Source organism: Athene noctua, chromosome 9 (assembly GCF_965140245.1).
Source record: "Athene noctua chromosome 9, bAthNoc1.hap1.1, whole genome shotgun sequence".
In the NCBI taxonomy this organism is placed as follows: domain Eukaryota; kingdom Metazoa; phylum Chordata; class Aves; order Strigiformes; family Strigidae; genus Athene; species Athene noctua.
This window is the reverse complement of record NC_134045.1, coordinates 2,640,971-2,713,059: the sequence shown is the minus strand read 5'-3', so window position 1 is coordinate 2,713,059 and position 72,089 is coordinate 2,640,971. Positions and strand designations below refer to the sequence as shown.

Sequence of the window (72,089 nt, the reverse complement as noted above, 5' to 3'; positions counted from 1 at the left end):
GCTTGTAAAATTCTGTGGTATTTGGACATACTTATTTAAAGTTTCATTTCTTACTTTTTTAAGGTGGCAATCTGATAATATGAGATTTTACATCTTAAGTTCTTATATGTATCATTGCTATCAGATAATTGTGCATATTCTTTTCTGTAGGTGAAATAGCTTGTCTGCACCTCACTGTCCCATCGGCTGAATTGCTCCTGATTCATGCTGTTCCCTCTCAGTTGTTTGCTTTGTACTGAAGGTTTTCAGAGCTCCAGTTCAGCTGGACGTAAACTCGGTCATCACAACACACCGTGTGTGAAAAGAGCCGTCTGAGTGAAAGGGCAGGGGGCTCTGAAGCCCAGTATCCTGATGTGCTTGCTCAGCATGCTTTCTGTTGCTGTCCTGTGGGCCAGGCTTTGCCTTACAGAAATCAGGGGCTCAGGTCTGTTCACAGCAGCTGTCCCTGTAGTCTGAAAGTGAGATGGGTACAACATGGTATTCAGCACGCTTTTCTTCACCCAAGCTCTGTTTTGTTGGGGGGAAAGAAACTTTTGTACCTGATAATACTTCTGATTTAATTGTATCCTATTCTTTTAAAATGATAATTGCTTCCTGTCAAAATTGCAACTGCAGGGTTTTCCCAAGAGGACTAAGATTTCAAAAGAAGGGATTGTTAACTTATCGGCTATTTTTAACAAAAAATTAGCAGGTAGGCTGTATTTATCTCTGTGCCATAGTTATTTTCCCTGGCTTTTTTCTCAGTATCAAATGAAGATTGGTGTTTGTGAATCGATTGAACAAAGGATTTGGGGGCTTTCCTTATTTTCCTTTTCCTAATTTATGATTTACTACCTCTCCCCACAAACTCATCTGAAAATATTAAAGGCTATACCATACTTTCTTGATGGGCTACTCAATTCTTTAAAGTGATGGTTATAGAGGAACATATTTTTAGGTAAATGCCTTTGGTATGTGGTATTTCATGCTTGTAACTGAGTGTAAAAAGTATGTTACATGTATTTTAAAGACGTAGTTGTCCATATAAATAATCATATGCAAATTGCAGTCTGTAGCTGCACAAATGTAGGTTGTATTGCTCAAATATTTTAATTACATTAATTTAAGAAAAAAAAAAGGATTGTTATACCAAGACAGTGTCGTCATACTGTTAAAGCAATTTTTAGAAGTACTGCAATGCAGAAACTTGTAGTTTGTGGCATTACTAGTATCTGGCATAACTGATTCTGGTATGAAAGACAGCATGTGGGTTCCGAGGATGAGGACAAGGATGAGGGTTATTTTGTTGTGTTTATATTGAGGAATCAACTAAGAAAAACTGTTTTTCTTGGTGTCTTGAATAAGTTCCTTCACCCCACACAGTTAAAATATTTTCTAGTATTAATAAAACTGTTCAAAAGAAATATGGGTTTCAATGCATGAAGAGGGATGAAAATTGTCGAGTATTCTTCTCAAGGAAATAACTATTTTTTGAACTCTGTATTGTTTCAAAAAAGAAATATCATCTTAATGTACAGTTGGGGGGGGGGGGGAAGTCAAGTGAAGTTCTGAGTATGTTTGCAAAGCGTGGAGCAACAGCTCAGGGAAGGGTGAGTTGTATTTAAATCTCCGGCTGCCTGGAATGCTCTAATTCTATAGCTACGTCATGTGTGCGTCTCGCAGTGTCATGCAGCTCAGCGCTTTGGCTGTGGAATTGGCTGCTTTACAGCTGATACCCTCCTTGGTTTATTTCTCTGCCTGCAGCTGCCTTTTATTCTCCAGTTCTTCCCCCAGGGAACATGTGATTGAATTGTGCTGTACAGTCGCCAGGCTTCAGGACCCAGAAATGCTTTGCAGCTCACAGTCAGGGAGGAAGGGCAGTTAGAAGCTTCAGTTGACACGCTGCTTTGGAGAATGATGCAGGCATCCAGGACAAGTACATAGCTTTTCTGGGAAACAGAGGCAGCACCCCAAAGAAGACAGGTGATTAGCTCAGGAAACAGTGGAAGCGTTTCCAGGGAAAGGGAACGCCGGCAGTCATTTTTCCTAACTGAAAGACTCCTCTGCAAATATAACCGATGCTGACTGTCACGGGAGAATGGTGAAGCAGTACTGAGGAGTTTTCTTCCTTCCCCTGGTAAAAGCTCTGCAGCTCGTTCTAGGGAACACACTGATCTGTCCAAGCCTACACCGCCGTCATCTCCATCCCTGTGCGGAGGGGTGTGTTTTGGGGGCATGTTTTTGTCCATGCTGTGTTTACATTCCTTAGCCTATGGTGCACTGCTCGGGGGATTTGAGCACATGCTTGTGTTCGAATCCCACCCAGGGTAGGAGAAAGGGGCTTTCGATGCCAGGCTGCTGCCAGCTGTTCTCGTCCTTCTGGTAAAAGCCTGAATGTTCTGATGAACATCTGTGGGATGGGAGGTAAAAGTGGAGTCGCTCTCAGCCTGCCCTGTTTGATCTCTATGATAAAACCAGAAGAGCTGTTTCCAGTCTGTTCCAGCCTTACTGGAGGGAGGAAGAGGTAATGTGAGCTCGCTGCCAGCCTGGGACCTGCAGGGTGCTGTGCCCCTGTCAGCACTGGCACCTTGTGCTACAACATCCGCTGCGCAGCCCGGTACTGTGACACTACCAGACGCGACACCGTCGTTAGTGTATCTGCATGGCTGTACTTGTTGGCACAGTCACATATCATGCGGGCAACTTTTTTTCTTACTACACTTTACTACAATGTTGGCATCAGAATATATTATACAATGGCTGGAAGCAAGGCTAATTAATAGGCTTAACATTTAGTTAAACTCTGTCAGTTCCAGGATCATTGTATCTGGTCAAAGTTACTGGATTCTCACATGTTCCCTGTTATATTTATGTTCTCTTTCTTCAGGTAGGTATCTCTGACTAATACTGGAGTTGTTTTGGTTTTGTCTTGGATTTGGGTTTTATTTTCTGTTATGGGATAGAAGGTGAAAGAAAGATCTGAAGCAGTTCTGGATGGAGACTGTATGTTTTAAATAAAGCAAACACTATCTCAGAAAGCAGAATCACTTGCTCTGGTGATTAAAACCCAACACCGAATGTTTCATTGACTTCTTGCAGTATGACATGATCCAATTCTGAATATGAATTGCCTAGTAAAAGCATGTCAGTCTCTTGTGAAAGTTCAGTGTATCATAAAGCGCCATTGATTTTCATTTGTTGATATATAGATATTTAAATATAGGCTAGGGTATCTGCATATCAGATTTTTTGGTGTTGATTTTCTTTATACAAGACTGGTGATAGAGGCTTAAACATTTCTTTTAGATGGATAGATGAACATTTTTTAGAATTCTGCATATGATGAATATGTATATGAAAACCAGAAAATCTTGCTCATAACTAAACCAAAATCTGTCTGATTTTGCTGATGTTTTTGACCAAAAAGACTTGTGTCTTTTGGAACTAGGACATTCACCTTGAAGAGAATCCTAGAAGAGAACATAGAGAAAAACAGGTCACCTGGTTGTCCATTAAGAAACACCCACCAGGAAATTACGATCAGACTGAAGTATGGGAAGAAATGTAGAGGGGTTATTAAGTGTTAGATCTGAGGTCAGAGGGAAGCATGAAAAGAGGAGCGTGATAAGGAGCAGGCAGAGAAAAAGTATTTTGGAGTCTCATGATACCCGTATATCTTTGCAACGTGTCATAAAACTGTGCTTTGGGCCGTTCTGGAGGCATGACAGAAATGCAGTGTGCTTTGAGGGTGATCTGACCAAAATCTTCACTGGAAATGCATCCTTTTAAACGTTGGCAAAGAATGAGGCAACTGTCTTATGCCCAACAGGTACTTCTATGTGAAGCTAGGAAAAAGCAGAATAAATGATTCTCTTGGTCCCAGCTTTCTCCTTGCAGTGCTTCTTTGAGGCAGACAAGCATTTAGCTGTGCACATGTGGTGATACTGAATATGCACAGTCCGTTAACATTGTATTCTGACACTGCCAAACTCTTAGCGTGTGTTTAGTAGAAATGTCGTATGCTATTATATGCACATACATCCATGTGCAAGGAGAAGCCTGTCATACTTCAGAATTTTTTTCTCCCAGTCCTTCACTTCTGTCTGACTTCTCACAGACAAGGTAAGATGGAGCTTAGTTATAGCGACAACTAACTTCTTCAGGTTTCTAAAAAGATCCCCAGAAAAGTGATTGTAAAATTTCATCCTTCCTCTTTTTCTGGAATCCTGCTGTTGTAGATCCTTTTCAAACCCTCATACGCACCCCCCACCCCCCAAATCCAAACAGAAAATGAGCTCTGGGGGGAGATGTTCTCTGTGGAAAATTACTCACCCAGTGGCCATGATTGTGTCAAGTCTTCTGGAACATCGTCTTTGCTTTGAAAAACCTTTTCTTTTCAAAAATATGAAAGGGTATGAGTGCAGTTTTTTTCATTTAGATCATCTTCCCAGAAGATTTTTCCATACAACACAGACAATCATTTAACCATGTATTAAACACATTACTTGGACACATGCTAAGGTTTTAATTGCTATTAGCAGAAATTGAAGCTGAACCTCAGAAAACAGTCCAATAGACTAAGTGAAATGTGTCGATGACCTTGGAAGACTCTGTGTGTGCTAAGAAGTATTCAGTATATTTAGCTTCTTGGCAGGCTAGATTTAAAGGGCATGGAAACAGAATAAATTCCTTGCCCACAAAAGTTTAAATTTTTGATACTATTTTGCTTTCCCTGTAAACTATTACAAATGTCTTAATATGGTGCTTTTATAAGAACTTCACTTTTCAAACCACTTTCTTAAAGGGAGGAGGAAAAAAAAAAAGGCAAGGCATGAATATGGGAGATGAAAATACAATGGTTTCTGTAAATGCTTTGTGTAACATTTGTCCAGAAGGACGGGGCCATTTAAACTGTGTGTGTCAGTCTGGAACACTTTATTGATTATCTGGCAATGAGTGCTGCTAAACAGACTGACATTTTGTTTCTTGGACTCTGTTTCTCACATAGAGTTTATTAGCTGGCTACTTGGAGACTGAGAAAAACGTTAGCTTTATAAATAAAGAGACTCGCTATGGCTTAATTAGTTTTTTTGCAAGCATTTTGAGTATTTCTCTCTAAGGTCTCAAATCTTTCCACGTAACATGACCGAGTTTACAGACTTATGTGTATGACCTCAGAGCAAGCTTTATTTACGTTGTTGTCAATATAAATGTTCTCCTTAAGATGCTTGGTCTCCAGCATATGTCTCCTTATCTTGTTCTGCAGACTTTTATTTTGTTCTGCAGTTGAATATTTTTTAACCTTCCTGATTCATATGAAGTGCTTCTCTTCTGCTGTAGAAAGTTGGAAGCAAAACTCCTGCCTCTCAGAAGGCTCATCTAGAAAAGTTGCTGCATAAGCAGGATTTGAAGTACCATAAAGTTTTGTGAGGTTTTGGTAAATAATCTCTCACAGCTGCTCGGCTGACTGGCAGAGTGAATGCTGACTGACACCGTCCTGCGGAACCAGCATACATTTCAGCTGGAGCATTCTAGATTCCAGCCAGCATTTAGTATTCAGCAGGTGCGTGAGTCCCAGATGTGGAAAGTTTATTGCATGTTTTGCCTTGTCTATTTTTTTGCCATGTATTTGCTTATCAGACCTGTTGTTGTTTTGTTTTTTCCTCCTGTCTGGATGAAGCTGGCAGATGAGATTGCCCCAGCGCTAGAGCCGCATACACAGTGGATGCACAGTGGCTGGCAGCCGTGAGATAAGGTGACTTCGCTTGTATGTACACTGTAGTGGTGGCAACATACAAGCAAGAAAACCCCCAGAAAGCACAAATCGAATGCAAGATTAAATCTTGAAATTAGAAAAAATATTCTGTGCGAGAAAATGAAGGCACACAGGAAACCTTGGGCATAACTTGAACTAGTTAATGTTTTTCATGCAGTTGAGGAGAAATAAAATGCGGATGGCTAATCCAATTAACTGAGTAAACAAAATTGTCAGTGCTCGTTGGCACTTGTGAGGTGGACCTGAGATTGGCAGAAATGCATTCTACATGTGATAGGACAAAAGTTTTAACTGATAGAAGTACTTTTAGAATGTTGTTAAAATGAGGTATGAAGAATCATATCATAGAACTCTGGTTTTAAGTGAAAATTTTGTCACTTTTGCTGCAGATTTTTAGCCTGTCTGATTAAAAATCTTTATACTTCAGTCACTGAATAAAGAATAGAACATATAATCATGTCTTGCCACTTATATTTTGTCAGCTACAACATGCTTCTTTTTTATCCCATGGAGGGCAATTATGTATGTGCACAAAGGATAATGAACAACATCTTTAATACAACATCTTTTAAATCCTGAAGGATAAATTCTTCAAAATAGTATGGGAATCTTCTTGTATATAATTATTTTCTAAGCATTACTTTATGCGTATGATGGAGAATTTATGGCTTTATCCCGTGCCCATCAGAAGCTCAAATGAAAACATGTACGACTCTTTCTACCCTAATAAGCCTTTTGAGTTAAAGTCCTTCACTCTCAGACTGCCCAATTAAAGCCAAAACTAGGAAAAAAAAAAAAAAAAAGTCTAGCAAGATCACTCATCTGCTGTTGTTCAAAGTTTGTACTTGAAATGGTTGTGCCCCAAAGGTGGAGTTCCTGTATGAAATCTTCATATACTTCATGAAATCTGTACTTCAGCCCTAAAGGCAGAACTCTCAATTATTTCAGTATGACCAGGATTTAGGGCTTGTGTTCATCTCTCCAAAGGCACAGATAAAAATCTTTAAACTTAGGGAGCCCAACTCATGAAACTTAGCATGAATATGTACTGAGCTACTTTTGTAAGCCAGGGCTGTGAAAATCAAGAAAATAGGGAGTTAATTGGTGGGGGCACATACATCCCACTGCCAAGCCATATGTAATTCTCTTGGAGTGATTAGACAGTAGTTGTTGTTTATGCTGTGCAGAGATGAGGTGAATTTAGAGTCCTGAGCACAGGCAGTGCTCCTGCAAGTGCTGACAGCTACTGCATTGATATTTGGTGTAGTAGGTGTTGTGTGTGCTGTAACGAAAGTTCCATTCATCCAGCTCCAAGAGAAAGTGATGAATGAATCTTTCCTGTTAAAACATTTCAGATCTGGTTGCAAAACTTGTAATTAATTTTCCTTCAATTTTTCTCTGGACTATCATTAGTGAACAGCTCAGTACTTTTGGGTTAATCTCCTGGCTGACCTTCATGTTTTAAGTCAGCAATGGTATCCCAAATCAATAATTATACAAACGTGAAGCTTAATAATCCAATGATGCAGTGCACAGAAAGTGTATTAGAACTGACAGTGGGAATTCAGAACAGTCTAGTATATCAGATGCTGAATACTAGAGAGTGCTTACTCTTTTAATGTTCTTGTATTTTCGAGCCTCCAAAGGCCATCCTTCTGACTCCCTGGTGTTACGTTACTTGTACGTAAGGGATACATTTTATGTATCCCTTGAGCTTGTGCAAGGATGTTCTACTGTAGACAGTATTGAGAAGGCATTTAAGTTTTAATAAGTTATTTTTAACTATGTCTATGGACTGGAATAACTAATTGTGTCTAACTCCTCCACGTCTGAACTAAGTATATATTTCTAATAAATGATCTTCTGTAGCATTTCAGCAACTATTGTTCTTATTCCATGCAATCCTTTTTTATTGTGTAACTTAGAATATATAATATAGTGCCTATGTGTAAATTTATCTTCAGTAACGATGTTATGATGACAGTAAGTGTAATTTAATACAAAAAATACAAGTTGTTCATTTCTACATAGTGAAAATTGTGTTTTAACATCAGCGCTATGATAAATTATCTAGGATTATCAATGCATTTAACTTCTATAAATCCATCTGCTTTACATCTCTCTGGATTAAGCTCTAAACTGTCTGTGGACGTGAAACCTGTACACCTCCCTACCTCCTCTCTTTTCATATATTTGAGTCCGTTTTAGTAACTGTAGTCCTATTTTTCTGGGACAGAAGCAGTGGAAGTTAAGAATTATCTAGCAGTCAGATTGATAGTTCCAGCCTTCAGCCCCGCCTCCTTTCATCCTCTTCTGGCTCAGTCTGCTTTCCGACAGCTTTTAGTGATAGTATGGTGAGAGATCGCTTTTTGAAAAGCTGGATAAGACACGAGTATGGCGTAAGACAAAGAGTATGAGAGCTGAGGTGCAGGGAGTTGGTACCGGAAAGAGACAGATGTGAAAGCTTCTCGTTTCAGGGGTCCTGTGTGTCTGTTCCTTCCATGCCATGGAGTTCTCTTGCCTCATCTATTTGCTGTGCTTAGAGAGGTGTGTACCTGCAGGAAAAAGAAGCGTCAAATGTCTTGTGCCTGGAAAGGGAATGCTGTTTCAAGGTTTGTGATCTGTTTAAAGATCTGGGGGATCTGTGGGCAGAGGGAGATCTCTTTTCTGTCCTAACTTGTAAGCCTGCCTGTAAACTATGCAGGAGAATTTCCTTGTCCTTTACAAAGAATTTCCTTATCCTTTACAAAGCTGACATATGACCATAACAAAAAAGTGAATAATACCTAAAGATCCCCCAGGAAATCTGTCCTGTTGCTGCTTGGTGTTTCCATGTCTAGGAATGTGTTCAGAAATTACATTAAACACCAAGAGGTGTTTTTCACTTTTCAGTTGCAGGAAGGATAGAGAACCTAAAGGACCCACAGAAGGATACTATACCGGAGAAAAGTAGCCCTTCTTATTATGGAAATGATGAATTGTATCAAACCACATAGCAGGTCGAACTCTTGCTTCTTGTACATCACTGTTGCTGTGTTTGTAATGTGTGGAGCTTTGCCCAGGCGTGTGAACTAGGGGCCTGTCTTGGTGAATTTTGATCCCTTCCGAGAATCTGGCTCCTCTTAATATGAAGACACTTGCCCTTTTTCTGTTGCTTAAAGATCAGAGTCGATGGAAAGTTTTTCCCTTCAGAGCACAACCTTGCACATTTCTTGCCCATCTTTTTACAAAATGGGCACAAATCAACAAAGTTTTTCACCTGATCTTGTCCTTAGGTAGTAATGATAAGCTTTCTCAGAACAAAATCCTTTGAACTAACAATATGCTTTACACTTCTCTGTCTCTCACATGATTCAGAGGTTGTGAAGTTGGGAGGTTTTTTCTTCCTTTTGAAGGTGAGTACTGTACATTCGTATTGTGTACTTATCTTCTGAGCATCGGCTTAGAAAATAAGACAACATGCTGATTTGATATCCAAGAAAGTGCTATAAAAGGTCTGTGGCTATGTTTAAATGCCTACACTCAGTTTCTGTGGCAATAAAAACATCCAAAACGATGTACGAATTGCCATGGTGCATTGCCAGCCCTTTCTGGCACAGGGAGATTGTGGGACTGAGAATATGACAAAGCTGCTCAGTGTGTTAGAGGGTGGAGTTGTCATGTAGTTTCAGGTGCCGGGTGCCTCTGTGAGCAAAATGTGGCCTGTATAAATCCCAAAGTGCTGCGTCAAAAGGGACAGTTACATCCCTGCTTAAATCAGTTGCTTCTTCATGTCTTGTGTGACAGTTCAATACTTTGAGCAACCTCCCATTTCTCTGCAAGAGGAGTTGCTGAAGACATTGACCTTTCTCTGAAATCCTCCAGTCCCCTGGTAGCGAGTGTGACAGTCAGCACACAGCGTGCGCTGCCCTGTGCAGATTGCCTCTCTGTAACATCACAGCAGTCAGCCTGAGACGCCCTTGCTCCTGGGGCAGCTGTGGGAACCCTGCTGTCGAAAAGAAAAGAAACTAAATAGTAGCCAATGGAACCCTTAGCATCTCTCTGGGGCTCAAAGCCTTGAACATTCAGTTGCTTCTTGAAGAGAGCAGGAAATGCACCTTCCTTCATAGAACACAGCAAGTAAAGTAAGGCATGATATTCTGGCAACTGTAAGTTCAGTTGTGGAATTGAACTTCAGGCATTTCTATGCCTTGTTCTCTCTTCTACTGAGGAGCAAGTGAGGGAAAAAAGACTTGGAAAAATTGGAACTTGGTCTGAAAGCAATACAACTGTTCTGTTCTCTTTATTCCAAATTTTTGAAGAATCCTCAAGGTTCAAGTGAGATTGACTTGAGCTGTGTAAGTGTGCCGTTCAATTCAGATATGGGAACGGTCACATAATTATTTCAAGCGTTTTCCACAACATATGCTTTGAAGTCCAGTTGAGAGGTCTGGTATCAAGAATGTATCAGTGGTAGAAATACATATTTTTAATTTTTGTTTCAGTTTCTAGATAGTGATTACTGTTCTGTTCAAGGGTCGTTCTGTTGGTAAACATTGAGATGAAGTGACTCTTAGGGGCACGATGGTACTCTGTAGTTTGAGGGCACACCTAAATCCTCTAATACTTCTAAGTGCATTTGGGCTACTTTGTTTTTGTAAAAAGTCTGAATAAACTACTACCATGTACACGGCTTACAGTTTTTCTTAAAATAACAGTTGTAATGTTACATAGAGAGTAGCACCCCTCTCATTTCTACTACAGAATAGCTTGTATTTGCAACCTCATGACAGTTATTTTTCTGTAATGAATTTCGAGTGTCTTTGGGATTTTTTTCCAATATTTCAATTTTTGTTTTAAATAAATTTTGGTTTTAACCAAATTTAACCAATTTGAGAAATTTTAAGTTTTGTAGCCTTGCAGCTGCACAAACTTCCATGCACATGGCAGCATGTGTCTTCTCAGCCTCTCTGTGGATTCTCCGTTTAATTTCCTTCTCAACTGTTGTGCGTGGGGTACTAGAAAATCACCTTCCAAATGGGTTTATTCTTCAAAATGTCAACAGGGCTGATTGTGGGTTTGGTTGTTGTTCTTTATTTGCCAGATCTCCTAGAGGAGTGCATATGTTAGATCCATAAATATTTATTGATAGTTTATTAATTTTTTCTTAGAATTCCAATTATTATCTTTTTATGTCAAGCTTAGGAGATGCTTCTGTCCTTACAAATAGCGTGCCTGTAAAATTAGCACATATATGCTTCTTTTACAGTATTGTAACTTTTACTGCTGGCAGCACATAGTTATATGGATAACCTAACTGGGGAGGGGGTAAAGACGGCAGGAGGAGGAAATGTGTAAAACTTATAAACTCCAGCTTTTATGTTTCATGCAGTTGCCAAATACTTGACATACAGAAACATGGTTTTCCTTAGAACTGGGTACTACGAGTATCCTCACCACAGTGGTTACATCAGTTTATATTTTAAAGCTGTTCTATATAGTCTCTGTTTCGGGTGGAATGGCATCTGCCATGCCCTGGGTCAGCTCTGGTTGGAACTGGTCACCAGCTTCCAAAGCTGTCGCAGTGCAGGGGGGAAGAGTGAGAGTTGAACAGACAACGTGACCACAGAAGCTTTTTTTCCATGGAAAACAGATTTATATGGCTATTGGTTAGAGACACATTTCTCATTGTATATTGTCCGCTCGGTGCCTTTAAGTGTTAGCTGTGCATTTATTCTCGCCAAAATCTAGTTTTGGTCTTGTTTTCCTTGGAATAAAAATTATGCTGTTATTCTGGTTGTCAGCCAACTATCCTTCCCTGCCTTCCCGTCGTTCCCTCCCGGTAGCCTTTGAACTTGTCCAACTTGTTGAATTTGGCAAGAGAGGGTCTCAGAAGTCTTATGTTCTTACAAGAGAAAACCAGTGGTGTGGTGAGAGGAGAGAGCCAGCTTAGTGCTGCTGAGGGGGAAAGGCTCTGCTGTGAGCTGAAATTATCATTGATTCTGTTGGATCTGCCAGCTGGCAACCTGGCCTGTGTGAAGCTTAAAACCAGGCACAGCAAATGCTGTCTCTTGTCCCTACAGACTGGCAGGAGACTAGGAGCCAAGGGAGCTTGTTATGAGGGAGATAAATACAAAATAGAATACCCGAAGAACAGGTGTTGTTGGCTCAGCTGCTTAGAAACAGCTTGTTTCTTGATGTAGAGGGACAGAGGTTGCAAACTGTCTGTTTGTGCACTGGTATCTTAACTTCATTTTGGAAAATTGTTGCAAATACATGTGAAACAGATCATGAAAGCTCCATGCTGATAACACTTCTGTGATTTCATACTAAGTTCTAATAGTTGTGGCAGTCCATATGTTTGTCTTCTTTCCAAAGCAGCGTAGAGCCCTGTTAGATTGTAAAACCAGACCCTCATCGATTTTCCATCAAGGCTGCAGTGCCTAGAGGGAAAAGCTCTGAGGTCTCTGCAGTCCTTGGGAACAGGCTATGGACTCAGTCTGCTCTTCAGGCGTGGCAGTCAGGCTCACGGGAATGCTGTTAGCGGACAGGTTCTTCCCGTGGTGAACAGGTGTCAGCCCTCTGGGTCGAGGCAGCCGTTCTCATTAGACTTTGCTTATGAACAGATGCCTTGGAGCTCAGCCAGGGAGAATAGAGCGATATCCAGAGACAGTGGCCATCGTCTGCTTTCTGGTCATTTGGAGAAGGCAGCGGAGACTCAGGAATATGTTTCCTGAAAATTTCCTTGTGTCTGAAGTGGTTTCTCCACCGATGATGTCCCTTTGTTTGGGCATATACGAGGTCAGTGTGCAGGCTCTAAGGCTGACAAAACTCCAGGAGTTCCACATCATGGACACTGCTCACTTGCATCTGCTCCTTCCAGTACCCTTTTAATCACCTGTCATCGATTGAGGCTTTTCTTGAAAATATACCGCAAAATACTGGACTCTTCCTCTGAAGATTCCTCAGAGTATGCAAATATTGGTGTCATGGATCAGATTGTGTGTGTACTTGTTGATTTCATGAGTTTTAAATACTATGGGGAAATCCAGCAACACTAAACAGATGCTCACAAAACCAAAGAGAGGTGGTGATCCTGTTGAAGTCCCTCTGGCTTCCTTCAGCTCACTTTAGAAATTTCTAGATGCCTTTTCTGTTGAAGTTGAGTGAGTCTCCATGAAAGCTCCACCTTATACATATTCTCATGACTCTCAGTCTGTTGAAAGCCTGTGGCTCTTACTGCAGGTGATGTACAGAATGGAATACGTCTAGGGTTTTTTTCTTCCCTTGCTCATTCCCCTGCAGAGAACATCAGATTTGGTGTTACTGGTTTTGGTAGAAACATTTGAAAGAAATCTTGGTATTTAGCAACTGTATCCAGCCATATCCTGATTGATGAATCTTTGAATGAAAGCAACATTATCAATTGACAAGTAAAAGCAAATTTCTGCATTGCTGTATGGTAAAAAACCAAACCCAAACCAAACAAAAACTTAGCTTATCAAGTTTTTCTTTCTATCAACTCTGATAACTACAGTAGGACTAATGTGAAGCCAGTGTTCACTTCAGTTTAATTGAATTGATGGAGATACAAGTAAACAGGAGAAAGTTTCATAACGGGTCCCAAAACACAATTTCTAAGGTGAAACTAAAGACATGAGCTTCAAGGGAAGGAGGGATACTGGGATGCAATTTTAACTTTTGGATGTTGGAAAAACTCTCTTTGGAAAAGTTCTCTAATGCTTTTTTTGCCAAAGCAAAAAAAAAAAAAAAATTTACAAACTCTCTTCTTTTTCCTTGAAGAAATTGTCATTGTTCTGATAGAACAAACAAGCTATATTTTGCTCCTTGTAGCAAATGTGTGTGGATGTGTTTTGTTGAGATAAAGTTCTCAATCCTGATGACTTTTAATTGGAAGAAAATATACCATTTTAAATGCTTGATACTAAAGCATTGTGTTGGTATCACAGAAGCTTTGAAATTGGAATATATGTGTGATAAAGATGATGACTAACAATTCCTCCCTCATAACAATTTTTTCCTAAGAATTTTCATACTGGCCGTATCCTGAGTAGTCAAGCAAAGCTCTTGTGATGTCAGTGGGTAAGAATTTTGCTTTTTTTATTTTAGAAATTATGCATTACTATGAGTTCCTTAATGTCCCCCACTCCAAAAGACAGAGGTTTACTGCTTTCTGAGTAACTGTCTCCTGGGTGAAGGTAATCACGGAATAGGTACTCACAGAGTCACTCCCAGCTTGGTATCATGTTCCTTTGCTTGTCTGTTCTCCCAGGACTTGGTGAGCTTTCCTCGCTTAGTTCTGTCCTGAAGCCTTAGAGCAGGAGGGCAAGATGTGGCCTCCTGAGGTTAAAGGCATAATAGTGAGTTTAGTGTTGTCACAGTCCGGCTCAGGGAAAATGTGGAAGCTTAGAGGCAAAGAAAATGTACAGCCTGTCTCTTCAAAGCCTTTCTGTAGTGAGTGGAAGCTTTGATTGTGCTTTTCATTAATGGAAGAGAGAGTCTGTTGCTTACAAAGCTTGGCAGCCGAGAACCAAACACCGTCTGTCTGCTCTGCCCACGTGCAGGGGCTGTTAGCTGTCTGCGGGCAGTCACCCTCTGGGGCAGAATCGAGCAGTAGCGCGTCAAAAGTGACAATGGTCCATATTATCTCTTCGTTGTTAAAGCGATCTCTGTTGAATTTCTCTTACAGATTCAGCTTACTGGGTATACATGGAAAATATTACTTACAGTGTAAAATAACTTTTAGAGTTGTAAAAACACGTGGCTGATGTACAGTATTTCTAATATTTTTTTTCAAAATTTGAATACCTTAGTGGGGAAGGCCATCCATCATATCTGAGTCCATTTTTTTTTTCCCTACCTTTCCTTGCCTTCTGAGACCTGATTTTTATACTGGCCAAGCTAGAAAGAAATATTGATGGAAGAAAGAAGAGATACTTCCAGCCTCTATCTCGGAAAGTTTGATTTATTCCTTCGCACTCTACTGGCGTAGATCCTGTGGTAATAAAACAGTGGGAGTTGCAGGAGCATCTTAAAACATCCCCCCTGTTTGTACCACTGATTTAAGAAAGGATTATTTTCATGTTTTTTCTGACTCAGACACATGTGAGGCATTGGGGGCAGGAGTGTCGGCAGCACTGTGCAACTGGGTATGTGTGATAGGGAAGGGGATGGCAGAGGAAGAAACTGGTAGGCTGAGATAATAAGAAAGAAAAAAGATGGAGAATGGCAATAATCCTTTGTAATCGAGGAGGGGTGTAAACCTTCGTGCCACCTCCATTTCTTGATCTTCTGGGGAAAGAAGGAGGGGAAGAAGATTCTAACACGGATTTGCACCTGCGTCTTCTATTAAATAGTATTGCAGTCAAGTGGATTTTTCTTCACACAGCTATAAAATTGGGAATGTTATTTAGTGTGTGTGAGAGCAAAGGCATGTATGTATATGTAAGACTGCAAAGTTTGTCAAGTGCTGGTTTACTGTCTCCTGTGAAATCCAGAACTTGTCAGCAAATAGCCTCTTAAAAACATCTGAAGTTTGCTCAGATGCAAGAACTAAAAGATGACAAAGCAGGGAGATACCTTCAGACTGAGATATGTTGACAACTTCAGGAAGGCTGCTTGGGAATCCAAGACAGTACCATCCTGTGGCAGCAGGGGCTTGGTCCTGGCTGTTGTCTTAGCTTGACTTCCTGCTTGTTCTTGAACTTGGAGGTGATCCCTGAATATTCAACCAGCTCTTGGACCCCTTTTCTCTCCAGAGCCATACCCCATTAGATACTCATTGGCAGATCCATGAAGAGGCTAAAGTCTACTCTCCTGAAGTCTAGGGCTGTGGTCCTGTTTTATGTCTTGCTCACTCCTCTTATACTCCCGAACTTATCCCGATCATCCTCCTGACCATCTCATAGTCACTGTACCCCAGCCTTCACATCCATCCTTGTCTGTAAGTATCAGGTCCAGCAGAGCGCTTGTGTTTGACTCATCAGTCACCCGAGTGGGGAAGTTTTTATCGGTGTGTTACAGAAACGTCTTGAGTTTCTTGTGCCTTGCTGTTGTCCTTACAGATACAAGGAGTGTTTCAATTCCCCCACGAAGACCAGAGCCACCAAATGTGAGGCTTCTGCCAGTTGTCTAAAGAGTGCCTTGTCTACATTCCTGATCAGGTGGTGTATGACAGACCCTCATGTTGGTCTGCTCAATAATCCTGACCCGTCAGCTCTTGACTGGCTTGTGACCTGTGCCCAGACAGAATTCCATCCCATGTTAAAAAGGGCAACTCCGCATCACCATCCTGGCCTGCCCTTCCTAAAGGGCCTGGAGCTTCTCACTCTAGTGATCTATCTTATCATCTTAGCACTCCAGTCATGTGAGCCAGCCCACTATGTCTCTGGGATCCCAGTGAGGTCATCGCCCTGTAACTGCACACAGACTTCCAGTTCCTTGTTTTTCCCCACACTGTTGTTATTCAGAGAGTGAATTCATGCCCGGCATGCAATAAACCAATCTTAACACACTCAGGAGAGATACTGTATTTATTCAGGCCTGGGTGCTTGGTGGACTTTTCCACAAATCAAGCACACAAACAGCAGGTTTCAAAGAATTCAAAATATTCAAAAGAATATTTTTATAAATTTATAAAAATCAGAGGTGAGTAGTTTTCCATAACGTGCCTATTAGATAGATTGGTTCGTAATTAACAAGCACTTATAATACGGCTTACCTAATGCTTCTACTGTTACGCATGGTCAGGGGAAGGTGTTATCCTGGGCAGAGGTCTTTTTGACCTGTGGTGTGGTTTTTAGTATTATAATGAAGGAAGTTCACTTTCAGGACACTCAAAAGTTGGTTTCATTGCCAAGTGAATGGATGGATTAATCACTTTGTCAGGTTGTCAAATAACTGATTCTCAACCCAATTCTATACGCTCTTTATGATCCCAGCTGAAACCAGGACATCCAGGACATTCTAGTTATTTTGTAAGGTATGGCCTATGATAATAAGAATACAAAGCCTATTCTTTATCAATTTCAGTGTCTCACCTGACCCATGTTATGCTTATCCCCAGGTGTGCAGTAACTGTAGCTACTAGCATAATCATTAGCCATGGTTGTTAGTAAGTTTTAAGTATCCTGTATTAGTATGTGCGTTACTGTAGAGGCTTTTCAAACGCACTGAAAAAGGACATGAGAGCTTTCTCCATGTGGTTGCTGATCCATGGGCTCTTCTTTGGTTGGATTCCTGCACTTCAGGTGACTCGGCTCCAGCCCTGTTTTGTTGATTGCCGTGTCCCTTTGGTTCACATCATCCTGGGGCCTTTTGCTTGCCTGCCCCATCTACCGCTCTCTCTCTTAATGTAAAATCTCTCCTGCCCCGTCATTCCTACTTTAAAGCTGCTCTTACTAAGTTGGCCAGGCAGTTGGCAAAGATACTTTTGTTGGATTTATTCAGAGGATCCTGTCTCTTCCACACAGCTGTCAGCCCTCAAAAAGGGTCACATGGTCGTACAAGAACGCTCTGCCGTGGATGCCTGCTGTGCAACCAGTTGTTGGCCCACAGGATACGGCCGGTCTTTCTCATGCCCTTCCCCTTCCTCCGCAGGCTCAAGGAGGAAAATCACTTGGGTTCTCACGCCCTCAACCATCACCCCCGGAGCCGTGTCGCATTGGATAATTTCCAGGTCGCCCCTGTCAGTTGCTGAGCTTGCACAGAGTTATTTATGTGGGGTGATGGTTCACTCATCTGGAACTTTTTAAAAAAGTTACAAATTCAGGATGGTGTTGTACCATGAGCTGAGCAGCCGTCGGATAAGTGCCAGATCTGCCTTGGGAGTGGGGAGGAACGGTGTGACCTGAGCAAGGGCAGCTGGAGGCCAGGAGGAGCAGGGCTGCTCCTACCAGCAGCAGCAAAGCAGTAGATTGGTTTCACTCATTTGTCTACTCACAGCCTTCGTGTGCCTTGACTGATGCTCTTTGAACTTGTATAGTTGCTGCATTTCTTTTATGAATACTTTTTTTTTTAAATTACACTAATAATAGTGTGAGCTGTTAGTGATGAAGAGGAGCACCTTCAGAATTGTAGAACCTTAATAATAAATAACTTTCAAATTCACATATGCATCTTTATTTTTTTAATTGAAACATATAAGGTACTTTATTTATAGCTCTCTCTCATTTTTGAATCATATGTTAGTAAAGTCATTGCAGTGTTCTTGGCTAGTGCTTCAGAGACTCAGCATAAGCAGCAAACCAAATGTTCATTGTGACTAAGATCAGTAACCCCTTGAGTACCGCGTATTTCAGGTGCAGAATGTCAACTACAAGTTATGAATAAATCAAACAATTCTGAAGTCTGTCCTATGAAGAATATTTTAAGAGGGGAAATGATTCTTAAAGACTTAATAAAGTTGCTTTATACAAATAATTCCAGAGGAAGCATACTAGTTATGGACATTTAAGAGGGATGTGTGTATATATGTGTATCTAATGTGTTTGCATACTGTAGAATGTGTTTTTAATTTTATAAACAATAAATTCTAAGATTGAACAGCAAGCGCTAGACCCTGCTTTCTAATTAAAAAAGTCTGTGTAGAAAATCCTAGGAAAACCCTAGCTCTAAACAATTGGACTGTTTAGCAAATGCTTTTGGAGCTCTACGTCAAACCCAGAATTCTTTCAGAAATGATTGCATTTAGTCACAGGAAACATTTCTTTGAGTTTTGCTGTTAACAGAGGTAAAAAGTTTAAGTTTTCTAGAAGGGTGTATGGCTTTAATGTGCACGTAGAAGAGGAAGCATTTAAAATGTTTCAGGTTTCCAGTGTAGTGGTACAAACTTCAGAATGTTATAGATTAAACTTTTGAGACTTAAATCATCAAACTGAAGCTGCTGGTGACAAGCGGTCACTGGTTTAATGAGCTGCTATAAAGATGATATATATTTAAATTTTCTCACTTGCAGTAGTAGAAAAAAACCCAAAGATATATTAGTTTGACTTCAGTATCAGGCAAAATCTCAGTCTGACTAATTTTGAACAGTACTTTAACGATTTCCACTTTGAATTGCTTTTGTATAACGTGTTATTAGTACGGATTCTGACATTTTTCAGTTCAGGAAGATGAGTTTCCACTGTTTCTCAGCTGAGTTTCTTTCTGAAGCCAGCCAGGATTCTTGATCAATAGAATATTTCTCTATTTTTTAATATGGAATAAGAGATTTTCTATCATTGAAAAAAATTATTTTCTACCTTTGAATTTATTAAATTGTAATTGGAAGTGCTATTACTTCCTTGCTAAAGCAAAATTTAAGTATTTGATGGTGTCAGTTAATGTTATCCCTCCAAATACAGACAAAACCAACAAAACTCCACTAAACAAGAATGACCTTTAAGGTTTTCAGAAAAGATCTACGTAGAAGATAAGGGAAGAAACGTGTGATTACATGCTTGAAATGCCATTGATGTTACTGAAATTACACTGCTGAAGTTGTTTTGCAGCTCTGTCTATATAATCATTGGTAAGAAGGATTGAGGTATTTTAGCTTTTTCGTAAGAGACCGAAAGGTTCAACTTTGCCTCTACCCAACAAATGAAATGAATTACACTTTCAAAGGTCCTTCCTATCAAATGGTTGATATTTGCGACTGGTGTAGAACAGACAGTAAATTATATGCAGAATCGGGAAAGAAGGATGGGAGAACTTAATTTTTAGAAAATTGGAAAATCTGAAAAAGGGGTGAGGGAGGAAAGGACTCAGCTGTTTTACCTTCCTTTCATTTTTTTCTGTTCTTACCCTAAGCTATATTTTTATTGTATGTTTTAATCACAAGGACAAATAACATGATGTAGTGCTGACCAATTACACTAGTTTAACGAGTTAAAGTTTCTGTGAAGAATCGTAGTGGAGATGAACAATGTTTTGCACTGTACTTTGTATTTGTTGCTTTTTCAGATACTGACTATCTCTTTGACCTTTTTTACCTTTATCTAAGTGTAACAATGAAGTTTTAGTCTATTTTTGTTTTGCTTCACCTTCCTGTGTTTGAAAACAGTTCTTAAACGATTGAGGATGGAGCTTAGTGAACAGACAATTTGTTTGGGTCCTCCATGCATAGAGAATGATTCCAGGGACACAATGGATTATTTTAGACATTTTGAATTACAAGTATTTCGTGTTAAGTTTGCAAGATAGGGGCTTATCTCTGAATTCAGGGGAAATACTTGAGCTGCAGAAGGTGTTAGTCTTACTGGTATGGCTCTCTTTGGATGCATGCAAAATATTGTTTATTTGAATTGTTACTTTGCATATGAAATACAAGTTGCATAATCAGCTTCTGATCTCGGAAATCTTCCAAATGGGACTTTGAATTTGGATTGGTGTACTTGAGTCATGTCCTAAGGCTGCTGAATAAAGGATGAGGCTTGAAGTAATTTACTCCAAGCTGATTTTTTTTTTTTTGTCTTGTTGGTAACATGGAATAGAACTGTTGTTTTTTAATTTTCTTGAAGACAGGAAAGGCGAATGCAAGTTGTGAAAAAATATTACCATTGTATTACTTTCACAACAATACATATTTGTAGGACTTTCTGTTATGTTGCTTAAGTAGACTTGAAAGAGTGGAATTGGTTATTTTTAAACCACAGTCATTATGACTGCTTGTAAGGTATAGTGGCATCTAAGAGCCAGAATAATTTGGGGGGTTGGAAGTATTGAAACATTTATTTAAACTGGAATTGTAATAATTATAGCTTTAGGAATTTTTGAGATAAAATATCTAATTCCTTCTTATCTCTTAATATATTCTGAATGTTGTTCCCCTCAAAATCTAGTTTGTTTATTTTAGTAAGTAAGCTTTTATTGAGGTTGGAATATTTAGTGTTCTTCATAGTAAACACTTGTGTAAACTAACATGAATCTTACTTTTGTTAGGATTAATTACGAGTACAATTTTAATTTACTAACAGTTTTAGGATTAAAGCTACATAAATAACATTGCTTTGTTTTCTTTGTATATCTTTTTTTTGCTTTCCTCAGGTTGAGATTTGTTATGCATACAGTGCATGGATGGGATGCTCCTGTTGTTTGAACAGGAAAGCTATGCTTTTGGCCGTTTTTTACCCTTTTTTTTTTTTTTCTGCCTGGTCCCTTGACTTACAGCTCTCGGACAGACTCTTTCATTACAGTGTCTTCTTGTCGACAGATTGAGAGTTACAAGTATGTGTTCAGCAGTTAAAGCATAGTTTGGTGCTGTGACTTAGTATGTAAACCAAACTAATAATGTCTGATTTTTATTGCCTTTCCCAGTATTGTATGCCAAAGCAGGTGATAGGTAGTTGCAGGAAAGAAGGAAAATAAAATGTTGTATGTTGTTGAGTGATTACTGTCTCTGTACAGTCACAGAAGAAAGCATCCTGTGTGTGCTGAGGACTTTATGGTCCTATTTTATTTGTATAAATGTCTTGTTTACTACCTTATCAAGGCACATCATGTTGTCCTGCAAGTGCCAGTTTTTTCCCTGCTTTAGTTCAGTCTAATCTGTGCTTTCAGTGTTGTCTGCACTATGCTACTTGAGCAAGATGTTCTTTCCAGTTGTTTCCACAGTATTTTTATTTTGATGCAAATAGGTGTTAGTCTGTTCAGTTTTCAGAAGAGATTGGAGACAGGGCTTTGGCTTTTGTGATCACAGAATCCTTTTGAAGGAATAAGGGCTGGTGGGAAGAGATGGAATCCACCTGAGAAAGGGACAGAGGATGATGCCTCTTAACCGCCTTGACTGCTAGACCGGGGGATAGGTGCTAAATCCAGCGTGTAAGGGATGGTCTAGGGTAGAAGGGTCAAGTGCACAAAGGGGGTTGCTTTCATAATATCTTAGATGAAGTGAGATGGGTGGGGGCCCATATTAAGGGCATATTGGCAAACACCTACTGCCTTGGCATCAAAGAGGAGGGACTAGAAGTTGTGTGTGCAGTTAGAGATGTGACAGGGTAGATTGCATGGCTGAGGTGCTGTGATTGATGACTCTTCAGGAAGAAAAGACAGACAAGGGGGGATCTGTGTTCTCCGTGGAGGAGCAGCTTGAATACATGGGGCTCTCTTATGGAACCACCATGCTGAGAGCTTATCGAGCATCCGTCTGTTCAGAATCAGGTGGATGCTTGAGGAGGGGAATGCTGTGGTGGATGTCTGCTACAAAGCCTCTTTTAAACAAGAAGTTTCCCAAGGGTAGGCCCTTGTTCTCATGGAGGACTAATGTCTGCTGGGAGGGCAACATAACGGACTTCAGCAATGCGTAAGGTTTCTGAGGTGCATTCAGGAAAACTTTTTGATGCAGGTGCTAGACAGCCTGGCTAGGGAAGATAGGGAAGATGCTTTGCTGAATCCACAACTCCAAAAGAAACGTTTAAAGAAGGAATAGTCGATATCTGCTGCTGACTGTTGGCAGATACTGGCTGCAGTGACCATGAGATGATACAGATTAAGATCCCCAGAGAAATGAGGAAGATAAGCCGTGGACCAAAGACTGTAGATTTCAAGAACAGACTTGGACTTGTTCAAGGAACTGGTAGGCAGTATCCAGTGAGAGGCTGCCCTGAAGGGCCAAAGGGCTCCGGAGAGCTGGTGAATCTTCATGCATAACCCTCTCAAAGATGATGAACTATCCATTTAAATGTTAAAGAAAATGAGAAATAGCAGAAGACAGCTTGAATTGACAGGTAGCTTCTGGCTAAGTGTAGGAGGCATCGGCCTGTCGGCCCTACCCAGCCTCTGAGAAAGTGCTAGGCTTTGATGGAAAACAGGCCTTGGAAGATAGATGAGAAGCTGTTAAGTTGTGCCAAGGTGCCAGGGAAAAACAAGGGACAGCTGCAACACTGAACTGTGGAGAAGTCCAGAACTGTGAGACTTTACCGCCATGTGAACAGCGCCTGAGCGAGCAGGGGATTGGTCTGCACAGCATGTGAGAGTGGTCTGGTGCTGACAGGAGAAAGGATTTATAACTGTCTAATTGCTGATTTGCTAATTATGAAGTAAGAGCTTTGGCGAGAGCATAAGTATGTGCTATTGTAAGAATAAAGGGTCTTTCCTTTTGCACTTCAGTGGAGAGTCCGTGCCTCAGTTGCCACAAGTGGTGCCCCGTGTGAGTGGGGAATAAGCGTGACCATCTTGGATCGCTCCGGTGGCAACCCCCACAGAACTTAAGTAGCTGCTGAAGGAAGCAGGAGCCGGCAATCGATCACCATTGCAGGGTGAGCAAGGTGAGCTGTGGGAAGCGATGGGTAGGTTAATACCCTCACAAGAAAAGTCAGTGCTTTCACTGATGGAAAGACTGTTGGCTAAATATAAAGTTCATGTTAACTTGCATGCCTTGAAGAGAATTTTAAAGTGGGTAGCACCACGTTTACTATATTCACTGTTCTAACATGGGATAAAGCCAGAGTAAGATTATGGGACTGCAACGCGAGGGAATCAGGTTGCGGCAGAATTCTTACCAGCATGGAGAATTATTTTTGAGATAATAAAAAAACAAAGTAATGAACTCAGCCAGGTTGTTAACACAGAGAATGAGAACACAGAGGGCGAGGATGCCTATTTTGAACCTCAGGAGTAAGATTGATAATGCTAGGTCTTTTGACTGTGAGAATGTTTTAGACCCTGACACTGTAAATCCTAAAATAGAATCTGTCCTGTGTCCTCTGTTAGCTGGGGATGATCCGTGGGTAAAAGTGAGGCAAGAAGCCTTGGCGCAAGGGGATATGGACATGGCGAGAAAGATTCTTGCTTCTGTAATCTATGAGCTGGGACATCAGCCCCGTAGGGAAGGACGGCATTTTTCTGTTATTAAAGATCTACAGAAAAGCGTTGATGAGGACGGGCTGCAAAACTCACTTACAACAGCTGTACTGGAGGGATTCGCTCACGGGTATCGATTGATCCCGTGGAACTGGCTGGCACTTTTTAAAACAGCATTCACGCCGGCACAGCACTCTGTCTGGAAAACCGAGCGTGTGGATCTCTGTGCTCAGCATTCGTGCTCCCACACCTGCAGGCGCGGAGCTGGCGGTGGCAGCCCGGGGCCTCCCCGAGCCCCCGCTGCGGAGCGGCCGCCTGCGGCCTCTGGCACCGCGCTCTCGGCCCCAAAAGCGGCGGTTTGCCCAGCAGGTGTGACACTGTGATGCACCGTCCCTTGTCTGTCAGCACCACATCATCAACTGGCAGTGGCTTTATATATTCTCGATGGTGTTTTGATATTTGTAGTATTTGTCATTTTATGTTGTGTCAGTGTCAGTGTAAGGCGCCTCTCTGGGTGGCTGTTGTGCGGGTGTGAGGCGCGGCCCAGCTGCCGCTGCGCAGCGCGGGGTTCTCTGACCCGCTGGGGACGCGCCGGGGAGGAACGAGGCGCAGGGCAGACTCTGCACGGGGGCAGTGCAGGGCGAGGGAACATCCCTTAGGGCAGAGCCTGGTGCCCGCCCGATGGGGCCCTGGTGCTGCTGTTTGTTTGGGCTCAGGGTTTTAAGTGTCTCAGGTGAAATATCTCCTCTAGCGGGAGGCAGCAATTCTGTGTTCATTGTTGTCTTGAATTTAGGCAAGTACTCTGCGGGGAGAGTGCACCTCTGAACCATCTGCCTGAGGGGGATATTGTCAGAAGATCATCTACAACCTTACAGGGGTTGTTCGTTTTACCGGGGGTCATAGATGCCGATTATGAAGGGGAAATCAGAATCGTGTCCTGGACCCCTGTACACCCGTGTTCAGTGACAAAAGGGTCAAAAATTTCTCAGCTTGTTTATTTTTACTGTGGTTCCCCCTAATAGTATGCTGAGAAGCCAGTGTCTTAGGATTTGGATCAACAGGTACTCCTCAGATATTTTGGGCTCAGACAGTGACACAAGGTTGACCTCGGGTAAAGTGTACTCTCACTAAAGCTAAAGAATCTGTTGAGCTGACAGGCATTTTAGATACTGGTGTGGATGTGACCGTAATATCTGTGAGCAGATTGGCTGTTAGCTCAGGTGTAAATGGTGACTTTTACATGATCTATTATTGAATGGACTTTTTTTGTGACACCAAATGCACAAGACGGTCACTACTTGTCCAGAAATGTTTGCCAAAGTGATCATGAAAGGTCGGCAGCGGCTACTATTACTTGCTGGTCAGGAACCTGTGTGTGTCATTGTTCCGGTTACTGTGCACACGTTAGAGTGGCTCATACAAATGTCTTCAAGCAAGCACAGCTTTCACATGCATTTTTTCCACCAGAATGCCAGGGCAATACAAAACCAGTTTTCTTTATCAAGGCGTCAGGCTAAAGACATCACTGCCACTTGCCCTGAATACCAGACAGACTCCCTCTCTTCAACAGCTAGTGGAGTCAACCCTTGGGGACTCACCTCCTCAGAATTATGCCAATCTGATGTCACTCACTTAGCTGTATTTGGAATGTTAAAATATGTACATGTGTCTGTTGATGCCTGTTCTGGAGCACTGTTTGCATCCTGCCATACAGTGGGGGGTCAAGCATCTGACTGGTATTCCCCGCTCACTGACGGGACAGGACATTGTGGAGCGTATCCCTGGCAAACTGAAGCGTCTGTTACAACAACAACAGCAACAAAAGGCGGGGAGATGCAGGCTATCAATCTACACCTCACGGAAGGCTAAATAAGGCATTATGTGTCATGAACTTTTTAACGATTCCCACTGTCTCACAGGTGCCACCAGTATTGTGTCATTTCTCATCACAGATACCAGATCAACAAGAAGTCCAGGACAAGGCTCAAGTGTTAACAAAAAAACCTAGAAAGGGGTAACTGGGAAGGACCATTTCCTTTAATAACCTGGGGAAGAGGTTATGCTTGTGTCTCCACAGGTCACGGTCTCTGGTGGTTACCGGCAGGGTGTGTGCAACCACACCTGAGGGTGAGAGGCAGCCAGCACTCAGGATCCAGCTGTGGGTGCTGTGGGTGCCCCTGTGCTGACAGTTTGTGATCTCTTCGACTGATCATTTAAGCAGAATGTCTGGGTAATGTTTGCTACTGCAACAGGACAAAATACACTGCGGCTGCCAATTTTTTTAAGAGAAAATGCTAACAGTAATTGCAACTCCTTAATGAGATATATAGGCTTACTAGTCACTAGTGAAAGATGTAGTTTAGATGGAATGTAGTTATTAATAAGGATGAAATGCTGTAAGAATGTGTGTATTCAACTTTCTTTGTTTAGCAATATTAAGAATTAAGAGCTCAAGTGTTTACCTTATTTAGAAACTCCCTTGGTTTTCCCCCTGGAGTGCTGGCCAGGCTCTGGGTGGAACCCAACAGGAGGATGAAATCAGATGTTTCCACTCAAAGAAAGTTGCCCGTTATTTTGGCCTGTTGATTTAAAGGCTGGACCTGCTTGCAGCGACTTCGGATGCCTCACCTACGGATGGACGCATCATGTAGGATTTCCAGTCTGCGAGGAAGGGCACTCTAAATCCTCGCTGCATCCAGGGTTCCCCAGCAACTGCGGATCTGAATGTTAGTACTTCTATTAATTAAGTGTGCTATTCCGTACTTTCCTTACTGTTTATTTTTGTATGGGTAGTGAAATTGCCCTACTCTTTTTAACTAGTAATTGTAACTGCGGTATTGTTTTTAGCCTTCTGTGGAATTATTTTAAGTATGAAGTTTGTCTAACCCTTAACTGATACAGCTCTCAAACAAGTCTTGCAGGTGCAGCTGCAGAACAAAGAAAGGGGAGATGTAGGAGGCATCGGCCTGTCGGCCCTACACAGCCTCTGAGAAAGTGCTAGGCTTTGATGGAAAACAGGCCTTGGAAGATAGATGAGAAGCTGTAAAGTTGTGCCAAGGTGTCAGGGAAAAACAAGGGATGGCTGCAACACTGAGCTGTGGGACAGTCATGAACTGTGAGGAGTTCCCGCCGCGTGAACAGCGCCTGAGCAAGCAGGGGATTGGTCTGCACAGCGTGTGAGAGTGGTCTGGTGCTGACAGGAGAAAGGATTGATAACTGTCTAATTGCTGATTTGCTAATTATAAAGTAAGAGCTTTGGCGAGAGCATAAGTATGTGCTATTGTAAGAATAAAGGGTCTTTCCTTCTGCACGTCAGTGGAGAGTCCGTGCCTCTGTTGACGCAGCTAAGTTCAATTGGAAAAAAGGAAATGTATGAGATGGAAGTTAATATGGACTACTAAGGAGGAATATAAACAACCTGTGGGCATTCAGGGGATTGGAACAAGAAGATAGAAGCTTGGTTAAAACTTCTCCTGGTAGAGGGTCTGAAGAACAAGGAATTCCACAGGTACCTCAGATGTAAAAGGCAGATCCAGGAAATTGACCCACTACTGAACGCATTAGGCAACTTTAACAAAGGTTTGAAAAGACCAAGGAACTTATTGCTTGCTTTGCCTCATCCTTTCTCCACTGAAACTGGCAAGGTCTGCTCTTAGGCTCTTTTAAATCTCTGTGGCTAGCAGTAAATTGGGGTGGGGTGGTGTTTGGGGCAGAGCTATTAGCCATGATAAAAAAAAGAAACAAAGAATGGAAGAAAAAGTGGCAGAGCTGTCAAGCTACAGGGTAATAGTGGTCCGCAGTTCTAACTAGCAGTCAAAGATGAGTGATGTTCCTCAGGAGCTGATAGTGGAGCCAGTATTTCTTTAACATCTCCATCCTGGACAACAGGACAGAATGCATGTCCTGAAATTCAAGGACGATGCCAAGTTGTAGGAAGTGGTCAATAGAAAGAGGGTAGGGCTGCCACTCAGAGGAAGTTCATCAAGCTGGAGAAATGGTCTGACAGGTACCTTAAGAATTTTTTCAGAGGTAATCATATTAAAAAATATAAGAACATGACCTTTTATGGATTATGCCTTGGGAATCGACTCTGGGGAATGCTTTGTCACACTACCCCAGTCTATCACCTGAATTTCTCAAGCAGTGCTCTTACTCTGCTTAAGCTTGATCACGTGTTTTTTAGATTCTAGGTAATGCATGAACAGATTATAGATATCGTGGGGGGGTTTTCCTAATACAGGAGAAGATGTATGTGCTTCACGTAAAAGTAATTTAATAGAAAATGCATGTTTTTCTGAAGAAATAGAATTTATTAACATTGGTAAGGAATAAAGAAATACTAATTTTCAAGAAAAAATCTCATGCATTTTCATTATGTTTAGATTCTTGACTTTTACAACCAGTGTAGCTAAAATTTTTCTGAAGTTATCACTGATTCACATGTGCTGTCTTTATTGTAGGAAGGTGTAGTTTGAAAGGGATTCTTCCCTTGGTTATTGGTCCTCAGTGCCAAGACACTGTGGTACTAATCTCTGACGTGTGTCTGAACTATTAGGACGTTAGAACAGAGTTAAGTAATCCTTCTAAAGTGAAGGAAATAGATATGGTAAGGAGAGAAGAGGTTCTTTTTATGGGATTAAACATGTTTTTTTCTTGTTATAGTAAATGAAAAAATGCAGTAGTTCTGTCTAGTGTTTTTAGCAGAACAAGTTGCCAAACTTCAAATTATCCGTCTTCCTGTAGCTCACACTGACCAATGCCTTCACTTGAAAGCAGTATTTCCTGGGCTGATTCTGAATTGTTTCAAGATCTAAAAGCAAAATGCCTTCTATTTAAATGGTTGTATACTTGATGCCATAGCTGAATTGAAAGTTTGTGTTGGTCATCTGTGGTTCATTTTTTTGTGATGGAAGACTTGTACGCGGGTAGTTGGTACTTAAACGTCAACACATATTGCAGTTCAGTGGGAGTTTGGTTTGAAAACTGTGTGTTAGTCCCTGGCTAGTTAATAAAATGATAATGTGGTAGCCAAGACTATAAATAAAATATGGTGAAAAGAGAAGATTTTATTAGGTCAGAATCTGCAACTTCTCTTATAAATGTGTTAAACTGAAAAAGGAAAGTGAATTTGTTCATATAGAGGACACAAAGACATGATAATTGTACTAAATGCGGTTTATTTAGTATTTTTAACTGGGTCATAGGATTCGTATTAAACCATTAAATTTCTTATTCCAAGTACACAATTTACTTCTGCAAGTAAAATAATTTTAGATACAAAAATTCTTCAGTAATGAGCACCACTATATGCATCCGAAATGTGAAGGCTGCTGGTCTTACAGTTCTAAAGCTGTAATTCTGACAATATACAAAAATACTTACTTTTTATGTGTTAGGTTTGAATCGGAACATTCAGAATTGCATTCGTTTGAGCTTAGGAGCTGATGGTACTCCATGACTTCCAGAATGCTATCTTTTGGATAAATTTTTTGTGGGTTTTTTTGTTGTTTATTTCACTTTTGTAGGAAACTTTAGTATTCTGTAGATTACCTAATGTGCATACATGGGAAGCAGGGTATTTCAGAGAGAACACCAGCACAAATTCAGGAAAGAAATAGATGCCGAAGAGTTAATGATGACACAGTCTGAACATTGAGGATTGCATGGGTGTAAATAATGACAGGTAGATGTGCTGAGATTTTATGGCAGTTTTGTTCTAATTCCTTCATTACCAGTTTTTCTTAGTATGGTTGGTTGGCAGTTACAAAACAGTAAAAGCCCCACGAACCCACAAACCTCCCATGTTTGCCAGATGTGTCACTGCTGGTGCAGTTTACTGTTACCTCTTGGACTGGAACCACTTAAGTTTACTTAGTGGATGTGCTTGAGAGTGTAACTATTAGATATAGCCCATTGTATTTCAGGGTAGTTTAGGAGGTTTTTTAAAGCTTAATAAGAGCAAAAAAGTTTATTTTTTGTTAGAGTCCTAATTTCACAGTTTGAAAATATGTTGGTTTTTTGCTTCTTTGTGGTCTAGATTTCTATCCTCTAATATATCTAGCTGTTGAATTTAACACCAGATAAAATCTGAATGGAAACATTTGTTTTAATTTCTGCCTTTACAGCTGTGTTATCCTACCATGATATTTATCTTAACGTCTTTGCTGATGATAGATGTGTTGCACTAGGCTTTCTAACAATCCTTTTAGACCGTGCTTTTACTGTGTATGTATACTCATAATATGACTTTTATCTTTTATTTTTTACTTAATGTAAGGGTATTGACTACAAAGATATTTTATTTTTCACTTTTTTAAACTTCCTATCACAGATAGCAGGTGTTGGCATTTGCGACAGATGCTGATGAAAGACAAGAAACAGAACAGCAAAACTTAGTTCTGGAAAAAAACTTGTGGTAAAACCTGTTTATTTTACATAACTAGTATGGTACATTGCATACATGTTGAAAAGACCAGTGCTAAGTAACGGATGGAAACACTGTCTGCTGACAAAGGACCCAATCCAATTGCCATTAAAGGCAATGGAAAGACGCCAGCAGATTTCTATTAAGATTTCTTTGAGCCTCAGTTGTTGAAGGTTGGGCCTTAAAACTCACTGTTGTTCTAAGGAGGAGGAAAAAAGAAAGAACTGTGTACTGGAAACAACTATTTATTTCTAATGCAGTCTTTGTAATACAGGACCTAAACTGCAGTAAAAGACATATACAGGTATACCTAAAATATTTCTCATGTTTCCAATGTAAGACTATTTGTGACTTTGTATTGAATTTATTCACAAAGTTAACCTCATTCTACTTGGGGAATCATCTGTACTCAGAGAAAACTCAGCAGTGAAAAATGTTTCCATAAATAGTCAGTATCCTGGATTCTTTGTCAAAACCCTGTGGTTTCAATGGTCTTCAGGAGGCCCCTGTAACTGTTTCGTATTTGATCTGTCTCCTGTTACGAGGAATAGAATTTAATTCTCTGTAGTCCTGCAGCAGAATTGCCTGTCTGCTAAATGTACTGCGTAAAATGCTAGATTCAGCATATCTCAGGTATGACAGTAAAATATTGGGAGAGCATCTTCCTTCCAGTCTCTAATCATAGAAATTTTTCGAACTGTAAGTCAGTCTGAATCCTACATCTTGAATTAGGAGAAGACACAGTTTTTGAGTAAGAAATTTGGAAGATTCATCAGATATGCTTCAAATTAAATAAGTTTTTAAAATCTAAATTGAGAAGCATAGGTGGAGAAAAATGTATTAAGCCTGGCTTTTTTTTCCCTTTGATTGTTAAGGTGGAACTTGCCACTTCACATATCAGATGTGCTGGTGTATTTACTCATTCATTCTATGTTCTTTAAGCAAAATTAATGATACTGTTCATATAGAAAGTGCTGACAGTTGAACTTTGATACTTATCTACTTGAGAAATTCTGAATTTCTGTTTAAACAGCTTGGCAGCAGTCAAAAGCAATTTTTGCATGTGTAAATTAGTTGAAATTTCTCAGAGGAGCTGAGTAATATTGTTTAAAGATGGAAGGATACAGGCAAGGCAGGATTTGTAAGTAGTTGCTTATGATATCAGTGTATGTAGTTGGAAAAGTAGAGAAGCTACGATACACACAAACATTCCTCAGATTGAATGGTGTGCATGAGTGACTGCAAGCATGAATATTGGCTTATATGCCTAAAACTTCATCTGTTTTTCCATTTACATGTAGTGGTAGAAGAAGTTATCACCTTTTGCTCTCTAATCTTGCCCTTAATATCTAAGGACATGTACGGAGGCAGATTTAAATGATTCTAATATTCTGTTCTTGGGTTTAATAGTTAAAGTATAAAGCATTTTCATTTTGAATGGGATGTGTCTTCTAAAATTTAAATATACTTAAGTGAACTACATATAGCCATCAATTCATGACTATTTCAGAAAGTGGATGCTTTTGCTGCTCTACTCACAGTAAGGAAAGTTACCAACTGCCTTCAAAAGAGACGATAACTCTCCTTCAAAAAAGAACTTGATTTTGCTTTTCTATCAATGTTAATGATATTCCTGTACCTTGATGAGTTCTGAGTCTTCTCTTAAGTTTTGTCTTTAAGATGCAGCTGTCAACTGATCTCTGGAGCATGTTTTTTCATTTGCAGGTGGATTGGGTTTTAAACATCGGAGAGCAAGCACTGGATAATGCGTTGTCTCCTTTAATGAGGCAGTTTATTCTGGTTTTGTGTTTGGTGAGAGAAACTGCTTTTGCCTTAAGGATAATGGGCAAATTCGATTCATGAAAAAACTTGATTACAGTCCAAGTTGCTTCATTCCTTATTGTTCAGGTTTGTAAAAGGAAAACTCAACATTGCTTTTGCAGCTAAGATTTTTTTTTTTCAGTGAATAAATATATTTTTCTGAATAAGCTGTTGATGTGTAAAAAGTCTGGAATTGGAGCTCTCTTTTTGGATGAATCGGGTTTATTTTAAGATGTTACTTAGTGTGAAGTGTCAACATTTTTAGAATCTAAATAGATATTTTCTTATCACCAGGTTGAGGTACTTGTCTAGTGTAGATGCGTTTTCCCAGGCTACCAAAACAACAAACATGTAAGAATGAGAGATTTTGGAAGAGTAAACTAGTGTTTGAGGAACTTCTGTCATTTACTGATAGGTAAAAAAATCAAATAAAGTTAGGAGATGAAACTAATTTCTTATATTGTGTGGAAGCAACTTGGTTGGATTCCACTATAGAACTACAGATTCTTAATGTCTATTCTATATTAATGTTTCAAAATCTATCTGATATATTTTTGATCCTGTGTTTTATTTTAGACTTTATGATCTTAATGATCTTCTTATTTTATGATTCTGATTTAAATTATACTATAAATAAGCTCTGTTAATGCACACATTTCAATTAGTGTTCATAAATCAATGAATTAATGAAGAGTATAAGTAGCTGATATTTAACCAGTGTATCTTTTGTCATATCTATCCTGGCATGCCAACATGGCAGTTATGAGTCTTTGTTCATCATGTTTTGAATTACCAAACATGGCTGGCTAGAACCTTGGAAATTTGTGGCATGTGTTGTGTAGTATGCAGTTGAAATTTGTATCCACAATTAATCACATACGTCCTTGGTTATTGTCAATGTAACTTTCATAACTTTTGACACTTTAATATATATTAAATTCATTTATAACAAGTAATGGCTTAAAAGGAAAAGAAAAAGTAGTGTAATGACATAAGCCTCAAAGAAAAATACTGGCTTTTGAAAATCTTTCATCCTAAAACTATTTTTATATCTTTAACAGTGAAAGAAGGAACAATAAACACTCTCATTGGAAGCCATAGTAAAATGTTGAATGTTTATCAAGTTGTTACCCTGAAATGGGCCACTCAACTTCCCCACATTCCTGTATCAGTAAAAGTAGCCACTTTACAGCAAGTAACTTGTTGAAGTTTACTTTTTTCAGGTTAATTTCCAGTTGTGAAATTTGATTTTAGATCCTAACAGTTCTGAGGTGTGGAGAACGGCTTGCAGAGAGCAAGGCCATGGGTCTCTGCAGGAGCTGATTGCAGCCACCTGAGGTAAACAAAGGAAAAACCCAGGGTACAGTTATGCTAACAAAGGACTGTTATGTTAACAAAGAGAGAAACTGACGTACAGAACAGCCTTGATGGTAAAAACAACCTTGGGAAAGGAGGCAGGCCAGAAGAGGGAAGATGTTGTGACATGTCTGAAATGCCACAAGGGGCTGGGATATTATAATGTAGCCTGTTACATGTATCCAATAGATCTGTGAGTAGTGTGCATGATTATTGTAGAGTGCTTATATAAGGGGTGATTTCTTTCAATAAAGTTGAAGCTTGCTCTGTCATTCACATTGAATCGGCTGCTTGCTTCCTCCACCCGTCGCACAATGTCAAGTCCTAAATAAATATGAGTTACAATTAGAGAAGAGCAAGCTATGCCTACAGCCTGCTGATAATTTACATTTTCACAAACACATTTTTCAGTGCTTCTTTCCCAGGCCCAGATGAAAAAAAGAGTAAGCCTGATGGTATGTGTAGGAATGCAGAGAACTGTCAGCACGAGATCAGGCACCTCTCCCCATCCCTGCCAGGGGACAAGAGACTTCTGAAACCTCTTACCTCTAAGAAAATGAGGCCCCCTCCACCAGCTGAAGTTTGACTCCCTTTCCTGACACCACCAACTCAGCACACACAGTCATGCCTTTGAAAAGAATTAGAAAAAAACTGTTCCTTACTTTGCTGCATTTATAACAAGTTTAAGCACATCCTGCCACAAATTTAAAATTAAAAACTCAGACTGAAGTCAGGTTTTAGTTCACACAGTGTTCCTTTGAAAAGAGTGAAGTAAAAGTTTTGAAGTGCAAGTAACAAGGACAGAGGCTGCAAGCTCTTACTCTACAGCGTAGCAGGCATCACATTTAGTCTCACTCTTAACAGAGGTGATGATGTCTTTTGTAGCTATTAAAAGCCTTGAACGAAGCATTCAAGCAGCACACAGAACTAACATGGCAATGAAAAGCCACAAGAGAGCACCTACTTTATACCCCGTGGTTACAAATCTCTATTTAAAGACCTCGTTCTCCTCTCACACCTGCACGGACAAACGGAATTACTCTGGTATGAACCTGGTTAGGCCAACACATGAGAACCCAGACAGGCCTTGGGTCTCCTCACATGAGCCATCCAAGATTGAGGTATCTAGCCTAAATTAGCCAGCTGGGTTCCCACCACATCCCAGGCCATCTAATTTTTGCTGGATGATCTGGTGTCTTGGTTTTCATCAAGCTGGCTTATGGCAGGCAGCTCAATGAATTACTGCTTGCTTCTCTGATTTCTTGGGAGTGCCTTAAAAATGTGAATCAGGCATTAGGGCAAGAGCTATAATGGGATCCTGCCACACCAGAGCAATGCTAACTCCAAAACCTATCAGTGATTTCAGTGTAAGCAGTGCTGGGAAAGCGTGTGTTAATCACTGTCTGAATTTGGGACATCTCTACTTTTTCTCCCTGAAACTGCCCAGCTCTGCAAGTACAGAAGCTGCAGGGCAAGAGGGTTGCATTGTAACAGGCAAAGACAACTAACTACTTCTTGCACAGGCTCAGTGCAGAGGTTTTATGTTTTCCATGACAAAAGCTTTTGCTAAAAAAGTGATCTGAATTAATGAATTTTTCAGAAAGAACACAAGGCAGTGACACGCCATTGGGATGGGGCAGCCTCCAAGTCAGATACAGGAAGTGAGTTTCTCCTGAACATCTCACCTCTCTGCTGCTCTTCATCTTTCCATGGCTTCCAAGATGTGTGAAACTAATTTAATCAACTTTAAACAATGTCCTTTATTAATCAGAACATGTGAAGAGAAAGAATTTAACCTGTGCATGGTGTGAGGGTACAGACATTTGTCCTATTCATGTCTAATGCCTTTTGTTTCTGAGAAGAATATTTGACACATGAAGTATAATCAGCAACTTGGCTCTCCAGTTTGCCTTCTTGACTTGCTTCTGGTGCCTCACCCTAAGGGTTATGCATCAGTCAATGTATTTCATATCCTCCTCCTGGCCTTGAAAAAAGGCAACCAGCCACAAAGCTGTCTAAATGCTGCAAAACTTCAGGTGAGCCTCACTGTTCAAAGACAAACTCATCAATTACTTTACAATGAGAACAAAGGTAACAAAGAATCAAGAAGGTATTTTTAGCACTAACCAAGCCCAATATATTCCAACATGCTTAAGTACCTACACAGCCATATTTTATCGAATATGTTCAGTTTCCTGAACACAGACTCAAAAATCAACCCCTTTGCTTTTTTTACCCTTTCATCAGGGTCTGCTGATGTTACAGTAGGACTGTAAGTTGACTAAAAAGGCATGTCCTGGGCTTCTTGCTCTCATCCCACACCTCTCCTTCCCAGCACTGACTACAGATCCCTCCTCTCCCAAACCCTCCTGTGCATGAGAGGTGAGTTGCATTTGCCACTAACCATCCACAAGGGACAGCTGGCATGTGACCTGGGTATCTCTAAATAAAACTTGTGAGGACACAGGAGTGAGGAGATTGGCCAACTCCATGTGAGGCGAGTTCTTCCGCTCTGGTTTTTCACCAAGAGGAGACCAACACTGTAACAAACTCTGATTTTGTTCCTCTCTGAAGACTGGGCAGCATCCCCATACCACCCTCATGAATTAGAGAAAGAATGGAGTAGTATTTAAATAGCAGGTAGAACCACAACTCTGCCTAAGAAAAGACACTTTCCAGTGGCTTAGCCTTGCTTGCTGAGCTGATCTGCCAGGCTGCACCATCTGCCAGAGCAGGCAACGAGATCCAGTCATGCAGTGAAGAGATTAATTCACATCAGTTACAATACCTATTGTACAGCTCATTAAATCAGCCAGGCTGTGCCATCCAGCACCCCTGATGGTCTTAATCTACTCTGTCACCCTGGCCCTGGGGTCATCAGTGGGCAGCTGTAACTATAAGTGATGGAAAAGACATTTTCCCAGGAGAGCGTCTGTTTCCTGGAACTCAGGCATCACTGATTATTTTCCCTGTGTTGTCCATTCCAATCTTTCCTTTACAATCTTCTTATCCCCTAGAGGGGCTATGCAGCTTTTTAGTGACTTGAAATCAAGGTATGAGATCAGTAATATTCTGATTACAGGCAAGTTCTGGAGGTAACACCTGTGGGGTATAACGACACCACGTTAGCACCGTATCGATCTACGATCTGCTGTTGTCTCTGCACAGGTAGGAGCCAATTCATCAAAGAGGTCAAATTTTGTTTCCTTATTCCTGCAAAGCCTTGAAGTGTGTTACACTGGGAAGACATAAGGACTTTCAGGAATGCCAAAGCAATTGTACGTGTTTTTCAGAAATTATAACTTCTTCAAACATGAGTCTTTTCAAAGAAAATTGACCCAGCAGGTACACATCTCTCAGCTAACAGAAAGCCCATGACCTCCACCACATTTTAAGGTTCCCATTTGGCTAGTGGGGTCATTTCTGTTAAGAGGCACCTTGGAGCATGAGTGACACCCTGACCTGCAAAGGACCGGTCACTTTACTCACTGGGATGAGCAGTCTTTCCAGGCAGAGCACGCCACATGTGCGTCTCCCATCTCTGTTCTTAGCACTCAGCCAAGGGTGCCCACAGGGCCCCCACCTGCAGGACAAATTAGAAGGGCTTTTTTTTTTTTTTCCTCCGGTTTCCCTTCAGCCTCAAGGACTGGACTTGTACCACCATCTCAGTTTGATGTGAGCTGCAGGCAGCTGTCAGATGGCAACATTGCTCACTAATACGTGAATGGGAATTGAGTCAGCAACTTGGGAAGTAAAGGTTTAGCTTCTGTAACTGCTCCTTTAAACCACCCAGTCCCTAGAACCTAGTGAGCTGTTTTACCTTTAAAAATAACCATGTTCTAGGAAGGAAGAACACACACATCATCGCCTCCAGCAAGGCAAACCCGCCCGATGCCAGCGCTTCAACCATTTCAAACACTGTGCTTCAAACAGCAAAAGTCACTTACCAACATACTCAGAGAGGAGCCCAACCAAGAATGGAGTCACCAGGTCATTGATTCCCAGCCACCGGCTGGGTGTCGAATTGCTCAGATAAACAGGATTCTTGAAAGATCTAGCGAAGAATGAGGGAAAGCAGGTACCTGCATCAGCCCTGCACAAAGGAAAGGCAGAAAAGTATAACTGCTAAACTAAGGGAGCAGAGATCATGTGCTGACAGGCTTTTCTGCAGCAGTACGGGTGAGATAAGAAGCATGCAAGTCCTCGGAGAGGCTCTGGTATGATCCACAGACCCCCCACACAGGCCAGCCCACATTTCACCAAACAAAGCAGCCCAGGCTCCTCAGAGCCTCTGTTTGAAGAAGTGCAGACCAGGCTTTGCAAGATCCAGGTGGCTTAAGAGCCTTCCACCCCTAGGGCAGGGCTGCCCCTTAGCAGAGCAGCACACCCTGCTGAGCGTCAGGTGGAAAGCCAAGGCTGTGATCAGCACAGTTCTCCCGACAAAACATCACGGGTCAGGAGAGTTCCCAGTAGAGCAGCCTCCCCCCAACAACCGGCATGTTATTTCCAGACTGCCCCAGCCCCAGGACACTGTGCTCTGACATAGGCACACACGCTGAGCTTGTTTCTGAAGAGGACAGATACTCCTCACACCTCCTGGCCACCTCGCAAACCCCTCCCTGCCTGTGTTTCTCACATCCTGCTTCACACAAAAGAGGTTTCTTAGCACACAACTCATCTCCTTTGGTTCAAACACCTTGAATTTGTCTCAAAAGCAAAGATTCAGGTCTTCTACCAGTTTTTGGCTACATCTTGCCACAAAAGAGCTGATCTCATCACTCCTGAGCTCCAGGTCTGATTTCAGAAACATGGGACAAAGTTTCGGCAGGTATTCGCATCAGGAGCTGTCAGCCAGGGAAGTTTCCCTGCAAAACCAACTCACTCGTGGCAGTGCTGGTCTAACCCCCCACACACCCCACGGCAAATGTGGGGCAGGAGCTTCGCTCCCCCTCTTACCTCCTGGATGAGCAGCTGCTGGAAGAGGATGAGTGCGTTGGTCCTTGGAATGTCCATGTGGGTCTGGAAGAGAGGGTGGGTCACACACACCAGCTGTGCTTTCCAGGGGCACAGTAACTCCTCATGGGCTAACAGAGGGGAATCCACCCCTCAGTGTCCCCCCAGGCAAGAGCTGCACTTGCTGACAAGCACAGTGAAGGCTGCAGATGACGGCTGCACTGAGAAAAATCAGAAAAACAGCTTAATCTCCAGTCTCCTCTGCCCAGGCATGGGCAGGTACCCTGAGCTGGGAAAGAGCTGGGGTCTGAATTCTAGTTATGAGGTCGATTTAGGGAAGGCTTAAACTACTGCCTGTAAGAAGACAGACAGAAACATGGTGTCCTGTCCCCAAGGAGAAGACTCCCGATAGCTACAGCTAGAGGAAGTCCCTGCATGCCCTCAACCACATGGACAAGTGGCGGCAAGAGGGAGGAAAAGGACATAACCAAGGCAGAAAGCCAGGCAACAGGCAGAGGGCTCGTACCTGTCAGTAGGTGTCCTGATGGTGCTTCTTGTCCTGGGAATCGCAACACTGCTGGATGAAGCTGAAGCACTCCTCCCGCTTGCGCTGCAGGGTCAGCTTTCACTGCTCCATGTTTGCAGGGAGATAACCCTGTGGCAGGAAAAGCTGTGTCAGGGCAAAGCCCCTTCCCTCAGCACAAACCGCCCCCTGAAATCCTGCCGGTCAGCTGTGCGCCTGGAAGCATCAGGCACAGAGACTCAGGAGCTGGGGAAAGAGCTTTCACGGGTTTTGGCTTTCCCAGCCCCTGATGCCTTTACTGATCTTGGAGCAACCCACCTTCATGGGATTCAGTTTCCCAAAACAAGAGGGAACCACACAGACTGGTTCCCAGCACCAGTCTGGGCTTTGTACTCAGAGAGGATGTAGCAACTACACTCCCCCACAAAAAAAACCCAACCTACAGCTCACCCGTAGGCTGGGCACAGATACAAAATGAGCAAAACTGGTTACGGGACACAACGAAGGTCTAGCAGCGCATGTCCCTGGATCGGCACAGTCCCCCCAGACCCCTGTGTCACAGCTCTGGGTACTCACTGAGAGGAGACGCCACATCACGGGCCGGATGTCTCCGGGCACACCGGGCCAGCTGCATTTCCTCAGCTCATCTGCAAAGGGACAGTGGTGGCAGTGGGTTAGATCCTAGGCACGTCCAGGTACCACTACACCCAGAAGGAGAGGAAAGCCCAGTCTGCTCCTGCAGGCTCTGGAGACACTCGAGCCTCCAGGAAGGCTCCACATCAGCAATGACGGGGGACGTGTGTCTGCAGCAAGGGGAGGAGAGACGTTTACAGCTCAGTCTGGGCACAGGACTGGTGGCTGCAGGGGCTCCAATCCTCCAGAGCCTCAGTTCTCATGCAGAGCCCAACAGTCCCCAGTGATCACAACCATCATTTGTGAGATGGAGGAAGACTGGAAACGGACAGGCAGCTGGTGGAGGACATAACCACCTGCCAACAGAGCAGTCTGTGCAACTATCCCACTTGGAGCAACTGCAGGTAGTCCTTTCATCCGTGTCAGAGCAGACCTGACTGCGACCTGAAGAGGCAGCAGGCCCCCTCTGCCTTTCACTTCCCACCCACAGGCACCCCCGTTTTGCTACACTCACCCAGGTCCGTGCTGTGGCTGGAAAGGAGCTGCCAAAACTTCTCCGGGCGGGTTTTCTCCCTCAGCATCTCGGGGGCAGCACCCGAAGCGTTCTCGTCAGAGATTCGGGCGATGAGTAGAATGACAGGCCAAAGGGGAAGGGACTGCTGCTTCTGAAGGGGTCCACACACAGGCCTCCTCTGCAAGGAGCAGATGCTGTGGTGAGGTGGGGACAGAGTCTGCACCTCTCCAACCCCACCTCGCTCTTCTGGCCACTGTCAGAGACCTGCCGCTGCAGACTGCACCCCTCTCTTCCCCAGTCCCAGCAAACAGAGCACCGCTGGCCCACTCTGGTGGATCAGCTGGTTCACAGGCATCTGTTGTGGCTCTTCCATCATTTCCCCCCATTTCTCCCTCACTCTCTTCCTCCTGCATCAGACACCTGGCTGCCAGGGGATCAGAATTCCCTCTTCCCATGGGAAGCGATGGGCAGAAGGGCACAGGAGATGAGGCAGAAGGAGCTGTGGGAATCCCACAAGAACCAGCCTTCAGATCTGTCCTGCTCGCCGCTGATCTGAAGAGTGATCGAGCTAATTGCTAGCATAGAGAGGAGGCGATGGGCTGCCAATGCCACCTGCTGGCAGCAGGGACCTGCTGGGTAACTTCCACAGCACAGGCAGCCGGCCACCTGCCACGAGCAGGGGCTGACGCTGCCCAGTTCTCTGCCCAAACTGCCCCCACCTGGGGTCAGCAGGACCTCATCCAGACCTTGACTAAGAGCAGCACACTGGGCCACAAAGAAAGCAGACAGTGAGCAACTCCACGCAAGTGCTTAACACAACTCCACAATCCGCCAGCACCCAGAACGCGGGATCCTCTGGGCCTGTACGCAGGATACTGAGCAGCAGAGGAGACTGAGGCATTAAGGCCAGGCCTCCAGAAATGGTTCCCTGGAGTACAGGATACTACAAGGAGGTGAAAGGCTCTGTTGAGCCTACCAGCTGTGCCACAGCCTCTCGTCTCTAACATGCGAGCAGCAGCAAGGGGCTGAGTTCAGCAGCCAGTCAGCGGAGCGCCAGAGCATGAGGCCGCTGCTGGGGACGGCTCTTACCAGCTGTCCTGGAGAGCTGGGCCTCGCTGCTGGACTTGACAACCTTGCAGTTGGTGGGCACGTCGCTGAGAGCAGATTGGGCCCGCTCGGGTTTCACCTGCAGCTTGCTGTGGTTCCCCAGAACCTGGGCTGCTGTGGCCTTGGCCACTTTTAGAGTTCAGAGTTTGCAAAGAAGAGGAGGAAGAGAAGTCTTCATCTTCATCACCACCGATGTCCCAGGAATCACTGGTGTTGTGGGAGAACTCACAGAAGCTGAAGGCCTTCTTGCCTTTCATAGGCAGCATGTTGGAGTGGTCCCTGATGAAGCTGGGAGCCAGCGAGAAACAGTATCAGAGCCATGCTGTCAGACCACTTCATTTTCTTCCCTTCCCTACGTCCTCACTCCAACCAGCCAGTCCATTCTTACAGTTTCCCCATTCCTCCTCCCAAACCCACAGAACATGCTAAGACTCTCTGCGCTGCCTGCTGGCTGGAGGCAGAGCCCGAGCTGGTACGATGGCAGGGCACAGAGGCCACAGTGCCAGCACACAGCTGGAGAGGTGCCAGACTTCCCAGCTCAGAAGGGCAAAGGGGAGAGATGTACGACTCCTCCAGCTCTGCCTCCCCCCACCCTAGAGAAAACTGGTAGATTAACACCCAAAAAAAGTCCAGTGACCTGGGGAGAGGCATGTCAGGAGTTAGAGCCAGTCTGCGCTCGCGGATGCTCCCGATACAGCTGCGATGGCTCCCAGCAGACAGGCCAGCCTGGTTCTTCTCTCAGGCACAAAAGGAGCCTTTGCATTTACCGTTCAGCTACAGGAGTCAAAGTCCACCACCTGAAGCATCACAGAAAAGGGGGAACCTTCACCACTACACAGCACAAGACAGAGACAAGGAGGCAGTTCAGATCAGCTCTGCCTTCTCCTGCCGGGAAGGGGCTGTGGTTCTCCAGCCTCGCAGCTGCCAGGCAGCTTTACCTCCCCTTCCCTTAGTACTTCTGTCTCCAAAGGGGAGCAGAGGGCTCAGACACCATTGCTAAAAAATACGCCTGTCTCCTTTGATGTGGCTGGTACAATGTGGATTTCTGGCCACAAAGGACACCAGCACATGAGCTTTCCCCGCGAGCTTTCGCAGAGCTCAAGGCAGCGCCACATGCCACTGCTGCCCTTCTCGGCAGGAACATCACTGTGCCAGAGGGTGCTGGGGACCTCCACCCACTGCAGAACTGAGCAAAAACCCTGCAAAGCCTTGTGGCCTGCATCTAGAAGATAAACACTTACTTTTTGGTGAGCCGGGGATCCAGCAGAGGATACTGTGCTCCACAGACAGGTTGAATGCTGCAGAAAAGGGAAAGAAAAAGACAACAATGCAAAAAGTCACACAGCACCCAGAAATAATCTCCTCAGCCTACTCTGGGGTTGCCCTTCTTTCCTGTTGTTGGGAGCTGAATACAGACCAAAGGCAGCCTCAAGAATCTTCGGTCTTCAAAGCCTTAGATCCAAAGTGCCACATTTGGCTGAAGATTTGTTCTTTGCAGCAGCAAAGAGACCCTAAGCTCAGGCTGGAGAGACCCTAAGAGCTAGGGTCTCTCCAGCCTGAGCTGGGATTTAAGATCTGCTCTTTTCTGCACCACCAATTCGCTCTGAGTGACCACATGTCTCAGTCCCTGTGCCTTACACACTGATGTTAATTCTTTTTTTCCTTCAAGGGGATTTCCAGGTTTGGGAATTCACATTTCCAAGCCCTGTGGGACAGGGAAGGACTCCAGCCAGTGACAGCGGGGCTCACTTGTTGTGTCGCCCAAGCCCTGTCATAGCTGTCCCTGGGAAGGACAGGCATGTGGGGGATTTCGAGGTGGCAGCAAGCCTCCTGGGCAGCAGGCAGTTAGGATCAGGGGAGAACTTTGCCAAAACCTTGACTTGGAGTGTATTGTCTAGGCAGGACTGGCTGCCTCCCAGACAGGTTCACCAGGTTTGAGCTTTCCAAGCCAAAGCCTGAAGTCATCCACTGAAGAAGAGAGATGCTGTCTAAGACCACCAGCTGGGAGCAGGGCCGTGACCTCCGGGAGGGATGGGAGCAATCAGGAGACGAAACAACCTAGGGAGAGCACAACATTTGCTTCCCCGTGAGCAGGAGAGGAGGAACACATAGTGCTCATTGCTTTCCCTTCGCTTGCCACAGGACTGGACTGTCCCACCAACCTGAGGGAGCCGGCGCAGTGACAAAGAACCGAGTGAAAGCACATTAGAAAGAGATTTAACTGGCCCAGCAAAATTTAGATCCAACTAAGCATTTCAGACTGTGTCTGCACAGCAGGAGGGGAAGGGAAATGAGAGCAGCCGTGAGGAGCACCAGACAGGAACAGCACTTGTGAAAGCCTCCCCAGAGAGGCGAGTGCCCTGTGCCCATGGGAGCCTTGCTCCAGAGGCCTTGTAGGGAGCATCTCCTTCATCCCCACCAGCCTCTTCTTCCTAAGCACCACTGGAATCAGACATGTCACTTGTTTCTCCCATCCCCGGGTGAGTGCAGATGCCTCGGCAGGAACAGGGACATCCCAGCCAGAGGTACCACAGCAGGGGAGGTGCACACAGAGAGGCCCCACAGTCCCTCGTATCGAGCAGAGGTGGACCAGGAGTGACACCCCGCAGGGAGGATAACAGAGGGGCACACACGTTGGCAGGGGCACCTGTCTGGGACAGAGTTGCTCCGACCCAAGGTGAAATCTCTAAGGGCTTCGGGAAGGGGTGAGATTTCTTCAGTATCTGTGGAAAGGAGGGCGTACAGCCCTGGCTCTGAGGCCACCCCAGGGGTCCTTCGAGGCCCTGACCCCCCCACCCTGCTTCCCATGGGGCAGAGGGTGCACACAGGGGTCCCCCCAAGGACCTGCCCTGCCCTACAGATGAGGGGGCGACCCTGGCACTACCCTTGTCTGATCCAAGGGCATTTCCTCCAGCACAGTTCCCCTGCCCCACAGCCCGCGGTGCCCCCGGCATCCCCCTTACTGCAGAGGGGAACCCCAGGGCCCCCAGCCAACTCCCCTGGCCCACAGCCGGGGTGGGCGCCCCCGGTACCCCCCACCCTTGCAGGGGGTACCCCAGGGGCCCCAGCCCCACGGCCAGGCAGGGTGCTCCTGGCAGCCCCTTCCCGAGACAAGGGGCTGCTCCAGCTCGCCCACCAACGCCCCCCGCTGGGGAGGGGAGCCGCGGCCCTTGCACCCCTTCCCCGGAGGAGCTGGGGGTCGGGCCGGGCCGGCGCTCACCTGTCCGGCGGCTTGGCGCTCCGCTGCCAGAGCTGTTGCTGCTGCCGCGGGAGGCAGGGAGGCAGGGAGGGGCGGGCCCGGCAGCGAGCGGGCGGGCGATGGAGCCCCCCGGCCGGCCAGGCCCCGCGGGCCGCCTCACCGCCACCCGCCCGCAGCGCCCGGCGGCGCCATCTTGGACCCGGGCGGACAGAGCTATGGGCCGGCCAATGGCGAGCGGGCGGCGGGAGTGACGTCAGAGGAGGGGCGGGGCCCGCGGGGCGGAGGGTCCGCGTGAGGCGGGGGAGACCGTCGGGGCGAAGGACCCGTCCCATGGCGGGGGGAGCGGCCGCGGGAGCGGGGCCGGCGGCGGGCTGAGGAGGGGGCCCGGCCGGGTTAGACACCGCCCGGGGAAGGGGCGAGAGCGCTCGCGGGGCGGGGCGGGGAGGCGCCCAGCGAGCCCCGGGGCGGAACCGTGGGGAGAGGGCGGGAGGAAGCGGCTCCAACCTCCCGCGGGGCCGCAGGAGGGAGCTGGCGGACAGAGCCGGGCGCGGGCGGGGGTCACGGCTCTGGGGGGAGGCGGCGCCCGTCCGGGTCCCTGCGGCACTCCGGGGTGGCGCCGCCGGCACCCGCGGCTGTCCTGGTCCCCTCAAGGGTTCAAAGCCCTTTGGGGCCATTTCCAGCACCCAGCCGAGCCCCGGTGCCAAAATGTCCCCTTGTAAGGACAGCCGCGGAGGGGGAGGAGCCGCCATTATGGGGCAAGCCACGAGGCACAAGCAGTCGCCTCCTGAATAAACGGGGATAAACTCTTTTAAGACTTTGTTTGGAAACACCCTGCTAGAGCAGCGGGAGGGTGACCCCCCCGCCTCGGCGAGGGAAGGTGGCTCACTGTCTCCTCGCGGCCCTCATCCTGCCCCTCTCCCCAAAAGGAGAGAAACCCCCCCAACAGGATGGGGTACAGGGACTGGAATCCAAGTCCCTGTGCTTCGATTGCCGTCAGGTCTCAGCTGGTGACGGCAGGAGCCAACCTGGGCACAACTGAGCCAAATGTATGTGTTTTGGGGGGATCTGCTCGCACCCACGCGCACATTTTGGGATGCTACAGCGAGTGATTTACTACGAGTAGTAGCCTGGCACCGAGATCCCGGCTGCCGTGGCACACCCGTGCCGCGCGGGTGGCAGCACGGGGGCGGTTTCCCTTGGGGTCGGTGCTGGTGGCTCACGAGGCCGTGCGTGTGTGCCGGGGGCCCGGCCCTGCCTGCCCGTTTCGAGGAGCTGGGGCAAGAGGAAGACTTTTGGCAGGGGTTGGCCTGAAATGACATTTTGCTGCTTCTGTTTTTCTCACAGCTTTTGTAGCGGGGTGAGATCTCCGTCCCTGCAGCCGTTCAAAGGCACACGTGTGCCTGCGTGTCATTTCAGGTTAACTGAAGCGGCCGCTTCAATTTGAAGCAGGAGCAGCTGCTCCATTTTTTGGCTTGTTTAACCCCCTCTGAACTGTAATAAACACGGGGATTAAGGACACAAAAATATTACCCTGGAGAAAGAGGACCAAAAGCTTGGAAAAGGATGAAAGAATCACACCAATTATTCCTTTAAAAAATGTTTCCTTAGCTGAAGCTGCTAAATTTGACTCAACTGGAAAGGTTTTGCAGTTCTTGTCTGGTTGTTGGTTTTTTTGTTTTCAGTGAATAAAGTGTTTTTTTCCTCCTAAAAACCCCTACCAACTCTCAGGCCGAGTGATGCAGTTTCGATGTGTCACGCAGGCAGGGTTAGTGCAGATCCCACTCTCAGGAAGGTCGGTGTAAACAACAAAACATGGACTCTAGCCTTGAGCAGGGCTACAGGTGCCTGAAACCAGCACCTGGCTGCCCCCACTGTCACAGCACAGGGTTCATTTTTCAGAGGAGGGATGTGAAGGGACAGATTTCACCCCAGGTTCATGCTGAGGGGGGTGCAGGGCTTTAGTCTCGACTCCTGGAGGACTAAATCCCCGGCCTGGGGAATGTGGGGACAACAGGGGTTTAAAGCTGGGAGCTCCTCTGCGGCTGGCCCCAGCCTAAGGAGGGATAGGGCAGGGAAAGGCAGGTGAGCCCAAGCTCCACCACAAAAGGTGGGACAGCAAGCAAGTTGGGGCACCGTGCCTCAGTTTCCCCACCTGCCCTGTGGAGGTGGTGCTATTGCCCCACAGACCAACGGCAAAAAGCCTTTGGAGACCGACTTCCACCAGGATTCATTAGTGGGGAGCGGAGCCGCGGGACACCTGGTTTGCTGATAATTCACCCCATCCTAAGGCAGGTGTTTAAAATAGCTCCTGTGACTCCCTGTGCTGAGAAGGGCCAAAGGGTTTCAGACGCCACCTCAGGGGCAGCTGGATGTTTTCCTTGCAGCAGGACATGGGGTGAGATGCCACCTCCGAGTCTCCAGCTCTTCGGGTCCCTGTGGCGAGCCCGGCCCCCGCTCCCCAGGGCGTTTTTCCTCCTCAGGGCTCATCTGCATTTTTATAGCCGTGGCAGGGGTTTGGCTGTTGCTCATCACTCATTCCCAGACAGGGACGTGCAAAATGGAACCATCGCTGTTGCTGTGGCTGCAGGCTGCCCTGGCCAGTCTTTCTGCATCACCAAGCACCTTTGCTGGGGATGGATGGGTACAGGAAGCCACAGGTGTGATGCGTGCTGGCCCTTTGCAAGTCCTGAGCCATCCATGGGACTCTGGTGCTCCCAGAACGGAAGGTCCAACAGTCTGAAATCTCATCCTGCTCCTGCTTCATCGTTTTTTTCTGCTTTCCAAAAGGTGGGTCCTTCCCCTGCTGACAGCGGGGAGCAATAAAACGTTATTTATTTATAAACAAAATAGAGGTGGGAGTGCAATGCTGGCTGAATTAAAAAAAAAAAAAAAAGGCAAACCAAACTGAGTTAAGGCTTTCTGCTGAAGGTGGAGGCACAGCAGTGACACAGAACACCAGGTCACCCCACGAGGCTGAACGTAGCTCCAGGACCCCCCCATGGCACAGCAGCCCCCCAGTTTGGACAGCAGTGCTGGCAAGCCCCAGGTGAGCCAGGGAGAGGGACTGCTGCCTGGGCACGGGGGCTTTAAGCAAGAAAGCCCTGGGGCAAGCCAAGGAAAGGATGGTCCTGTTGTCTGAGATATGGTGGACTTGCACAGTAACCTGCAGAAGGGGAAACATGCCCCTTCCTTGGGGTAGCCACAGCCCTGCGGGCGCAGCGCAGCAGGTGCGCCATGAGGTCGAGTAGGAACAGGGCTTCAGAATTCAGCACATTAAAAAAAAAATCCCGAGTGAAAACAAAAACCCAAAACAACACCCCCAAAGCCGAAGCACCGCAGAGCTGGGCAGTGGGGTCTGACAGTTCGGAGGGTAAAAGCTTGAGCGAAGCCTTACTGCTGCTGACTGACAGCGACCGACTTCTCGTAATCCCAAGACCAACTGCCTCTCGCTCCGCGTTCGCCGCAGCCGAGCTGGAGGTGGCACAGCCCGCCGGCGGCTTCCTTCACCCCCTGGCACCCAACACCCGCTCCACACCAACAGAGCTGGAGCAGCAGGATCTGCCTGACTGAAATTTAATTTGGCTGACAACACCCGGCCTTTCACAAGGTCGCTTTGAGGGTTGTTTCCTTGCCGTGCCCAGCACACGCTCGGCACCGGCCTGCGGGTGAACGGAAACGCAAAGGGCTGCACAGCCCCTGTGATCCCTCCAGACCTGCCAGGAGCAGTCGGCCCTGGAAACACCCCGCAGAGTCCAGCCTTCCCCGTGGTGCTGGCGGCTGGCTGGTCCTGGCTGACGTGGCTCAGCGAGCCTTTGGGCGAGGCCTTCGGAGTTAGTCTCAGCTGGAGACAAGCGGGCGGTCCCTGCAGTAGCCCCGCCACGGTGTGGCCATCGGTACCCGGCGCGTTCGCAGCATCCTTCATCCCGCCCCGCAGTAAAGGGATGTCTCCAGCACGTCGAGCAGGTTCTTTTTATTTAAAACCACATTAAAAAAATATAAGATTTCTGAATTCCCCTGTACAATATGAACTATTAAGAAAAAACCCACTGGCCAAAACAAAGACTTGACAGTGCGGACAGCCCGGAGCAGCTCCCCCCTCCCCAGTCCCAAACAAGACACCCGCGGGGAAAAACAAAACACCTGGCAAGGGAACAACAGCAACCAGGACTATGTACAGAGACAGCTGGGGAGCAGGCAGCCGCTCCGCACCCCCCAGACAGAAACACTGCGTGTGGGGATGGACACGGGGCAGACACGGAGGGAAGGCCCGAACAGAAAACCGGGGGATCAGCAGCTGTGGGAGCAAGGTGTGGGTTGGAAACCCACGGGAATGATACATAAATAAATAAGTTATCCTGGCGGCTAGAACTCTCTCTCTTTAATATACAAATCCATGAAAATAAATAAAAACAAAAACTGGAAAAAAGAAAAAAAGGTAAAACATCTCTAAGAGTCGGTCAGAAGATCAGCACTGTCTCAACATTGTCATCAGGGACATGGACAGTGAGGTACCCAACAACGGCCGGCTTGGCCTTGCCGATCCCTGGAGTGGGATGCGGTGCAGTGGCTCCAGCATGCAGAACTGTGTGGCACGGCGAGTGCTGGGCTGTTCCCCTGAGTGCCGACCGGGCGGCGCAGGCGGCGCTGGGCTGTTCCCCTGAGCGCTGACCGGGCGGCGCAGGCGGCGCTGGGCTATTGTTCGGTTCCTGGGCCCAGCCAGAGCTGTTGGAGATAATTGCATAGCCACTGTCAAAAAAGATGGATGGCAACTGTTGCCATAATATCAATGAAGAAATCGTGAACCTTAGACGAACTTTGCTTCATTATAATTCCAAAACACCCCTCCTGGTGGAAGGCTGCCCGCCTCCAAGACTGCCCACGCCTCGGACGCTCCCTGCTGCACATGTGCGATGGCCTCGCTCGAGAAGGGCGGAGACCCCTGAGGCAGAGGTGGAGCAAGGTGTGTTACTGAGCATAAAAGGATGAATTCTGGACAAAGAAAATGGGAAGCTTCCCCACCAAGGACCACGACGATCGACGACGCAGCATCAGCTGGACCCAGGACCGTTGGGACGTCGTGAGATCAGTGGTGGCAGCTATAACCCCTCTCTCTCCTCTCTTTTTTCCTTTCCTTCTTTACTTTTTTCCTTTCTTTCACCCATCTCTAACTATCGCGTGCCACTTCATGGGCAACACAATGAAGTTTCACTGTTTTATTACTGCTATCCCCTTTGGTGTTGGTCACCTTCTTTTTGCACTTTCGAGATTGTAGCAAACAAACCATCACGAGTCCACCGAGGGGACCGTGACAAACGTCATCACTATTAAATACCGTAGATCAAACCTCGCTCCTGTATAACTCTGAAGACCTTTACAGCTCTGTTCGTTTGCATTGGTCGTGCATTCGTGAGGGCACTGGGAAGCAAAGAAACCCAGAAAATCCAGGCAAGATGGAGGCACGGGAGGTGAGGGATCGCCTGCTTGGCTCCCAGATGTCCTCTGACCCGTTTTATTTTTGAAAGGGGAAAAGGAATTATATACCCAGGCGAGTCTGGGAAAAGCAGCAGGGTAGGAAAATACAGGTATTCCCTCCAGCACAGTCCAGATCTCAGCTGAAGGCACTCGAGCACGGTGACAGGGGAGGAGGCAGCGATTCGGCCACAGTACCTGTCCTCCTCCCCAAGTCTTTCCCCCATTGAAGCTTCTCTTTGCAATAAGGTCTCCGATCCTCTCGCCATCCTGAATTCCGGTGCTCAGGAAGATGTTTGGGAGCCACCAAAACCAGATGGTTTGCAATAAGGTCTCCCCTCTCCACCAATGACAGAACCAAAAAAAAAAAAAAAAAAAGATATTGCTGGCAAGACCAGCAAATGGGACAGGGTCATTCAGATGGAGCCCAGGAGAGCTGGGTTGGATGGTGGCCACCAGCACTTGGAAGATCAGGTCTCAGCCCAGCTTCGGGACAGGACGTGCGTGGTCCCCATGATCCCTGCTCAGGCTACGGTGGTGAGGAAGCCTGGTCTTCTTGGCTTCTTATGGCCAGGAGAGGCCCGGAGCTGTTACCGGCCAGGGTCCCGGGCCAAAGCGTGCAGGTGGGGTGGCTGCCATCTCCTAGGGGTGGTGAGCGCCTTGCAGCCAGGAGTGGTTGAAAATGTCCTCCAGGGATGGTCTATCAGAGGGCCGCAAGGACAAACACCACCTGATGAGATGCTGGCACTCTGGGGAGAGAAACCAGACGCCGCCGGTCAGAGAAGGCTCCTGTCCACCTTCCCCCACCGTCCGCAGTGCCCCGGCCATGCTGGCTGTGCTCAGAGCTACCCCAAACCTCCCGATCCAGGAGCTGTTTTGGAGGAGAGCAGGAAGGCAGGACACGTGCCACCTCCCCCAGCTGACCCCGGGACATCACCCTCCTCCACAGCCCTAAGAGCGGGGATGCTCGTGCACCTGGTGCCATCTCCCCAACCCGCTGCCCGCCACGACGCCGGGTACCCACCGAGGGAGATCGGCTGGTGGAAGAAAAGCTGGCCCCTGACGATGTCCTCATCCTGCTCGAAGGGGACGTCCCCACAGACCAAGTCATAGAGCAGGATGCCCAGGGACCAGACTGTTGCTGAACGGCCGTGGTAGCGGTGGTAGCAGACCCACTCCGGCGGGCTGTACTCTCGTGTTCCTGCGGGAGACAGGCGGAGCTCGTCAGGCGGATGCTGCCCGCTCCCGGATCCTCACCCGAGCGTCCTTGCGGACACGGGGGCTGCACTGGTGGGGAGGGGGATGATGCACGGTGTGACCCGCCACCCCCTCGCCAACACGGGGCTCTTGTTTACAAACTTTGGGTTGTAAAAAACAGTCGCCGGTGCTGGAAGAGGGCAGCATGGGCCCAGGGAAGGCCCAACCGTTAAAAAAAAAAAAAAACACCAAACCTAAAAACCCCCCACGGGTGGGAAAAAACCCACGCCTTCCCCCCCTGCCTTAGCCAAAGAAAAAAGGGTTAACAAAGCCAAGGCAAACAAGGAGGGTGGAGCAGCACAAGCCCTTCACGCCTGCAAACCAAACCGGTGGCCAGCACACGGAATTGCAACACCCCCCCTCCCCTCTGCTACCCCCACGGGTGTTTTTGTCAGGCTGGCTCCCCCCACCCCAGCCCCGGGCAGGGTGGGCCGCAGCGGCTGGGAGCCGGCTCCCGTTTCACAACATCTCCCCCGCCCCGTGCCAAAACCCAACTTGGCAGCCGGATGAGTAATGAATTCCGCCCCCCCCACCTCCAAAGGGGGAACCGGTGCCCGGCCAGGCCGGGCCGTGCAGTGCCGGGAGCAGCCCCCGGGTGTGGGCTCACCGGCAAACTCGGTGTAGGCCGCGTCCTGGAGGAAAGTGCCACAGCCGAAGTCGATGAGCTTCAGCTCACCGGTGGCGAGGTCGACGATGATGTTTTCCTCCTTGATGTCGCGGTGCAGGACACCGCAGGCATCGCAGTGCCGCACCGCCTCCAGCACCTGCCGGAACAGCCCCCGCGCCACCTCCTCCGACAAGGATCCCCTCTGGATGGTGAAATCGAAGAGATCCTGCGCGAGCTCCGGACGCTCCATCACCAGGACGAAGCCGTCCGGCAGCTCGAACCAGTCGAGGAGGCGGATGACGCCGCGGAAGCCGGAGGAGCCCACGGCGTTCAGCAACACGATCTCCATCGGGACTCGAGTGCCGCTGGGCTGCGGGGGGCCGCGGGGCCGTCAGAGGGACGGGGCGGGGGGCCGGCGGCCCCCACCCGACCCCACCGGTGCCCGGGCAGCCCCCTGCCAAGGGGGTGCTCCAGGGCCCCCCGCCCGGCCTCCCCGGTACCGGGCAGCCCCTCCCCGGGATGCTCCGCGTCCCCCCGCGACTCCACGCCCGCTCCCCCCGCGGTGTTCCCGTTCCCACCCTCTCGGGCCTCCCCTTATCCCCCGCCCCGCGACGCCCCGGTTTCTCCCGGCAGCCCCGGTCGCTCACCAGCTCACCCCACGCCGCGACGCGTTCCCGGGACACGTGTTTGATGGCCACCTGCAAGCCACGGGGAGCGGCGGGATGAGCCTCCGCCTCCCGCTCCTCCTCCCCGCGCCCCGCCACCGTCCCGCCGCTTACCGGGCTGCCGTCGGAGAGGCGGGTGCCCGAGTACACGGAGCCGTAGCCGCCGCTCCCCAGTAGCGGCCCCTGCCGGTACAGCTCCTCCAGCCGCCCCTTCTCCTTCCCTGCGGGCCAGACCGGGCCGTCACCGCTCCGCCCCGGCCGCCCGACGGCCCCCGCCCGCCCGGCCCGGCCCGGCCCGCTCCGACCTGGCGCTGCTGCGGCCGCGCGTCGCTCCCCGCCGCTCCCGGAACGGAGACGGGCCGCCGAGGCGATCTCCGGCACCGCGGCCCCCTCGCCCCGTGCCGGGGCCGGGCTCGGCCGCTCCCGACCCGGGCCGGGCACCGGGGGCTCGGGGCCGGCGCCCGGGCTGCCGAGCGGCCGCGGGCGGGCGGGGGAGCCCGGGGAGAAGGAGGCGGGGACGGGGCGGGCGGGGCGGGGCGGGGCGGCGACGGCCTCGGCCCGGCGGCTCCGCGCCGGCCCCGGCGGGAGCGGGGTCCGGGCCCGGGCCGGGCAGAGCCGCGGGGCGGCGCCGCGCCAGGCCCAGCCGCGCCGGCCCATCCAGCGGCGCCACCGCCAATAGGGCGAGAGCCGCGGGGCGGGGACGGGCCGGGGGGGCCCGGCGCGGCGGGAAGGGGACGGGGCCGGGGGCGCGGGGGGGGGCCCGGGGCCGAGAAACGCTGCGGGAGCCGAAGCGCCGCTGCTGCCCATCGCTGCTCCGCTGCGCGACTGCGGGCCGGTTGCCCGCGGAGCCCCGGCGCGTTCCGCGGTTGCCACGGCCCCATCGCCCGCGGAGCCCCGGCGCGTTCCGCCGCTGCCGCCGCTCGCAGGACGCCGACCGGGAGGGGGGGGGGCAGGGGACAAGCTCGGCCCGGCCCTGCCGCCCGCCCGGGATCAGGCCCACGGGCACGCTGCCCGCCCGCCAGCCACCGAGCTCCTCTTCCTCCCGCACCCGCGCCGAGAGCCCCACGGGTTACTGCCTCCTCCTCCACTTCACGGTGGGTTTCCTGCCCCCTCACAACTCCCCGGTGGGGCCCGTCCCGCCCGCGCTGCCCTTACTGCACCGCCAGCAAACCGCTGCCGGAACTTTCCCTCTTCTAGCAAAAGGGGCAACTCCAGCTGGGGACTCCTGACCAACAATCCTTCCCTAATTCCCCCTTTTTTTCCCCCCAGAAGTCACTGTCTGAGATGCTTCCCCAAGTTCCAGAGATAAGATAAATCCTTTCCTGGACGGGCTCTCGATTCCTGGGGAGGAGGGTGCTCAGAGCCACCCCGGCCAGGGAAGACCGGCACATCGGGGCCAGGAAGAGGACAGGAAAAGTCGATGGGGGACACAGAGCGCTGGGACGGAGACACAGACACACACAGACAGACACGCCGCAGCACACGGAATGCACCCACTCACCCCCCGCACGCACCCACCCCGTGTGCACCCGCCCCTGCGCCCACCTGCGAGCTCCCAGCGACGCGCCCGCTCGCAGAACGCCCCTCACACGGGGCACACAGAAACTGTGCCCTCCTCTCCCCGCCGCAGCTTTTCCAGCTCTTTCTTGGGGGTTTTTCCCCACTTCTCATATACCTTCTCCCAGCGGCACTACCCCCGGCGCTGACGGGCTCAGCCTTGGCCAGCAGCGGGGCCGGGGAAGCTTCCAGCAGCTTCTCACAGGAGCTGCCCCTGTAGCCCCTCACCTGCTACCAACCCCCCCCCCAACGCGACCCAGACCCAAACTGCACCTCCCCTATCGCCCTGCTGTTAAGGGATGCTGGTGCTAAAAAGAGGGTTCTTTGAATAGACCTTATATAATAGATTATAGAAAAACATCTCAAGAAGCAAACGTGCTGAATTTATCAACTTAGACGAGAGATGCCGCTGGCAAAGAGGCACCGCTGGGCTCAAACAGCTGCCCGATGTTGTCCCAGCTGGAGAGGTCATCTTCTGCCTCTTCACCCCAGGGATGCTGCAGCAGGGACGGGGCCATCAAGGTTTCAACTCGGGGGGGTTCTGGCTGGATTCGGTGAGGACCTGCTCCTGCCCCTGGGCGCAGCCCACGGGCTGCCCCTCTCCTCTCAAGCCCAGGTTGCCTGTCAAGGGTTGTTCGGGGGCGTGAGCTCCAGATCCTCAAAAAGGGAGAATTCCCCGTGGCGGCTGGTGTCAAAGGTGCCTTCCCAGGCCAAGTCCCCTTCCAGTGACCCCAGCTCAGGCTGCTCACCCGGCTCAGCAAGGCAGAGCTGGAAAGCCGAGGCGCCTTCGCCACTTGCTGGAGCGAGGGCTGCTTGCGCCTGTGCCCTGCTGGGTTGGAGTTCAGGTTGCCAGTGACTTCTTCAAACTCTTCCAGCAGCTGCTGTGACTCCACGCTGACAGTGAGGATGTTCTTGGAGGCCTCCGCAGGACAAAAAGCCACCTGCCTTTTAACAGCCATCCTCGGGGTCCTAGCCAAGCCTCAAGTAGTCGGGCTTTTGACTATTTAGAAACAAATCAAATGCAAGTTAAGTAACGAGGGGTTCTTGGAACTGTGTATCTAAGACCGGCTCCTTTGAAGGACATAATCTAAACCAGTATTTCTACAAATGCTCACGATGCAGACGGTAGAAGTGCACCACTGACCCCTTTTCAAAGTGCACAATTCAGTAAGTTCATACTGAGCACACACGCAGGTATGGAAATCGGTACTAAGACTACAACATTTAAAAGCACAATAAACATTTGGCTAACTGGGTTTATCACTCCCACAGATAGATGCTTTACTGCTCACAATAATAAATACCAAAGTCTTTGCTAACTGGCAGTGGCCTACCAACCTTTTTCTTACTTGGAGAGTCTGCAATGTAAAAGGAGGATCTAAAGGAGCTGTAATACAATGGCATTTCCAATATCTTGCTCTTATTGAGCTGAATATGATTTCAAATTAGGTGAAAGATTTCTCTTTGCCAGATGCTGTATTTGCAAAGTTAAGTTCTAAGCCAATAAGAACCAGTGTAGGTCAAGGTTGAATGCCCAGCAATAAAATTAATGCATCTTCCCCGTGTATGTTAGTGATACTGGACTAGTAAAATTGTAGCATAAAACTCAAATTTCTTTTCAGTCACGGAAATGGTAAGAACAGCTAATTTGGACCCAGTATGTTACTGAACTGATTTCACGTGCATGCATATAGTATCTAATTTTGTAGACAGCATTGTATTAAATCAAAAATGGTTTATATTAATCTAATTAAAAACTGCTAGTCAACTTGATTTTGTCTTTTGCTATTAAAGTAATTATACTTACAGCAGCATTTAGATATCAATTTACATATACTGAGCCCTACGCAACATTAATTTTATTCTCAAGTCATAATCAAAGCGAAGAATTACTTTCAATTGACTGACATACGCAAACCCACACAGCTCTGTGGAAATCAAGCCAGCAAGCAAAAGCACTCAGAAACACTTTACAAAATTCTGGTTCTTCCCCCTCCCACCATACATTTTCTAGACTTTGTTTTGTTTTGTTTTTATTACTAAGGACAAATGCAAGAAAATACAATCTTTCTTCCTTAGACCTCATTACCTCTCACTTTTTCTACACTTGGAGAGGAAAACCAAATACCTTTCAAGATTTTGTAATGAGGACTTGGCTGATCTGAAGTGGTAATGCAACAAAATGTTTTAAGAGGAGCAAAGCATTCCAGAACAACACTGTCAAGGTGAAAACAGTCAATACTGAGTTAACGCAAAGACCCGGGCTGGTGCTCATTCTGTTCCCAAGGTGTGCAGACAGGACATCTCTGATTCCTACTGAAATTTCAACTGTGCTGCAAGTGAAAACTCTACAAATTTAAGACAACAGATACTGTCCTCCACTTGTCTGTTCAATCAAATGTGGCAGCACAGAACACAAACTCAGACAATGCAAAATAAATAATGTTGGATATCTTGCCACTGTTCATCAGCTTGTTCTCAAAAGCCCCACACTGCAGCACTCTGTTCCAAGAGCAGACTGCACACTAACTCAACAGACTCTTTTTCTTAACAGTCTGCTCACTGTGAGGAGAAATTCCTAAATTCCAGGTCTGGAGCTCAGTGTTCAATGCCCAGGCTCTGCATGGACAGAAGAGCAACATCTAATCCCCTTGGGCACCTGTGTCTCACAGCACTCTTCTATGTTCCTCTAGGAAATCACTGCCTGCAAGTTCCTTCACAGAGTTATAAATGCTGAAGTGTTTGGATTTCCAGCTCTCAAGCATTTATACCATGATGGGTCCCTTATGTTTGTCTCTCTGCAAATGTTGTAACCACTGAAATGAACTAAAGACAAACCACAACTGCCATGACAGGATTAAAAAAAAAAAAAAAAAGGTGAAACAATAAGCAAAATTAGCTTTCAGCAGACACTGGGGAAAAATGCAAGTGTAACTCCACGTGGAACATTATATTCTGTGGAAATCTCAAAAGTCCTTTGAAGTTCTGGATTTAATCAACACCCTATCTGTCTTAGATCATTTAGATCATAGCAAAGTAGAGCAAACAATTTGTTCCACAGAGGTAAGTTCCTAGGAATGTTTTCCCACTGCCAATTTATTTACAAAGCAATCCTATTCCCCTTAAATTTTAATATATCTGTAAATAACATTGCACCAAAATAAGCACAGAGCAGAGCACTTCAACCTGAAACAATGCAATCAGCGGGCAGCTACTGATCAGCATCATCTTCTCCAGTTCAAATGCTGCACAGGGACACCGACAGCCTAGGAAATGCACTCTCACACTGAAGCACCAGCCACAAACGCACAATTAAAACCATGTTTTCATCATTAGATTCAGATTAAAAGCTGCCTTATGGAAAGCTTATTTAAAAGCCAGCACATAACTAAGTTTCATTTTAAACATCTAAATCTGTAGATATTTGCCTCAGATGACAACTTTCCTCTTTGCCAGGTTTTTTCTTAGGACATGTAACATCCTGATTTATTTATAATCACAGCAGCAAATGGGTATTTCTGAACGTGTTCTAACAGTGTAATTTCCAGACTAAGGTTTGTCGAGTGCCTGTAGATGCAGAGTGTGGATATACACACTGTTTGGTTATTCTTAGGCTTGTCCATCCCACACTTAGAATAACAGAAAGCAACCTTCTCAGTAATCTTTAGCAAATACAGAACAAATTAACTCCAAGTGTGCCAGCAAACACAGATGCCCCAATCCTAGACCAGCTTTCAGCTGCTCAGTTCCAGTTTCCCAGCTGTCAAGACTGGTGAGCCTCAAACCTTACTATTCTCTAAGAAATACCAGAGAATATTTATCACATGGAAGTTTCTGATTGAGTACATCCACACAGAAAAAGTACTGTGAGAAGAAAAATGAAATGACGGGAAAAATGACTGTGAAAAATAACAGTGATAAATTAGGAAAAGGATTGTTCTATGGAAATCCTATTTCCAAACCACGGAAGTATGGGGGAAGAAAAAGGAAAAAAAAAAAGAACTGAAATATGCCATCTTGGATGTCAGTTTGCAGACTACAGTGGGAAAGAGGACAATTTATTACTTATTATTATTTATAACCTTAGAATGGTTTGGGTTGGAAGGGACTTTAAAGATCATCTAGTCCAAGGCCCTGCCATGGGCACAGACATCTTTCGCCAGCCCAGGTTGCCCAAAGCCCCATCTAACCTGGCCTTGAACCCTTCCAGGGATGGGGCAGCCACAGCTGCTCTGGGAAACCTGTGCCAGGGCCTCACCCCCCTCGTGGTAAAAACAATGTACGCTCCTTCTGTCTAGTCTGAACGTACTCCTTCAGTTTTAACCCGCTGCCCTCTGTTTTGGCACTACAGGCCCTGGTAAAAAGTCTCTCTATATCTTTCATAAAACCTCCCTTTATATATAGAGGCCACTCTAAGGTCTCCCCAGAGCCTTCTCTTCTCCAGCTGAACCCCCCAACTCTCCCAGCCTGTCCTCACAGGGGGTGCTCCAGCCCCCCGAGCATCTTTCTGGCCTCGCCTGGCTCCGCTTGAGCAGGTCCATGTCCTTCTGCTGTTGGTGTCCCCAGAGCTGGACCCAGCCCTGCAGGGGGGTCTCGCCAGAATGGAATAGAGGGGGAGAATCCCCCCCCTCGCCCTGCTGGCCATGCTTCTTGTTATGCAGGCCAGGAGATGATTGTTGTCCTGGCTGCCAGCTCATGTCCAATTTTTTGCCCACCAATATCCCAAAGTCCCTCTGCACAGGGCTGCTCTCAGCCCAGCCATCCCCTAGTCCGTACTGGTATTGCCTCAACCCAGGTGTAGGACCCTGCACTTGGCATAATGCCTGATGCACATGTGAAAATATGTAATTGTTTGCTAAACTGAGACAGAATTTTTATGAAGACCTTCAAAAAACCAAAATAGCAAAGTAGAGATTTTGTAAAGAAACACCTAATACGCAAAGTTTTGTATTTTTGAAGTTAGACTTTGGCGGGGGGGGAAATGTTTAAGGTAGCTGTAATCAAAATTCATTCAAAATAAGAATTTGTCTCAGATGACACGAATACCACCATAGTATCTGTAATATATTCACATTTACGCTTGAGCTCAGGAAAGTCACAAAATACCCTTAAAGCAAAAAACCCACAACATTCAAGTGTGGCTCAGTTTACTTCCCTTGATAAACTGTATCGTGGACTAGCAAAAAGTTCAGGTTAAATCTACCTTTCATGATTCTGACTTCAAAAAGAATGAAAACTTGTATGAAATATTGCACCATGGAAACTGGTTCAAACATCTAAATTCAAACAGAAAACTAGTTTTAGCAAAGCAAGAAAAAAAATCATTCTTAAGAGTGTGATTGACGTTTAGCATTTTGCTCTACAGCTCTATTTTTCTTAATAAAAAACCCAGACCAAACAGCAATGTTAAACTCTATTCCCCGTGTATGTGCAGCCTGAACAGAATCCTCCCAGGAAGCCCTCAGCGATGGGAAGAGCTACTTGGGGCAGCGATTGAGCGTACAGGAGCCATTTAACTCCGGAGCCCTGATGCAGTTTTAGCACAGCCCTTCTTCATGCACAAACCCCATCGATGCTGCTGAAACATCCAACTGTGAGCTGCTTCCTTTTGGCACTGAAGTGACATCTGACAAGTCTGACACAACAGACACTCGATAACCAGCTTCTCAGTGACTCTCGTTCTTGGGAATTTTAGTGGCACCTTTTAGAAAAGGGTTTTTCCTAATAGCTTTACCAGACAGCTTCAGGTGCTCTTACCTGTGCCTTCTGTTCTGAGCTAAGCAACATCTGAGCTCATTTTTACTTGACATTTATTACCCTCTTAAATAGTGTCATACTTAATTCCACCACTCCTGGACTCTGACAGAACTCAGTGCTTTCTATAGTGCAAGGAGAATATCAAACAATTTTGAAGTAGGTTTTCTTTCCCCATAAAATATCAGCAAGGTCACAGCCCCCCAAACCCACCTTCAGAAGCTTCTGACATTTTTAAGTTTTCATTTAACTCAAGAAAAGGAAAGAAAACACAAAGCTGATGGAAATGATGAAGAATACTACACTCTGGTTATATTTTTCCACACTGTTTAAAAGAAGATCTGCAATGTAGAGCAATGTGAATGTTACCTAAAGATGAAAACCAGGTTTTTCAACAGCAGAAAGACTGACCATCATCAGGTAAGAGAGAAACTGAAATTCACATTCAGGGAAAGATGCTCAGAAGACTGAAGACTTAGTATTAGGTTTCAGTGAAACAGTAAATCAGTCTGGAAAGTTCTGGCAGCTACACTTCTCCAGAATTTGAGGAAAAAAGAGTGATGCAAAATCGATAAATATCGTGGTTTCACATAAAAGAGGGACTCTACTGCCAGTGTTACTGAAGAGAAGAATGCTTATCACAAGATGGTCAGCAGAATAAATTTTCACCTGCTATATATTAAAGTAAAGCATTAATTCCAAGCACTTTGAGGACTTCAGGTAAAGCCTTTTGTACAAAAGAAAAATTTTAGTCATGTTTCCAAGAGCATACTTTTGAGAAATTGAGATAAAAGGCATACATGAACATCACCATGATTACATACTACGAAATACCTGTTGAAATTTATCACTTATATTTGTATTGAGGAAACCAGTAAGGCTTGTAGCCCATGTCAAAAATAAAATCAAATGGAAGGAAAACACCCTTATTGTTGTCATATGAAAAAATCACCACTCAGAAATGCCATGGGCAAAATTCTGATTATGTTGATTGAGGAGGGGGTGAAAGGGGCAAGAAAAAAAATAATCAAGCCATAAAGCTGTAAGACTTTGTCAGCTTTCCTCCTAAGTGACTGTTCTCCCTTTCCTGAAATATAAAGAGAAGATGCTACTATGCATAATATGACCCTGCATATCAATCTATTACTTTATTAAACTGCTGTATCTGATACAGGGTGTTCCACAGCAAGCCACAGCTCAGTGGTGGTGTTAAGTAATGTACAGGGAAGGATGACTTAACATAGATCGCAAATATTCAATATCCCCAACTTCAGAAAGTGAAAAAAAAATGTCAAAATAAAAACATGCCTCTTAAAATGGTTCTGAAGTTTGACTCTGATCCACAGCCAATACTGTTAAAGAGTGGTACAGACCACGAAGAAAGCGTCAGCAAGGAACAATTCAACAAAAACTGTTGGCAGTAAGGCTCACTCTGGCAGAAACTACTGCAGGAATCTATCCCCCAGGATGTCATAAGAAAAGTGAACAAACACCCCATCTGATTTGGCAGGCTAGATGGGGTCAATGCTTCAGTTAAGGACAGACTGGACCAGTTTGGCTTAAGTCCCAGCTCTGGTCTCCACCCAGCTCGGTGCTGGGACAAGAGCACAACACGCAGCATCGCTGCTCTCTAGGCCAAATTCTTGTTTTCTTGAGACACCGACAGAGCGTGTGAGAGGGCAGAGCACACCTCTGCACAGGCCGGCTGCCCTCCACAGCCCAGGGCAAGAGAACTGCGGCGCTTCCACCGGCACCCCCCTGTCTCACAGGGGAGATGCAGCAGTGCGTGTCTGCACCTGCCAGGGCCCGCAACAGGACGACCAACAGCTCACCTGAAATTTCAGTTAGGCCACGTATTTCACCTCTCTGACAGCTAGAGTACTCCGCTAAGCAATCTGGGGGGAAAAAATAAACTTACTGCGTTGTATCTTTCCCTGATTTTCACTCCACTTCTTTGTTTTAAACCAGCAAATGAACCTGAATGACCCTGTAACAAGTAATACTGCAAGTGCTGCAGACAGTCAGAAAAGCCCTACCATCAACAGACTGTAATACAGCCTTCCAGCGTGTTATAAAGTGTGCATCTATATATTTTAATTACATTTATGACGTAAGATGAGAGAATTCGCGTTAACTGAAACTTAAACGACCCAATTAGAGTCATGCCAATTGTTTTACTGTGCAGACCCCTGAGATGCAGGAGCTGGCATAACCACCTGACCTCAGAACTGCCAGTCAAGTCCCTTTTTTAATCCACTGCTTTATGCCATCTTCTCACTATTTGCAGTGTGAAGCTGGTTTTACCATCTCCAAATTTTTTGTTTCAGTTTGTGGCTAGCACAGAAGTAGCTTTAAAAACACAGGGCAGGGCTGCTTGTGCCCTGGTGCTCACACACTGTGAAGGCTGCTGCTCTCCCAGCCGCTGCAGACTCCACAGCTGAACGCTTCCTCGGTACCATCTCGGCACGTCTGACCTTTCTGCTGGGAGACCCCGTCACGCTGCATAAAACGTCCAACATCATCTCATCCTTGTCCTGAAAAGGTATTAAGTAACTCGAGGTGCGGTAATACTCACATGCTTTGAAGCACACTTCTGTCAGAAGATGAATTACATTTAATTTGGGAGATACAGCAGAATGCTTTGGAAATTCCAGCACCTGAGTAAGTTTATCTCCACGGGTGCCAGACACAGAGCAGCCGTTATTTCTGGAACAGTCAGCCTTGAGCATGCATCCCCATGAGAGCTCCATCTTGTCAAAGCAGCATTAGCAGTGCGATACTGAATTATCCACACACTGGGGTATGGACACAGGGTTACGGCCTGAAAGAGGAACAATCAAATGATGGGAGTGAAGATATTTCCATAGGACAGTGCACTACTCCACTGCTACTGCATTATGTACATCACTTTTGTAGGAAAAAAAAAAGAGTAATATATACTCAAATACACCAAAAATATTAAATATTACATCTAATATAATTTTAATGTATAAATATATATACCTCCAGTAACTATTTATCTGCTTGTACAGATAAGTAGAGTATCTAGCAAGTGAAGTACATCACTTCGATAAACATTACACCCTTTAAAAGGTGAAAAAATTCTCCAATTGGATGTTCATTCTAACACCTTCCCTGTGCTTTGCTCTGTCTCTCCCAGTCCCCCCCCCCACCAATCCTTTTCTCCCCACCAGCCACCTTTTATCCAGCCACCTGCCTTTCCCCTCACCTCGCCTCCTGCTCAGCGTTTCTGACCCCCTTCTCCAGTCACACTGCCACCTTCGCTGCCAGCTGAGGTCTGCATGGAGAAAATAAAACACCTCCTCCTCCCCACAGAGCTTCTGAGGATGGGAAAGGAACATAAACCAGATGGAAAGCGGCTGAAGGCGGGGAAGTTCACCCATTCTATCGGCTGCTCAGAGCAGGGCTGGAGGAGGCGTCACTGTGCAGGGGAAGGCAGCGCCGAGGGACACGCTGGGAGAGCAGCGCCGGCACGGCAGAACCTGGGCAATCCTTCTCACCTGGGATGAGAAGACCCCTGGCAGAAATCAATCAAAGTCCAAGGTCACACCTCGTGACACCAGTACACTCCAATCCAAAGTGTGAAGGCTCTACTGTGTAAAAAAAGAAGGAAACTCTGTACCTAAAAATTCCATCCCTTCAATGTTACAGTACGACACTTTAAAATAAAAAACCTAAACAAACTGTTACCTGGCTAACCACAGTATTCCAGAGGAATCTAAAGATCACTACAAGGAAGATCTCAGTTTCTGTTTAGCATAAAACGGGGAGCATCTCTGAAAAACAGACTGTTGTGTTTAATTCCTGCATATCTTAATAGAGAGATATATAGGGCAGGCACCTATAATGTGTCTCTGACCACAGGAAATACAACAGCTTCAGAATTATGTGACTGTTCACAGAAGCTTCTCAGGAATAGTTGCACTTCATTTCCATTTTTCTTAAATCACCAACAGCATTTTCAAATGCTTATCAGCAGCTACTTTTATCTATCCATTTTAATTGAATAGAACTTAATTAAAAGCTTCCAGAAGTCCTTCTAAAGGGTTCAATTTTTCCAGCTTTCATCAGTTTTGTAGGACTACAGTAACAACATTTTACACCCACTAAACCAGAATTTAATGCTACACTTTTTGGTTTTCATTTTCTTCGCTAGATCCTTTTCTGTACTGCTCCTCCCTTCTCTCCTTACAACCTTCCGTTATTTTTCTTTCCTTTTTCCACCTTTTCTGCATTTTCTGTTCCTTTTCCCCCATTCTTCCCTCTCTCCATCCTACTATTTCATTGTTTATAAAAAACCTTTAAAGGCTGCGAGAAGGGACAGAACTGTCAAGAATGGAAAAGTTGCAGCCAAAAATTGGTATTAGCTTCTAATTATTTTCTCTCTGTTCTTGTTCCCATCTGACCCCATCCCAGGCACAGGTGTGTCAGGCCCTGAGGAGATGAGGGGCTGTGATAAGCGGTCTGCAGTGATGCTACTCCTTTCTTATTGAAAAGTATCCAAACGTAGATAAATAAATCCAATTTCTAAGGAAACTAAGATATCTCCAACACATGCTCTAAACATCAGTGTCTTCCCAGACTCAACCTTCCAGTTCTTTACACTGCATCTCTTTGCTCCTTTGGGACAGCAAAGCAAACAATGATTAACACAAACTATTTTGTGAACAAAGATTTCTTCTCACCTGAGATAAACATCAGGAGAAAAACCCAACCCAGTAACCAGAAAAGTGACCGCTCACAGATTAATATTCATATGTGAATTTACATTAATGTTTTACATTAATCTCATTTGGTTTAGACAGAGTAAACTAATACATTTGAAAGTGTATTTCCACAAGTAGTTTTCGGTGGAAAACTTGGTAAAAATTAAAAAGTATCAGAAGCCTGACTTTAGCAGGTCACAGGCTTGATCAACAGCCTTTCACATCCTGGGCTAAGGACAGGATTGTCCTATTCTATATTGCCAGGACAACTCTCATACTGCCACCTTATTATTGGCCCAGGTTTTTAACAGAAAGATACGCTTATGAACTAAATCTGCCTTTCTGTAGGAAAAGCAAATGAATCTCCAAGAGCCCAAAGAAACCCAAACCCCACATAAGCCAATGAATTAGTTGAAATCCTGAACATCAGACAAAATGAATCTGCATCACATCAACAGTTTCCAGACTGGACAGAACAACTTTTGCAGGCTTGTGTGAAAGACTGTACTAATGCTCACTGAGTGCACAGGCTAAGGAATTACACACCTTCTGAACAATCACACCCTGCCCTACAAGGAGCTTTATGATGCTGACCTATAGGAGACTAATTGACACGAACAGAGGTTTAACAAACTCATGCTATGCCACAGGGGATCCTCTAGAGACTTAACGCGAGATTAAAGTTAAAGACCTGATTCTCATTGCCTTCAGAACGCCAACTGAAAGTCTGAGGTCAATCGTACTGTCATTACATAGAGAGAAATCGGCTGCCTCATGCCCCAAGCAGTGATGAGATTTCCATGGGGAGAGATGCTCCTCCTGTGGCTCCTCCTTCCCGGAGTCTTCTTCCTTTATGTTTGTATTACAAAACACACAACGGCCTTGGGAATATCTTGCACAGTCTATTAGTAAAGCCACACATAGAGATATAAAATTTGCTTGTCCCAAAAACTATACGGACAATTAGCTGGCACTTTAGCTGGTTAAAAATAACACTGATAACAAACGAGTTTTGAACCACCTGACTGTTCCAGGCAGTTATCACTTCCGACATCCTCCACACCTTCACAGCTGAAGTCACACGCTTCTCCTCACATCCATAATCACAGGCACCTTACACAAAGCAACAAATATTTACATATGTGCAAAATAACACAGAAGCAGCTCGCGAGCCCCCACAGCAGGGAGCAGCACTAGAACCCAGAGGCTCTCAGCACTCACGGAGCCGTACAGCGCTGTGGCACAAGCACAAGTTCAGTGCCAAGATGCTGCTCAAGAACACACTCTGCACTGCTGACATCTGGGATCTGACCAAGCATCACCTCACTTCACACACTCACCAGGGTATCTCCTGACTAGAAGCACCACTATCTTACCCAAGGAAATAACTGTTACCAGTTTACAAGAAAATCTGTTCAAACTCTCCACGAAACGGTGTGATTCCTCCAGCTCCTATCACAGACTGGTACGCACAGTAGGTCAGGTAACAGACAAAAGGCCTCCCCAACAGATGGAGATTTGCCTGTTCTTTAGAGTTCAGCTACCTATTACTAATTTAAAACAATTAATTTGTTGCTTTTAAAATATGTTAAGCACACCAAAACACACAAACAAACAAGCAAAAACGTTAATGGGGAAAAACCTCGGTTTGACCTTTACCAGTAAACCCAGCGCCACCCACTGACACCGTGTTTCTGGAGCCCTGTCCCCTGTGTGCCGCCTGGAGCTCCGCACAGCAGCGGGGCTCTTCTCAACCCCGGGCTCTGCCCAGGGACACGAGAAATCACAGCGCTGCCAACTCACAGCAAAGGCTCCAGGCTCTCGCCTCTGAAGCAAAACCCTTCACATCTGCACTTACGCATTTCATACAAAGTCCACCAGCAATGCAAAAAAGCTCAGTCCACCAGAAAAACAACCCCTGGCTGCTCTCGGTATGTGTGCGGCCGGTCATGTGTTATCAAGAGCAGAAACCCAGGGTCTGGAGCATCGCTTCACCGTGGGTATATCCCAGACACACCCGATCCCAGAGATCCTGGCACCACTGCCCGGGGTTCCTCCTGCACCAAAAAGAGTTCTGACACTTCTATGCATTCCCTTCCCACCTTCCCCCAGCAGCAGCCGGGGCATCAATTCTGGTTTCTCGAGCCGTTACACTCTTCCCTTGATTAAAGCGTTTTATAGCAGCCATCGCGGGCCAGACTCTAACCCAGATCTCCGGGAACCTCGGCAGATGGGTCTGGAGGGGAACGCCCGGTACCGCCGGGAGTCTGACGGCAGCGTTCCCTCGAGACAGCTCCCCTCCAGCTTTCCAAAACCCCCGAAAACACCCACAGTCCCGGTCAGACCGGGAAGGAGCGGGAAAACGAATCCTTTGTTCAACCTCACTATTGCCCAAAGTGCAATTGCCACACGGACTTGGCGCCCAGAAACCCCCATTTTATTCTCATTTTCTTAACTGTCCTTCGCAGCTTTCGATTCGTCCCTCGTGCATTTTCTCTCCCTCCCACGAACACGCGCAGACCCTCAGGAGATGACACGTGCGCGCAGACACGCACACCCCCCGCGTGTTCCCGGCCGCCCGTCCCGGGTCCCCGCACAGAGCCTGAGGGAATCCCCCGCCCGGAGGAACCGCTGTCCCGGGACCGAGCGGCCGCACCCGGCCCCGACGGCCCTGCGCGATCCCTCCGGCAGCGCCGCCCCGACGGCCCTGCGCGATCCCTCCGGCAGCGCCGAGTGCCGCAGCGCCGACACCGAGACGCGGCGAGCGGAGCGAGCGGCCGGCAGCGGCCTCGGGGCGACGGAGCCGCTTCCCGCCGGCCCCGCCCGAGCGCGGCGGAGGCGGCGCGTCCCCAGCGCGGGGCCGCGGGCGGGCGCGGAGCCGCTCCCGCGGGCCCCCTCGGCGCGGAGCCCGGCGCCGGCTCCAGGGGCAGCGGCGGGGCCGCGCCGGCGCCGAGAGCCCCCGCCGCCGCCCGGCGCCGGCCCCGCGCCTCGCTCCGCGCCCCCCCGCGACCGGCCCGGCCGCCCCCCCGAGCGCAGCCTGACCGCGGGAGCGGAGCCGCGGGGCGATCCGCGCCGTCCCCGTCCGCCGCCGGCTCGGGCGGGGCGGCCGCCGCTCCCCCGCCTCGGGGCCGCGGGCCGGGCCGCGCGGGCGGGGCCGGATCCTCCCCCGCGCGCGTGCCGCTGCGGGCCGGGTCACGGCGGCGCGTGCGGCCCGGGGGCGCGTGCGCGGGGGGCGGGGCCGGGGAGCCGCCGCGCGTCCGCGCGGGAGTGCGCCTGCGCGGGGGGGGGCCGCGCGCTCGCGCCCGGCTCCGCGCGGAGTCCGCGCCCGCCCGGCCCCGGCGCCTCCCCCGCTCCAGCCGCCGGGCGCTCTCCGGGGCTGGACCGTCTCCTTCCAAGCGTACTCCTGCACAGCGGCGGGCCGCCAAGGCCCAGAAGTGGTGGTTGCGAAGCAGCGATGTTGAGACAAAGTCCAAACAGTCCCTTACACCCCCAAATACCCCCAAATCCCCTCAAAACCCCCCCTATAATCCCAAACCACCCATATCCTTCTGAAATACCACTTACACCCCGATAACCCCCAAACCGCCCCATATCCCCCCAAATCACCCCAAAATTTCCCCGTATAGTCCCATATCCAACATATCACCCCAAAACCCACCCATATCACCCATATTACCCCAAAACCACACGTATCCCACCAAATCACCCCAAACACTCCGTATCCCCTAAATCATCCCCAAAACTTCCTCATATTCCCCCAAATCTCCCCATGTCACCCCAAACCCACTAATCCCCCCAAACATCCTCTATATCCCACAAATCACCTCAAAAACCCCCCATGCCTGAAATCACACCCAAAACCTCCCCATACGCCCCCCAATCCCCCCTAAATCCCCCATATCACCACAAATAATCCCAAATCACCTCAAAACCTGCCAATATCCCCCCAAACTCCCCCATATCCTCTCAAATCAACCCAAAACCCAGCCATATCCCCCAAACCCCCCATATACCCCCAAATCACCCCCATATCCTCCCCAATACTCATATCCCCGAAAATCACCCCAAAACATCCACATATTCCACCATATCCCCCGTATCACACCAAAACCCTCCATAACCACCCAAATCACCCCAAAACACCCCCATATCTCCCATATTACCCAAAACCCACCCATATCCTGCCAAACCACCCCAAACCCTCCATATCCCCTAAATCACCAGCAAAACCACCCCATATCCCCCCAAATCACCCCTCATATACCCCCAACCCCATCATAACCCCTCAGATCACCCCGAACTACCTCATATCCCTCCAAATCACCCCAAAACTTCACCATATACCCCTATATCCCACATATCACCTCAAAATCCCCCATAACCCCTCAAACCACCCCAAAACCTCCCCATATCCCCTAAATCACCACCAAAACCTCCCCAAATCCCCCCATATCACCCCCAAAACCACTAAACCCCCAAAACATCCTCTAGATGCCCCAAATCACCCCATATCCCCACAGTCACCCCCAAAACCGCTTCCAGATCCCCCCAGACCCCCCGTATCCTCCCAAATCACCCCAAATCCTCATTATATCCCCAAATCCCCACAAATCACCTCAAAACCTCCCCATATCCCACCAACCCCCCATATCCCCTCAAATCATCCCCCCAAAAAAACATATTCTCCCAAATCACCCCCATATCTTCCCAAACCCTCACCATAAACACCCAAATCACCACAAAAACATCCCATATAACCCATATCCCCATATTACCCCAAAACAACCCAGATCCGGCCAAATCAATCCCAACCACCCCATATCTCCTAAATCACCCCCCAAACCTCCCCATATCACCCCAAACCCCCATATCCTACTAAGTCTCCCCAAAACCCTCCATATCTCCCCAAATCCCCACAAATCACCTCAAAATCTTCCACTATCACCACAAAACCCCCCATATCCTTCCAGAATCCTTCTTGTATCCCCATATCCCCCCAAACCCCCCATATCTCCCCAAATCATCCCATTTCCCCCAAAGCCCCCCCATATCCCCCTAAAACCACACCCATATACCCCATATCACCCATATTACCCCCAAACCACCCCCAAAACCTCCCCATATCCCCAAAATCCCCCCATATCACCCCCAAAGCTACTAAACGCCCCAAAATATCCTATATATGTCCCAAATCACCCCAAACCCCACCGTACCACCTAAATCACCCGGAAAACCTCTCCATATGCAACCAAACCCCCCAATCCCCCCATATCCTCCCAAATCCCCCCAAACCCTCATTATCTCTCCAAATCCCCACAAATCACCTCAAAACCTCCACATATCTCCTAAATCACCCCCAAAACCTCCCCATATCCCACTAACTCCCCCATATCCCCTCAAATCACCACAAAAAACCCATATCCCCCCAAACCCTCCCCATAACCACCCAAATCATCCCCAAAAATCCCATATACCCCATATTACCCCAAAACCACCCAAATCCCACAAAATTATTCCCAAACCAACCAATATCCTGTAAATCATAAAAAAACTTCCCCATACACTCCCCAACCCCTCCCATTTCTCCCCAAATCACCCCCCCGATCCACACCAAACACTCCCCATATGCCATCAAATCACCCCCAAAAAAACCCACATCCCACATATCCCCCATATTACCCCAAACCCACCCATATCCGGCCAAAGCACCCCAACCCTTCATAGCCCCTAAATCACCCCCAAAACATCCCCGTATCCCCCCAAATCCCCGTATCACCCAAAACCCACTAATCCCCCCAAACATCCTCTATATCCCACAAATCATCCTAAATCCCCCATCCCATAAATCACCCCAACCCCCCCATATCCCCCCCAATCCCCTCTAAATCCCCCATATGCCCTTATATACACCCAAATCACCTCAAAACCTGCCCATATCCCCCCAAACTCCCCACATCCGCCCAAATTACCCTAAAACCCCCCATATCCCGCCAACCCCCCTGTATCACACCAAAACCTCCCCATATACCCCCATAACCCACACATCATGCCAACCCCCCCATATCCCCCAAACCACACCAGAACCCTCCCATATACCCTAAATCACCCCCAAAACCTCCCCATATACCCCCAAACGCCCCCATATCCCACCAACTCACCCCAAAAAACACCCATACCCCCCCATATCCCTCCAAATCCCTGAAAAACACCCTTATGTCCCCAAATCACCCCACTGTATCTCCCCCAAACACCACCATATCCCTCAAAATCATCCCCCAATATCCCCCAATCTCCCATATTCCCCCAAATCACCCCCCAGATCACACCAACCACCCATATCCACCCAAATCACCCCCAAATCCCCCATATCCCCCCAAATCACCCCAAAACTTCCACATATACTCCCATATCCCCATAGCATCCCCAAACCCACAATAACCCCCCAAATCACCCCCAAACACCCTCATATACCCTAAAACCCTCCCATATCACCCCCAAACCCACTATAACTTCTAAACCTCCTCTATATGCCCCAAATCACCCCAAACACCCCCATATCCCCTAAATCACCCCCAAAATTCCCCATACACCCCCATATCCCACAACACCCCAAAAGCCCCCATAACACTCAAATCATACCAAAACCTCCCCATATCCCCTAAATCACCCCGCAAACCTACACATAATCCCCCAAACCCCCCAAACCCTTTCATGTCTTGCCATATCCTCACAAATCATCTCAAAACCTGCCATTACACCCCCAAACCCCCATATGCTTCCAAAACACACCTTATATCTCCCATATACTCCAAATCACCACATATCCCACCAAATCACCCCCCCATATTCCCCCAAACTCACACATATCCCCCAAATCACCACAAAACATCCCATATTCGCCCAAAAACCACACATATCTCCCCCAAACCCTTCCCATGTCCCCCCAACCCCCCCCAAACTCCTCCATATCCCCCCAAATCACACCCCATATCCCCAGCCCCAACATATCCCCCCAAATCACCCGAAAAACTCCCCCTATACCCCCATGTCCCACATATCACCCCAAAGCCCCCATAATCCCCCAAATCATTCCAAAACACACACATATCACCCCATAGCACTCATATGAACCCAAAACCACACGTATCCCACCAAATTTCCCAAACCCTCCAATGTCCCCTAAATCACCTCCAAAACGTCCCTATATCCCCCCAAATCCCCCATATCACCCCAAACCCACTAAACTCCCCTAACAACCTCTATATGCCCCAAAGAATCCCAGAACTTCCCCATATGCTCTAAATCACCACCAAAGCCTCCCAATATTCCCCCAAGCCCTTCCATATCCCCCCGTCCCCCAAACCCTCCGTATCTCCCTAAATCACCTCAAAAACCCTCCTATAATCCCAAATACCCAGCAACATCCTTCCAAAATAAGGCTTAAATCCCCGATAAACCCCAAATCAGCCCATGTTCCCCCAAATAACACCCATATGCCCCCAACCCCCCATATATCCCAAAATCACACCAACACCACCCCATATTCCCCCATACCACCCCAGAATTCCCCATATACTCCCATATCACACATAGCACCCCAAACCCCCCCAATCCCCCAAATCATTCCATAAAATACCCATATTACCCTATATCACCCATATTACCCCAAAACTACACATACCCTGCCAAATCACCCCAAAACCCCCATATCCCCCCAAATCTACCCCCATATGCCCCCAACCCCCCTATATACCACCAAATCATCCCCCATATCCCCCCAACCCCACCACATACTCCCATATCACTGCTAAACCCCCCCATATCCCCACAAATCACCCCCAAACCCCCCATATACTCCCAAATCACTCCCCATATTTCCCCATATCCCCTCAAATCACCCCAAAACACCACCGTATACCCCCATAGCCCCCATATCACCCCAAAACCCCCCATAACCCCCCAAATCACCACCATGTCTCCCCATATC

At 46.9% G+C, this 72,089-nt stretch overlaps 1 pseudogene; it reads right to left on the bottom strand.

Annotated features, from left to right (window-relative positions):
* Positions 1-36,213: 36,213 nt before the first annotated feature.
* LOC141963914 (TBC1 domain family member 22B-like) lies at positions 36,214-44,815 on the bottom strand (annotated as a pseudogene).
* Between the last annotated feature and the right edge of the window lie 27,274 nt (positions 44,816-72,089).